Here is a 72,089-nt window from a genome sequence, read left to right as displayed (position 1 = left end):
AAATTGATACAGTCTCTATGGAGAACAGTATGGAGGTTCCTTAAAAAACAGAACTACCATACGACCCAGCAATCCCACTACCAGGCATATACCCTGAGAAAACCATAATTCAAAAAGAGTCATGTACCAAAATGTTCATTGCAGCTCTATTTACAATAGCCAGGACATGGAAGCAACCTAAGTGTCCATCAACAGATGAATGGATAAAAAAGATGTGGCACATATATACAATGGAATATTACTCAGCCATAAAAAGAAATGAAATTGAGTTATTTGTAGTGAGGTGGATGGACCTAGAGTCTGTCATACAGAGTGAAGTAAGTCAGAAAGAAATACCATAGGCTAACACATATATATGGAATCTAAAAATAAATAAATAAAAATGGTCATGAAGAACCTAGGGGCAAGACGGGAATAAAGACACAGAACTACTAGAGAATGGACTTGAAGATATGGAGAGGGGGAAGGGTAAGCTGGGATAAAGTGAGAGAGTGACATGGACCTATATACACTACCGAAGGTAAAATAGATAGCTAGTGGGAAGCAGCCACATAGCACAAGGAGATCAGCTCGGTGCTTTGTGACCACCTAGAGGGGTGGGTGGGAGGGAGACACAAGAGGGAGGAGATATGGGGATAAATGTATATGTATAGCTGATTCACTTTGTTATAAAGCAGAAACCAACACACCATTGTAAAGCAATTATACTCCAATAAAGATGTTAAAAAAGTAAAAGAAATTAAACAAAAATGTTTTGGCTGACAAATAAAAAATTCGGAAATCAAAAAAAAAATATACAGATGTCTAGTGTTAATAGTACTCCAGGGAAAGACGGAAGGGGGTGGGGTCCCCATAGGGGTGAGGTGACAGGAGCAAGACCTGTAGCTGCAGGAGGTGAGATGAGGAACAAGACTTCATCACAGCCATTCAGAGTGAGAGTGACTTGAAGAACATAAGCCAACACGGCTCCCACTCGCGCTGCTCCTCTGCTGTGAGCCATGCCACACCCCTGAGCACCTGCACTTGTGCATGCACACAAGCGCACAGAAGTGCCTGACCCACCCCACAGGTCATCTCCCCTTACCTGTCATTAAGGTCTCTTCATTTAAATGATTGAATTTTAGTATCAGATGCTGTGTATACTCCCCGATTCAGTGTGTGTAAAACTAGGAACACTTAGCACGTGACTGTAACAGAAGTAAACATACAAGATGTGACTTGGGTCTCGAGGGTCTTTTTTTTCTTTTTTTTTTTGGTGTTTTTGGTTTTTTTTAAAATAAACTTATTTATTTTTGACTGTGTTGGGTCTTTGTTGCTGCGCTCGGGCTTTTCTCTAGTTGGGGCAAGTGGGGGCTACTCTTCACTGTGGTGCGCGGGCTTCTCATTGCGGTGGCTTCTCTTGTTGCGGAGCACAGACCCTAGGCACACGGGTTTCAGTAGCTGTGGCACGCAGGCTCAGTAGTTTTGGCACACGGGCTTAGTTGCTCCGCAGCATGTGGGATCTTCCCGGACCAGGGCTCGAACCCATGTCTCCTGCACTGGCAGGAGGATTCTTAACCATTGTGCCACCAGGGAAGCCCTCGAGGATCTTTTTTATCCTAATTCATTCTGTGTCAACTGAAGAAAAACGCACAACCTAAAATTAGCGAGTTAAGTTTTATTTGGGGACTTTACTGAGGATTGTAGCCCTGGAGAAAGCCTCTCAGAAAGCTCTGAGGAACTCTTCTGGGAGGAGCCAGTATACACAGGAGTTTTTACTGGAAAAAAAAAAAAAGTGTAGTCGAACATCAAAAGATTACTGCTATTCACAAAAAAACAGACATCTCAAGTTAATGGTTTTAGTGCTTTTCTATGTACGGGAAAATGCAGGAGTCTGGGCTCATTGAAATTATGGGCTTCTTAAGTATTTAGGGCCAGTATTCAGAGCACAGAATGTTTTCTGGTTTTCTTCCCCCTGAATTCCCCTCAGGGCGCACCATCAGGAGGGCAGCTGCAGTGGCTGATGACTTGCTGGCTGGCAACATTCATTGTTTATTGGGATGGCAGGGGACATTCCATTTCCACATCTGTTAGCTTCCATGACCACCGCAAGCTAAAGAATGGTCCAAACCCCCTGTACTCTTGCTGCCCTTGTAAAAACAAAGTTTAAAGTACAAGATCATGAAACCATTCTGTGAGCCAGAACTTTCTTCGGTTATTCATGAACACATGTGAGTAAATGCCTTTTGGGTAGGATGATTATAAGTGGAACAAGATGGGAGGAAAATTCTGTTAGCCACTGGTGCAAGCATCCCTCTCAGGGAGAGCTTGCCTCCCTTAGGAAAATGCCATTCTTGCCCGAGCTAAGAGCTGAGTCTACGGTGGTGGGGTATGTCTTGTTACTCCGCAAGGAGCGCCTGGGTGAATTTGGGAGGGGTGTGGGGAGAGGAAGAGAGGGAAGGACAGAGGCAAAGGGAGAGAGGAGGTGTCCAGTGCTGTGCCACGACTGGGATCTCCTGAATCCTCAGAAAGTCAGAAGAAACCCAACACAGAATATTTGGTGTGATTGCATTTCTCATGGAAACCCTCAGTGGGACTGAGAAGCCAAGTAGCTAGCGCCCATGCAGTCACAGGGAGAAGAGCCCCTGTGCGGGTGACAGACAGGATCAGCCTGCTCGGGGGAGATGGAGGAAGAAGCTTAGAGAACAGAAGCCGAGGTCTTCAGCAGGCGTGCACACTTGGGAAGTGGACTGAGATGGTTAGTGAAAAGATACAGATGAAAAGGACAGATGAAGGGAATGTCACGGGTTTGAGGGAAGGCTTGAGTGGAAGAGCTTGTCCTGTCCAACAGGAACATAGTAGCCCAATCCTTATAGGAAGAAGAAAAATATACCTATCTTATTGTCTGTTCTTAAGCAGAGTGCAGGCATTCTTGGAAACTGTGTCATAAAGTGGAATGTTACAAAATAGAATCTATTTTCTCCCAAGGAAAATTATTATAGCAGAGTAGCATCCCGACTGAGAACTCAGCATTGCATAAACCATAAATACAACCAACACATATTGTGAAAGCAAAGATGCATATAAATTTACATAACCACTTAAAACTGTAACATTATTCTTGAGTTCTTTAAAACAGACATAAATGTAATATACACAGAATTTTATAAAAGACTCCAGTATGCTATAAAGTGAATAGCTGTAAAAACAACTAGTGTAACCAATTTAACATGAAATATGTTAGTGATAATAAAAATAAACAATAATATTGTGTTTGCCTTCTTAGCACTTAAATGTAGTTTTCTGGAACAGTAAGTATAAGCCTTAAAGGGGGTTATTCAAGAAAGTTTGAGCTAATGCCTTCTTTTTTCTATTAAATGTCCCTGAATTAAGCAATGCTGCTGGCAGTCAGTCAATTAATCAAAAGTTTCTTAAGGAACATAGTTGATACTCACTACTTGCTTGCTGTTCTTGTTGAGGGTGAAGATGATGTCTTGTCAGAAAACCATGAATAGCATATTTAGAAGAAAGAAGCAGAGAGGAAGCTAAGAGAGGAGGATTCTCCACTGTGTCATTGAGTTGAGTGGGCTGCAAGTGGTTATTTGCACTCTTAGGAGGTAGGACATTGTATCAAGTAAAATTCCTATTATGGTTTAATTAGTGTGGGCTGACTGGGAAGTAGTTGTTTAGGGGTGTTTTAAAAGTCAGGATTGCATTATATTGCATGTAATGGACACCTGTCTACAAATAGGGGTTTATAGTTCCCAGTAACAAGAAGTGCCAGCAGCCCTGGGCTGACCTAACTGCTCGAGGCAGTCATCAAAGACCCAGTCTTCTGTACTCTCCTGCTCTGAAGCCTCATGCTTGAGCTCAAGATGTCTTTGGCACCTCCAGGCATAATGACCACACTCCAGGCAGGAAGAGGGAAAGGGCAAAAGTATGTTAGTTCAGTTTATCCCTTTTTATCAGAAAATCAATAGCTTCTCAGAAGTACTAATGAACTTCTGCTAGTCTCTCATAGGCCACCATGAAACATGGCCACCTACACCATGGAAGTTGAGCATATTCCATCCCAAATGAAACCAGTGTTCCATAGTGAAGAAGGAGGGGAGAATGGATATTCCATAGACAGCTAGCAATGTTCTTCCACAGGTTGATTTATTTGGGATAGGAATTCAGGGCTTTGTGGTGGCATATTCCATATTACAGGCTGTGTTCAAATGTCAGGGCCATTAACATCTTTCACATACATTGTCTGAGTTTAAACTGATGTGCTGCTTATAAACCCGCCCACCTGCTCTCTCAAGATTATTATTTACCATTTTAAAATATATAAAACTAAATTTTAGGTTAAATGACTTGTCCAAGGACAAGTGGGCTCAGTATGAACACTAATTACCTTCATCTGGCATTTTACATGGAGAAAGTTGTCAGCTGTGGATCTTGCACTTAGAGATAGAAGAGGCCCTAGAGATTACTGGGACTACAAATGATGGAACAGAAGCCCAGACAGCAAAACTGGTTTAGCCAAGGTCTAGTCACCAGTAGAGACATAACTAAACCCAAACATTTTGACTTCAGTCTCGTATACTTTCCAAGATCTGCCTGATAAATATTCATCGAACTTTTGAACTCCTTTCTTTTGTGAGGAAGAAGAAATGAGTTTCAGAGCTTTCATTTGATCTCCATCCATTTCAGACTCTCCTAAACCACTTCTTATTTACAGAGCCCCTCAAGACAACCCTAATAACAAGGCTTGTTACTTTGCAGACTTAGACACATACATCATGGGATAAATTCTATTTCCCAAAATGGTAGGACTATATAAATAACAGCCTGGCATGGTCCAGTTAGTCTCTGACCCTTGAGCTTATTCTGTGTGCAAGAATAAGTGTTCTTTAGTAATTTAGTTCTCAAGGCTCACCATCCAAGGGGCCAAATAGACACCCTCTTTTCATGTGGTGATTTTGTCTGGGAAGGTTTAGAATTAATTTTTATTGCAGTATAGTTGATTTGCAATGTTGTGTTAGTTTCTGCTGTACAGAACAGTGAATCAGATATACATATACATATATCCACTCTTTTTTAGATTCTATTCCCATATATGTTGTTACAGAGTATTGAGCAGATTTCCCTGTGCTATATAGTAGGTTCTTATTAGTTATCTGTTTTATATATAGTAGTGTGTATATGTCAGTCCCAATCCCCCAATTTATCCCACCCCCTCCTGGGAAGGCTTTGTGTGCACACCCAAGTGGCAGACTGGAAAGGACCATGGAATCCACATGGTCCATACTTTCCCCAAGGAAGGTAACCCCTCTCTGCATCCCTACATGTGCCTTTCTAAGGCATGTGTAGGAAGACCTGAATGACGAGGAGCCACTATTATTTAGGTGGCTCTAAATTATCTGAAAGTTCTTCCCTCTCTTGAGCTGAAATCCACTGTTTCATAGCTTCCATTCATTGATTCTAAGTCAGTGGTTGGGAGCTTTATGGACATTAACTCCATCTTCCATGGGACAAATATTTGAAGAAAGCCACCGTGGTCCTGGTTAATCTTTTTTCCAGTTCCTTCTGTTATTCTTCCTGGGGCATCTCTAGATCCTTCATCATCCTAATGACCACCCTCCAAATAAAATCCAATTTTTCAAGGCCCCTAAGAATCAGGTACATTTGGAACCAGACACCATGGATGAGTGACACCTAGTAGGGCCATTCCCTCCTTTCTTTTGGATACTCAATTAAAGTGGCCTTAACTTGCATTAAGGAAGTTAATACTCCTCCCACTGTTGTTCCATCTTGAGGTTGTTGGTCAATCAAAGGCATTTCTCTTTTTCTGGAGCACCGTTGTTTGGCCACGTCTTGTCTTCTGGACTGTCATATCTACACTCACCGCAGGTATACACAGAGGCATTCAAATAAGTGAATGTGTCACATCAATTTGTTTTGAGGTTGTCAAAACAGTAATTCAGTCACAGTGATGTACATTCATTGTGCACTTACCTGTTCCAGGCTCTGTGCTAACAACTTTATGTGTACTATCTCCTTTGATCCTTACCATGACCCTCTTGAGACAGTTTATCTTCTAGTTTGACAGATGAAGAACAGACTCAAAGAGGCTCATGATCACATACAAAGGAAACAGAGAAGTGGGGAGTTCAGATCCACGTCTCTCAGAATTCAAAGCTTTTTCTCTTCGCTACAATTCTATTCTGCCTCTTTATGGTAGGCACACAAAAAACCAAAAAAGGGATGAAATGAGGGCTCTTTCTGCAGCTTTATAATAACCAAAGAGAGAGGGCATAATAAGAGAAATGGGTTTGAAGTTCTGGTTTGGTTAGTATCTAGGATAGATACTCTGGTTATAAGATCTCATAACCCTCTACCCTCTGGGGGTTAGAGCTACATTGCTCTCGTAAGTTACAGAAGTATTGAAAATGTCAATTTAATAAGTCTACCTGGCAGCTGGCATTGCTGTGCTCATAATACAAAGCAGCTGAAAAGGATACATGGAATGACACCCAGACATTTATTAACATATTGGGAATCAAAGTGCCATGGAAACACTAACTACAAATATTTATCAAAATATTGGGAATCAAAATGCCATGCAGACAGTGGCTACAATTATTCCCAATGAGAGCTGGCTTGAGAAAAATTCAACAGTGACATAAGGGGAAAAAGAGCTCTACGATTTATTTTAAAACTATTTTTTAAATGCCCTGGTCTACTAACAGCTGTTTTTTCCTGCTGTGTTAGTTCTGTCCTTCAGCTCCTCACAACAAGAGTGGCTGCAAAAAGAAAACTGCTAACATGAAAACATGATCAGAATAATAGGCGGCCCCCAGCAAGGAGCAGACCTTCCCCAAGTAGGACTGGGGCCTTGGCTTTGGCTTTGTGTTCTGAGCTTGGTCTCTCTCTCTTTTAGGTAACAATCCTTTGAAACTATCTGTAATGATGGCTTTGAGAAAGGCTCCAGAAAATGAGAACTGTCCAGTGGATGGAACCACATTTAGCTAGCTAAAACAAACAAAACAAAATCTTGCTCTGGTTGCTGCAACGGGGAAGTAGATAGAATCCAGAACTTAAGTTTTTTCTTGCTTTGAAACTGTATGCTTGACTCTAAGCAAATCCTCTCTTTACTGTTGGTAAGTTCTGTCAAATGGCCCACCCCGAGCTCCTGTAAATGGAGTTGCTTCTACCTCAGGGCCTTTGCACATGTTCCTTCTCTCTGGAAATCTTCACCCTCATTCCCACCCCATCATCCTGGCTGACTTCTGCTCATCCTTTATATCTCCGCTACCCTCCCACAATAGGCCTTACAAGGCTACCCAAACTATTTTAGGTACTGTAGGTTTTATGCTCTTTTACACTGTACATTTTCTTTTAATTGCTTGTGGTAAGCAGAATAATGCCCCCCTCCAAAGATAGTCCTGTCCTAATCCCAAGAATCTGTGAATACATTACCTTACATGGTAAAAAGGACTCTGAAGATATGATTAAGTTAATGACCTTAAGACGGTGATTATCTAGTGGGCCCAATAATCACAGGAGTCCTTATAAGTAAAAGAGGGAGGCAGGAGATTCAGAGGCTGAGAGGGATTTGAAGATGCTACGCTGCTGGCCTTGAAGAAAGAGGAAGGAGCCAAGAGCCAAGGAATCCAGGTGGCATCCTAGAAGCTGGAAAAGGCCTCGTATCCTTAGGACCTAGCCCAGTACCTGGCATGTATAAGCACTGGATAAATATTTGAAAATTGATTTTGCTCCATAGGAGCAAGCAGTAATGGCATCACGAGATCTCCCCCAGTCTTCGTGATAATAAGACAATAACTCTGACCAGAATACCCCTTCATTCATTCATTCATTCATTTTCATTCCTTCACACATTTGCTTTTTTTAAAAAATTTATTTTTGGCTGTGTTTGGTCTTAGTTGCTTCAAGCAGGTTTTCTCTAGTTGTGGCGAGCGGGGGTTACTCTTCATTGTAGGGCACAGGCTTCTCATTGCGGTGGCTTCTCTTGTTGTGGAGCATGGGCTCTGGGCACGCGGGCTTCAGTAGTTCTGGCACGCGGGCTCAGTAGTTGTGGCTCGCGGGCTCTAGAGCGCAGGCTCAGTAGTTGTGGCACACGGGCTTAGTTGCTCTGCGGGCATGTGGGTTCTTCCCGGACCAGGGCTTGAACCCGTGTCCCCTGCATTGGCAGGCAGATTCTTGTGCCACCAGGGAAGTCCCTGCTATTATTTTCGAGGTGCAATGCCAGACAATTGGGATAAGAGAGTAATCAAAGCAGACCCGATCTTTCCCTTAATGATGAGTCTAAGTGGTGCCACCTGCTACCCAGGAGCTTCCTTTTCTGTCACACGGTTGTGCCCAAGTATCCAAAGTGATTGATTGTGGGGCGGGGGGGAATGGAAACCTTTGGTGAAAAATCTTGTTTATATTTGCTATGTCATTTAAACATGGATTTGCAACTGGAAGATGTATATGAGAAGGCTGTTTGTAAGCTCATAGTTATAGGACGTAGTTTTAGTAAGCAGCAGGTCACTATATATAAATTCCATCATTCTCTCCCCAAGGAAAAGAAACAGGTACAAGTTAAAGATGATCAGACTGGTTGAGACCAGGCCCAGTGACAGGCTTGACCATGGCTCTCTGTCAGGTCAAGACTGTGCGTGATTATTTTTTTCTGATTCCATCAAGTAAAAGAATAAATATGAGATATAAACTAGAAAACTAATAGCATCATAGTATTAAAAAGTACAAATATTGCGTAAACAAAAAATAAGGGGGAAACATACACGTGTCATCACACTTATACATGCTGAAAACCTCTCTTGTAATCTTGCTTAAGATAGAGGCCTCACTCATGTAAAACAGACTCTAAGAGAATCTAAGAAACGAACGTGGGCTGCATGGTTTTGGAAACTATATTGCCTTTTGCTGAAGGTTTAAAGTTACCACATTAAAACATATAACATATAGTATTAACATACAATATAGTATTAACATACAATATAGTATTAACATACAATATAGTATGTTACATTTTACATTATGATATATCGTATATCATAGCATATAAGGAAAATATCATACAGAGTCCCATTTGGTGAGATTATATTTATAAAAGAGGCCTTACATACTCTGGATAATGTTTTTTTTTTTTAAGATTTTAATGTAAATGTGTATTTTATTAAAATGAAGGAAGATTCCATAATCATTAGATTTTATTTTTTGCGGTATGCGGGCCTCTCACCGTTGTGGCCTCTCCCGCCGCGGAGCACAGGCTCTGGACGCGCAGGCTCAGCGGCCATGGCTCACGGGCCCAGCCGCTCCGCAGCACATGGGATCCTCCCGGACCGGGGCATGAACTCGCGCCCCCCGCATCGGCAGGCGGACTCCCAACCACTGCACCACCAGGGAAGCCCAATCATTAGATTTTTAATGAGCTTTTTTTTCCTCGAGACATGACTTCTTTTGTGATTCCCTCTCTTATATTTCTACTTTTAGCATTCAATTCCCAAACCTGGCTTGAAAAAACCTCAGCATTACATATACGGGGAGGGACAGTAGAAGTGAGGAGCGGTGACAAGGTCAAGGCCCTGAAGTGCGCCGCTAGGGAACCCTGTCCCCAGGCTCTGCAGCCCAGGGAGCTCAACACCCTGGAAAGCTGGACAGAGTTCAGCATGCACTCTACTGCCATCCGCTGTCACCATTGCTTCAGTCAAACAGGGCAGAGACGTCGAGTCTTAACATCTTTGAGATACCTGGAAAATAGTCCAGTCTAATAAGACAAATCCTCTCGCTTTATATAACATAGTATCAGTCATTTGTTCCACTTCCTTACCAACAGTTGGTATTTTAAGTTTTAAGATATTAGCCATTTTGATGGTTTGGTAGTAGTTATCTCATGATTTTATTTTGCATTCTCACGATGACTAAGGTTGAGCACTTTTCACATGTGCTGGTTGGTCATTTGCGAACCCGGTTTTGGGAGATGCATACTTCAGTTTTTTGCCCATTTTTCCATTAGATTGTCTGTCTTTTCCTTATTGATTTGATGAGTTCTTTATTCTGGATGGAATGCTTTGTCAGATATATGTTTATAAATTTTTTTTTTTTTTTCTTTTTCCATTTTTTTTTATTAGTTTCTGCTTTATAACAAAGTGAATCAGTCATACATATACATCTGTTCCCACATCCCCTCCCTCATGCATCTCCCTCCCTCCCACCCTCCCTATCCCTCCCCTCCAGGCAGTCACAAAGCACCGAGCTGATCTCCCTGTGCTCTGCGGCTGCTTCCCACTATCTATCTAGCCTACGTTTGGTAGTGTATATATGTCCATGCCTCTCTTTCGCTTTGTCACATCTTACCCTTCCCCCTCCCCATATCCTCAAGTCCATTCTCAAGTAGGTCTGTGTCTTTATTCCCGTTTTACCCCTAGGTTCTTCATGACATTTTTTTTTCTTATATTCCATATATATGTGTTAGCATACGGTATTTGTCTTTCTCTTTCTGACTTACTTCACTCTGTATGACAGACTCTAGGTCTATCCACCTCATTACAAAAAGCTCAGTTTCGTTTCTTTTTATGGCTGAGTAATATTCCATTGTATATATGTGCCACATCTTCTTTATCCATTCATCCGATGATGGACACTTAGGTTGTTTCCAGCTCCGGGCTATTGTGAATAGAGCTGCAATGAACATTTTGGTACGTGTCTCTTTTTGAATTATGGTTTTCTCTGGGTATATGCCTAGTAGTGGGATTGCTGGATCATATGGTAGTTCTATTTTTAGTTTTTTAAGGAACCTCCATACTGTTCTCCATAGTGGCTGTACCAATTCACATTCCCACCAGCAGTGCAAGAGTGTTCCCTTTTCTCCACACCCTCTCCAGCATTTATTGTTTCTAGATTTCTTGATGATGGCCATTCTGACTGGTGTGAGATGATATCTCATTGTAGTTTTGATTTGCATTTCTCTAATGATTAATGATGTTGAGCATTCTTTCATGTGTTTGTTGGCAGTCTGTATATCTTCTTTGGAGAAATGCCTATTTAAGTCTTCTGCCCATTTTTGGATTGGGTTGTTTGTTTTTTTGTTATTGAGCTGCATGAGCTGTTTATAAATTTTGGAGATTAATCCTTTGTCAGTTGCTTCATTTGCAAATATTTTCTCCCATTCTGAGGGTTGTCTTTTGGTCTTGTTTATGGTTTCCTTTGCTGTGCAAAAGCTTTGAAGTTTCATTAGGTCCCATGTGTTTATCTTTGTTTTTATTTCCATTTCTCTAGGAGGTGGGTCCAAAAGGATCTTGCTGTGATTTATGTCATAGAGTGTTCTACCTATGTTTTCCTCTAAGAGTTTGATAGTTTCTGGCCTTACATTTAAGTCTTTAATCCATTTTGAGCTTATTTTTGTGTATGGTGTTAGGGAATGATCTAATCTCATACTTTTACATGTCCCTGTCCAGTTTTCCCAGCACCACTTATTGAAGAGGCTGTCCTTTCTCCACTGTACAGTCCTGCCTCCTTTATCAAAGATAAGTTGGCCATATGTGCGTGGGTTTATCTCTGGGCTTTCTATCCTGATCCACTGATCTATCTTTCTGTTTTTATGCCAGTACCACACTGTCTTAATTACTGTAGCTTTGTAGTATAGTCTGAAGTCAGGGAGCCTGATTCCTCCAGCTCCTTTTTTCGTTCTCAAGATTGCTTTGGCTATTCGGGGTCTTTTGTTTTTCCAAACAAATTTTGAAATTTTTTGTTCTAGTTCTGTGAAAAATGCCAGTGGTAGTTTGATAGGGATTGCATTGAATCTGTAGATTGCTTTGGGTAGTAGAGTCATTTTCACAATATTGATTCTTCCAATCCAGGAGCATGGTATATCTCTCCATCTGTTTGTATCATCTTTAATTTCTTTCATCAGTGTCTTATAATTTTCTGCATACAGGTCTTTTGTCTCCTTAGGTAGGTTTATTCCTAGATATTTTATTCTTTTTGTTGCAATGGTAAATGGGAGTGTTTTCTTGATTTCATTTTCAGATTTTTCATCATTAGTGTACAGGAATGCCAGAGATTTCTGTACATTAATTTTGTAACCTGCTACTTTACCAAATTCATTGATTAGCTCTAGTAGTTTTTCGGTAGCATCTTTAGGATTCTCTATGTATAGTATCATGTCATCTGCAAACAATGACAGCTTTACTTCTTCTTTTCCGATTTGGATTCCTTTTATTTCCTTTTCTTCTCTGATTGCTGTGGCTAAAACTTCCAAAACTAGGTTGAATAAGAGTGGTGAGAGTGGGCAACCTTGTCTTGTTCCTGATCTTAGTGGAAATGGTTTCAGTTTTTCACCATTGAGGACAATGTTGGCTGTGGGTTTGTCATATATGGCCTTTATTATGTTGAGGAAAGTTCCCTCTATGCCTACTTTCTGCAGGGTTTTTATCATAAATGGGTGTTGAATTTTGTCGAAAGCTTTCTCTGCATCTATTGAGATGATCATATGGTTTTTCTCCTTCAACTTGTTAATATGGTGTATCACATTGATTGATTTGCGTATATTGAAGAATCCTTGCATTCCTGGAATAAACCCCACTTGATCATGGTGTATGATCCTTTTAATGTGCTGTTGGATTCTGTTTGCTAGTATTTTGTTGAGGATTTTTGCATCTATGTTCATCAGTGATATTGGCCTGTAGTTTTCTTTCTTTGTGACATCCTTGCCTGGTTTTGGTATCAAGGTGATGGTGGCCTCGTAGAATGAGTTTGGGAGCGTTCCTTCCTCTGAAATTGTTTGGAAGAGTTTGAGAAGGATGGGTGTTAGCTCTTCTCTAAATGTTTGATAGAATTCGCCTGTGAAGCCATCTGGTCCTGGGCTTTTGTTTGATGGAAGATTTTTAATCACAGTTTCAATTTCAGTGCTTGTGATTGGTCTATTCATATTTTCTATTTCTTCCTGAGTCAGTCTTGGCAGGTTGTGCATTTCTAAGAATTTGTCCATTTCTTCCAGGTTGTCCATTTTATTGGCATAGAGTTGCTTGTAGTAATCTCTCATGATCTTTTGTATTTCTGCAGTGTCAGTTGTTACTTCTCCTTTTTCATTTCTAATTCTATTGATTTGAGTCTTCTCCCTTCTTTTCTTGATGAGTCTGGCTAATGGTTTGTCAATTTTGTTTATCTTCTCAAAGAACCAGCTTTTAGTTTGGTTGATCTTTGCTATCGTTTCCTTCATTTCTTTTTCATTTATTTCTGATCTGATCTTTATGATTTCTTTCCTTCTGCTAGCTTTGGGGGTTTTTTGTTCTTCTTTCTCTAATTGCTTTAGGTGCAGGGTCAGGTTGTTTACTCGAAATGTTTCCTGTTTCTTAAGGTGGGATTGTATTGCTATAAACTTCCCCCTTAGAACTGCTTTTGCTGCATCCCATAGGTTTTGGGTTGTCGTGTCTCCATTGTCATTTGTTTCTAGGTATTTTTTAATTTCCTCTCTGATTTCTTCAGTGATCACTTCGTTATTGAGTAGTGTATTGTTTAGCCTCCATGTGTTTGTATTTTTTACAGATCTTTTCCTGTAATTGATGTCTAGTCTCATAGCATTGTGGTCGGAAAAGATACTTGATACAATTTCAATTTTCTTAAATTTACCAAGGCTTGATTTGTGACCCAAGATATGATCTATCCTGGAGAATGTTCCATGAGCACTTGAGAAAAATGTGTATTCTGTTGTTTTTGGATGAAATGTCCTATAAATATCAACTAAGTCCATCTTGTTTAATGTATCATTTAAAGCTTGTGTTTCCTTATTTATTTTCATTTTGGACGATCTGTCCATTGGTGAAAGTGGGGTGTTAAAGTCCCCTACTATGATTGTGTTACTGTCGATTTCCCCTTTTATGGCTGTTAGTATTTGCCTTATGTATTGAGGTGCTCCTATGTTGGGTGCATAAATATTTACAATTGTTATATCTTCTTCTTGGATCGATCCCTTGATCATTATGTAGTGTCCTTCTTTGTCTCTTCTAATAGTCTTTATTTTAAAGTCTATTTTGTCTGATATAAGAATTGCTACTCCAGCTTTCTTTTGATTTCCATTTGCATGGAATATCTTTTTCCATCCCCTTACTTTCAGTCTGTATGTGTCTCTAGGTCTGAAGTGGGTCTCTTGTAGACAGCATATATATGGGTCTTGTTTTTGTATCCATTCAGCCACTCTCTGTCTTTTGGTGGGAGCATTTAGTCCATTTACATTTAAGGTAATTATTGATATGTATGTTCCTATTCCCATTTCCTTAATTGCTTTGGGTTCGTTATTGTAGGTATATTCCTTCTGTTGTGTTTCTTGCCTAGAGAAGTTCCTTTAGCATTTGTTGTAAAGCTGGTTTGGTGGTGCTGAACTCTCTCAGCTTTTGCTTGTCTGTAAAGGTTTTAATTTCTCCATGAAATCTGAATGAGATCCTTGCTGGGTAGAGTAATCTTGGCTGCAGGTTTCTCTCCTTCATCACTTTAATTATGTCCTGCCACTCCCTTCTGGCTTGTAGAGTTTCTGCTGAGAGATCAGCTGTTAACCTGATGGGGATTCCCTTGTGTGTTATTTGTTGTTTTTGCCTTGCTGCTTTTAATATGATTTCTTTGTGTTTAATTTTTGACAGTTTGATTAATATGTGTCTTGGTGTATTTCTCCTTGGATTTATTCTGTATGGGACTCTCTGTGCCTCCTGGACTTGATTAACTATTTCCTTTCCCATATTGGGGAAGTTTTCAACTATAATCTCTTCAAATATTTTCTCAGTCCCTTTCTTTTTCTCTTCTTCTTCTGGAACCCCTATAATTCGAATGTTGGTGCGTTTAATGTTGTCCCAGAGGTCTCTGAGACTGTCCTCTGTTCTTTTCATTCTTTTTTCTTTATTTTGCTCTGCATCAGTTATTTCCACTATTTTATCTTCCACCTCACTTATCCGTTCTTCTGCCTCAGTTATTCTGCTATTGATCCCATCTAGAGTATTTTTTATTTCATGTATTGTGTTTTTAATCGATGCCTGATTCATCTTTAGTTCTTCTAGGTCCTTGTTAACTGTTTCTTGCATTTTGTCTATTCTATTTCCAAGATTTTGGATCATCTTCACCATCATTATTCTGAATTCTTTTTCAGGTAGACTGCCTATTACCTCTTCATTTGTTAGGTCTGGTAGGTTTTTATCTTGCTCCTTCACCTGCTGTGTGTTTTTCTGTCTTCTCATTTTGCTTATGTTACTGTGTTTGGGGTCTCCTTTTTGCAGGCTGCAGATTCGTAGTTCCCGTTGTTTTTCGTGTCTGACCCCAGTGGCTAAGGTTGTTTCAGTAGGTTGTATAGGCTTCCTGGTGGGGGGGAGTAATGCCTGTGTTCTGGTGGTTGAGGCTCGATCTTGTCTTTCTGGTGGACAGGTCCACGTCTGGTGGTGTGTTTTGGGGTGCCTATGGCCTTATTATGTTTTTAGGTAGCTTCTCTGCTAATGGGTGGGGTTGTGTTCCTGCCTTGCTAGTTGCTTGGCATAGGGTGACCAGCACTGTAGCTTGCTGGTCGTTGACTGAAGCTGGGTGCTGGTGTTGGGATGGAGATCTCTGGGAGATTTTCGCTGCTTGATATTATGTGGAGCTGGGAGGTCTCTTGTGGACCCGTGTCCTGAAGTTGGCTCTCCCACTTCAGAGGCACAGCACTGGCTCCTGGCTGCAGCACCAAGAGCCTTTCATCCACCCAGCTCAGAATAACAGGGAGAAAAAGCAGAAAGAAAGAATTAGTAGAAGAAAGAAAGAGAGAGGGAAAGAAAGGAAGAAGGGAAGAAAGGAAGGAAGGAAGGAAGAAAGAAAGAAAGGAGGGAGGGAGTGAGGAAGGATGGAAAGAAAGAAGGAAAGAAAGGAGGGAGGGAGGGGGCAATGAAAGCAAAAGGAAGAGTGAATGGAAGAAGGGAGGGAGGGAGGGAGGAAGGAAAGAAAGAAAGAAAGACAGGAGGGAGGGAGGGAGGAAGGAAAGAAAAAGAAAGTGGAAAGAAGAAGGGTGGGAGGGAGGGAGGAAAGAAAAAGAAAGAAGGAAAGGAAGAGCGGAGGGAGGGAGGGAGGAAGGGAAGGTAGGAAAAAAAGAAAGAGCAGGTAAAGTAAAATAGAGTAAAGTATGAAATATAGTAGCGTTATTAAAATTAGAAAGTAATTATTGAAAAAAAAAAAAAAAAAACCGACCGATAGAACCCTGGGACATATGGTGGAAGCAAAGCTATACAGAGAGAATCTTACACAGAAGATTACACATACACATTCACAAAAAGAGAGCAGGGGGAAAAATCAAAAATCTTGCTCTCCAAGCCCACCTCCTCAATTTGGGATAATTCGTTGTAAAAAGAGGAAAAGGGCAAGAAGTCTGAAATCTTGCTCTCTAAGTCCACCTCCTTACTTTGGAATAATTCGTTGTAAAACGAGGAAAAAGGGGGGAAAGTCTTAAATCTTGTCCTCAAAGTCCACTTCCTCAATTTGGGATGATTCGCTGTCCATTCATGCACTCCACAGACGCAGGGCACATCAAATGGACCGTGGAGCTTTAATCCGCTGCCTCCGAGGCTGCACAGAGAGGTTTCCCTGACTCTGCTCTCACAGCTCCCGGGTATCAGCCTTGGACCTGGCCCCGCCTCTGTGCGTAGGTCGCCGGAGGGCGTCCGTTCTTCGCTCAGACAGGACGGGTTTAAAGGAGCCGCTGATTCGGGGGCTCTGGCTCACTCATGCAGAGGGGAGGGAGGGGCGCGCAGTGTGGGGCGGGCCTGCGGCGGCAGAGGCCAGCGTGACGTTGCAGCAGCCCGTGGCGCTCCGTGCGCTTTCCCGGGAAAGCCGTCCCCGGGTATCGGGACCCCGGCAGTGGCGGGGTGCACAGGTCCCCCGGAAGGCGGGGCGGACAGTGACCCGCGCTCGCACACAGGCCCCGCGGCTGCGGCGGCGGCGGGCGGCGGCAGGCAGCGGCGGTGGCGGGCCGCGGGGGCGGCGGCGGCAGCGGGCCTCGGCGGCGGCGGCGGCGGGCGGCGGCAGGCGGGGGCGGTGGCGGGCCGCGGCGGCGGCGGCGGCGGCGGCGGCGGCGGGCCGCGGCGGCGGCGGCGGCGGCGGCGGCGGGCCGCGGCGGGCGGCGGCGGGCGGTGGCGGGCCGCCGCGGCGGCGGGCGGCGGCGGGCGGTGGGCGGCGGCGGGCCGCGGCGGCGGCGGGCGGCGGCGGCGGCCCACGCCCGTCTCCGAGGTCCACGCCTTACCCGCGGCTCGCGCCTGTCTCCGGCGCTTCCCTAAGCAGCCCTTTTAATGCCCTCTCCTCGCACACCAGGAAACGAAAGTGAAAGTGAAAAAAGACTCTTGCCTCTTCAGCAACTCCAGACCCTTTCCCCGGACTCCCTCCGGGCTAGCCGTGGTGCTCTAACCCCTTCAGGCTCTCTTCCTGCCGCCAGCCCCAGTCCTCTCCCTGCGCTCCGACTGAAAGCCGATACCCAAGCCTCAGCTCCCAGCCCCGCCCGCCACGGCGGCCGAGCAGAGAAGCCTCTCGGGCTGGTGTGTGCCTGAGGGCACCGATCCTCTGTGCCGGAATCTCTCCGCTTTGCCCTCCACACCCCTGTTGCTGTGCTCTCCTCCGCTACTCCGAAGCTTTCCCCCTCCGCCACCTGCAGTCTCCGCCCGCGAAGGGGCTTGCAGTGTGTAGAAACCTTCCCTCCTTCACGGCTCCCTCCCACTGGTGCAGGTCCCGTCCCTATCCTATTGTCTCTGTTTATTCTTTTTTTCTTTTGCCCTACCCAGGTATGTGGGGAGTTTCTTGCCTTTTAGGGGGTCTGAGGTCTTCTGTCGGCGTTCAGTAGGTGTTCTGTAGGAGTTGTTCCACGTGTAGATGAATTTCTGATGTATCTGTGGGGAGGAAGGTGATCTCCGCGTCTTACTCTTCCGCCATCTTCCTCCGGCTCCCGTTTATAAATTTTTTTCCTCACATTGAAGTTTGTCTTTTCATTCTTATAATGTTATTTTTTGATAAACAAAGTTCCTAATTTCAATGTAAATTGAAAATTTACATTTACTGTAAATATGCATAATTGTAAATTTAATGTAAATAGTGAAGTCCAACTTACCAATGGTCGGTCTTTTCTGGGTCTTAAGACATCTTGGCCTACACCAATGTTATGAACATATTTTCCAATGTTATCTTCTAGAAGCTTTATCATTTAAACTTTCACATTTAGATCTACCATCTGCCTGAAACTGATTTTTGTGTGTAACATTGGGGTAAAGATTCATTTTTTTCCCTTGTGATATTCAATTGAACATTGAGAAACCACCCTTTCCTCACTGCACTGCATGTCACCCTTGTCATAAATCCAGTGACTGTATACCTGTGGCTCTGCTTCTAGTCTCCATCCCACTGGTCATTTATCCTTGGGCCACAGCCATGTATTTCTTTTGTAATTAATAGAAGGAAAGTTAACTTTTTAAATCCTACAGATTGCTTTGATTGGGCAGTTTGTCTACTGTTCTAGCACTCCCGGCAATGTGACAGTGTCTTAATACAGGCTCCCAGGGGACTAATCTGGGTCTTTCATAATTACATATTCATGGGACTTACTACCACTACTACTACTACTACTACTATTACATAGCTAACATCTACATAGCATTTACTATGTGCCAGGCACTCTTCTAAGCACCGTACACCCATTAACTCATTTAACCTTCCCAATAACTGTACGATATAGGTACTATTATCCCCTTTTACAGATGAGCAAGATACCCCAAATCACCCAGCTACCAAGTGGTGGAGCCAGGACTTGAATACAGGCAGTGCGGCTCCAGAGTTTGTGTTCTCAGCCACTATCCTTTACTGCCTTACTGCCTCTCTTATAGGCAATGTGTTTTCTTGTGGACCATGACATGCAGCCAGGCAGCCTCCTAGCCCATGGACCACCAATTCTACCAGAGCAGTCTGCCTGTGGAAGGTCCCCTCTTGCCCCTCTGTCCATCCACTTCCTCTTCGGGGTACTGAGTATTCATTTGTAGGCAGGCTGGGAAACTTAGCTTGGTTAAACTCTGCATACACTGTGGCTTGATGTAAAAGCCTTTAATGATATGGCTCCTGTTTTCCTTTCCAACCATCTCCCTCCAAAACCCCCAAATGTACTGTCGTGTGTTCCTTTATGGGAGAGTCAGTCAGGTTCGGCCACAAGAGGTGACACAGTAGAGGCTCAGGAAAACAAAGTTTATTATACTCACAGGTCAGAAACCGGAGGCACCCACGCTATGCAGAGCCACATGGGGAAGCACCAGTGTTGGTCAGGAGGCAAAGGGACAGGAGCGAGGGGAGAGCCTAGGCCATGGCCTTTATTCGTTTCTGCATTTCTGCAGGAAAGGCAAGGCAGGGCAGGGTAACAACTTAGAACTGGTTACTTTGAATAATTACAGCAGGCTCTAAGCTATAGGAGTAGTCCCTGGTTGCCTGGTACCTGGTCCTGGGATGACTAAGGCAGAGGAATATTGTTTCCGGGGGTGTTAAGGGCCAGATAGTGCAGGTATGGCTCTGGATTGGTGAGTTTGCATATCAGAGGCCTGCTTCTGCCTGGGTCCTTTGCTACCTCTAAGAATTGGTTAGTCCCAGCAGGGCAGTCTCTCCCCAGTCAGAAAAAAATTTTAAGATGTTAAAACATCATAATGTACAGAATATTTTTTTTAAAAAATATAAACAAAATATGTATTCCGTATTCAAACAATCTGTAGTAGCCAATGGCCATGTGCTTCACCTCAGAGTATATACTGTTCCTTGCTTTGATTGCACTTGTCTTATTTATCTTTAAATCTTAGATCAAATACCACTCTGTCAGGTCAAAGCCCTGATGACCACAGATGCGCAGTTACGAGCTTTCCCCACATCACTCCCTAGTGGCTGCAGCACTTTTCAGATTGTTGTAATTATTGGTTAATACACCTGTTTCCTCTACTAATTGTCTTACCCTTCTGAGGGGCTCGGGAGTGGGAATGGGTAGAAATGTTGCTTGCATGAATGTATAAATGAATAAGCAAACGGAATAAACCCTCCCTTCCAGAGACAACATTCCACTCTCTACTCTTTTCTAATCTGTACCACAAACCACACCTACAACATGGGGTAACAGCTCCTTCTTGCCTCCTTTCACTAAAGGTCTGACATCTACCAAGGCCTCTTCCTTGTTGAGGCTGGGGTGACTGAGGCAGAAGGTCCAGGATTTTCATTGCTTAGTTACTGAAATCAGTAATCTCAGTTTTAATATCATAGAATTAATTTATTAGCAAGATAGAATATACATTTGAAGGCACATATTTCAAACTAAAATATTTTAAAATTCCAGGGTTCATAGTTTACTATTATAAGCCTATTTTAATGAATTAATCCTTACAACAAGTGGTAAGCAAAGGATATTATTTCCATTATAAAGATGTGGAACGAAGCTCAAAAATGCCAAAGAGCTTGGTGTAAAGTCACAAAGCTAGTAAGTGACAAAGGGCAAAATTCTAATTCAAATCCATGGCTTCTGTTACTAAATTTGGAGTATTTTTCCATTAAGCCACACTGCTCTTCAACTTACATTTATTTCCTCAGCTTTTTTTGTCAATGTTTACCAACAACAAAAAGGTACATGTTTCATGCTTGCAAGCACTGTGTTAATGGTCATTTTGAATGCTTCTCAATCTAGGTAAACAGAAGAGCCTTCTCAAAAGGCAGTTTGCTAGGGCAGCAGTATGAGAGAAGTAAGCAAGTATAAACATCTCATAATAGAGAGACTGATCTGCAGAATTATTTCAAGGGCCCATGCATTTCTAAGGAGGATAGAAAGCACACAGAAGCTTGTAAAGAACCTCTAGGTGAACCTAGGGTCATTATGAAATGACCAAGAGATTTATCAAATGTTTCTATGTAATCAGTAAAATTAAAGATATAATATACAAAGTACAGTGGGTTGGTTTTACAGAAATAGACAAAAGATTATGGGTCTAGTAGAAAATTAAGCACATGATCACAAAGTTTAAATCGTGGCAATATGAACACAAGAGTCAATAGTGTACGGAAACCTGTACATCCTTTTATGTATCTAACCAAAATAAAAATAATATTGTACAAAACTACTTTAAAATGATTTTAAATGTCTTTTCTCTGTCTTAATTTATCAGCAGGTGAGCCAACCGATCATATTTTTTGAAATTTCCACTTAGATACATTCACACGAATATTAACTTCTTGTATGTAGAATGAGAGTTGTATTTCTTTCATAAGCTTCTGAGTAGGTGGCTTTAAAAATCCATGCTGGTACATTTACTTATCTCTGAGGCTTTTAGAAAGGCATTTCTGTACTGTGACCCTTAAGAAACCAGAGTTTCAAATCCTCAACTTATTAGCCTCCCCTCTTCTCAGTCATCCTCAAGATTCAGAGAATGTAAAGGATTCAGCTTTAGCAATGGCTGGGGACACCCGCCCCAATACTGTTGTATTCCTAAATGCTATTTCATAAAATACATATTAATAAAACAGGAAAGAGAAACACCAAATGTTTTATTCTACATTTTCAATTCAGTAATATAAACAATATTTACATAGCATTACATTTAAGTATTTACACAGCATTAACATAGAAGGGAGTAAGAAATGTTGCTTTGGGGGTTAATGACCATTATACTTGAAATAAGGTGACTTTCAAGTTCATGATACACAATGAAAAGGATTATTAAAGAGCATATTGAAGAAAAATAATATCATGGAAAACTATTAGCTACGTGGCTCAGGATTTACATTAATTATATTTTGGCTCCCCATATTTTTTTCCTTATTTAAAAAAAATACTAGCCTACTAACTTATGAAGCCTAAGTTTATTTTCAATAAATCACCTTGTTAACATAACTTACAGTTTGTTATTTACAATCTTTAAACATAATTGAAGAGCAAAGCTTTGGGAGTGCTCTTAAAATGTTATGTATAAATGTATATAAAACTATATTGAGGAAAATGTCACATATTACAGCTCAATAATGTAAATGATATTAGAGATATAAACATACTTCATGGAAAGAGTATGTTGACCTAATAACACAGGTATACAAAGGAATGACTACGTACCATTGCACGAGGTGCCTATTAATCCAATAGTGAATCAGTCCACTGCCAAACAGGGTGAACAATTAAAATGAGGCAAATTGATTCCGCCCATATACAATTTCAAATTTCTAAGTAAACGTGAAAATATTTTCAACATTTATTTAACCATAAAATATGTAAAACAAAATACTGAATTGAAAACTAGGCTTGAACTTGGAATCAAAATTCTTTTTCAATGTGAGAAAATATAGACAAATCTAGTTCATAAAATAATCTACAGAGACAAATGATGGGGACTGTTTTGAATATCATTAAAAAATGTTATGCTAAAAGCAATATTTAGATTTTTTTGGTCCCATTGTCAGAGCTATCTAGTCTATGAGCTGGTGAATTAAATGCCATGCATAATAGGAAAATAATATCTTCCATTGTATCACACTACATGTTCACAAAGCAAGTTATGTATCTACAAGTTATAAAAATAAATCTTTCTGTAGATTAAAAAACAAATAAAAATAGAATAATTTGTATTACAAGTTTTAAAAATATGGCAAACTAACCTGATAATCATGACTGTTTTTGCCATGATTATAATTGTCTTTATCTATTCAATAAATTAAATCAGAAATCTTTGATCCACCAGTGTTTTGGATGCCAAATTCTTCTGTCCTACTGTATTACGAATAAATCTAAAAATCTGAAAAAAAGAAGGAAATATATATATATAAAGGAAATTAATTGTGCACATCAATTAAAATATCTAAATTAAACTAGCTAATTCTCTCAACTATTTATTTTCATGTATCAGACATCTGAATTCCATGGCGATACACAAAATTATTTCAAGCCTATTATCATCTTTCATAATACTGAAGCAGTGTGCATCCCTATTCAGAATATATTTTTATAAATTAATAATACAAATCCCCTTATGTTCACAGGAATATACTTTTAAATATTTGGCAAGACAAGTTTCCTCTAGCTCTAAAAGCTATGGAAACATCAAAAGAACTGTTAGGAACAGAATTTGTTCATAATTCTAGATCTCTATCAAAAACTAATACATTATATCTTATTAACTCATATACTTTGACATAGTGGGGAATATTTGGGTGATATGAATACTAACATTTCTAGAACAAATTTGGTTTTTCTTGAAGTCTCCATTTCAGGCTCCACACCCATCCACGCAATTGTTTTCTAATCCAAGCAGATAGGGGATGTGTGAGAGTTACAAGTTAAAGTGGCTGAGCCTCGAGCTACATCTCAGAGCTTGCCTTTTTGTTACAGTAACATCTGGTGCAGAGGGTGAATGGGACTCTAATTACTGCTCACTGCTGGCATGTAGGAGAGATGGGTAATTTAAATGTCTTCCTATTAGGTTCCTTTCACGTTTGCTCAAGCAACTTATGCCTTCCCCGAGACCTCAGTACTTCATTGACCCGGAAGGAAAGTGTAGAATGAACCTCGTTGAAATGTTTTTCCTTTTTTTGGCAGGGCTAATCATATTCTAAATCTTTATAAATTCCTAGTGAGAGTATACATTGTTATTCTCTGCTATAAAAATAAATATCTACTTCTAACATATGTCGTTTAAATGAAACCCAGAAAAAATTCTTAAATTTACCTCTTGCTGTAGGTACGTAAGGAAGGATGCTAAAATAAAATTTTGGCAAGCCAAATCCACAACACAGAAGAACATCAGATCATAAATAAGAAGAGTGGCTTCATTTCCATAATACAGAACACTGCTGAAAGAATAACTTTCATCTATCAAAAAAAAGCAATTTATAAGACATAAATTAGAAATTTAAAAATAGAATAAACCTGTGATAAATTTCTGGTGATAAAACTTGGATATTTAAAAACAACTAGTTACTATAATACTTCATGGCTATTATATGTCAATTATACCTGAATTTAAAAAAAGAAAAAAATACTCTATGGTTTACAAAAAATAAACAAAGGGTATTAAAATTTGCTAATCTAAAAGGTTAATCAAAGAACTCTGCTCATAAAAAGCAGTTTTATCATTTGCACCAAGGGTTGTAATCGCTAGTAGTTTAAGTATACAGTCAATATCTTTCAATGATCAGGTAATGAATATCCCTTCTCTATTTGTTTCTATAACTAAAGGTTAAAGAATCTTAGAAAGATTCTCTAAGATAAAGTTTAAAAAGCAAAACACACTTTTCTGTACAGCAGAGAATTAACACAGCATTGTATATCAACTATACTTCAATTAAAATAAATAAATAAATAAAAAGCAAAACAAAACCAGCAAGGACTAGAATAGTGTGCTATAATTTATGTCTCAAGTAGTCCCCTAAGGTTCTTCTCTGGGACTTCTTCTCTTCTCACTCCCCAAGTAGGGGTTCATCCTTTTCGGGATGTGAACACCCTTTTAAGATTCTGATGAAAGCTACAGACCCTTTCACGAGAGGAAGTGGGGGAAGTACACATATACGAATCTTGCACACAATTTCAGGGAGGTACAGAGAATCACTTCAGTGATTCAGCTGCCCATGGATACCCAGTTAGGACCTCTTGTTTTATACAAGAGGACATCTGGCTTGCTGCTAACATTCTTTTTTGATCAGGGAGTTAGTTATAGGAATATATTCAGTTTGTGAAAATTTACTGGCCATAAAGCTATATCCTTACAAGATATGCACTTCTGTACATATAGTTGTATACGTATTTAAAAAAAATAAACAAGCCAGCAATATACACTCTTCGTGGGTGACCTTTCACTGCCATTGCTCCAGCAATGACCTCATTTGATGAGACTCCCCAGCTTACTGTGTGCCTTTACTTTCTCCTAAGATCTGGTCCCCCAGTTCCTTACATTTAATGGCTTACTGGACATCTCTTCCTAGATGTACCAAAGGTACCTCAAGACACAACATATTCAAAACCAAATTCATCCCCTTTCCTTCAAAACCTGGTCCTCCATCTGCACTCCCTGTCTCAGAGAAGGGTGGCACCACCACCAACCACCTAGTCACACAAGCTGGAAATCCGGATGATTTCTGACTACTCTTTCTCTCCTACGTTCTCTTCCTTAACGTCTCTGGCAATCTTTTCTTCTTCTTTATCCTCATCACTACTGCCTTAGCTCATATTCATTTCCCAATAGAGATGAAGAAGTTGTTGATGATGATTGTACTATTATTATTAGAAAAGGTAACATCATTTTTCTGAGTGCCTACCCATACCAGGTTCTTTACACAATGATTACACATGTGTAAATGCAACAACCTTTAGAAGGTTATACTTAATTTTATAGAGAGGGCATTAAAGTTCAGAAAGGGTAAACAACCTTCTCAAGTGCACAAAACTAGTCAGATTTTGAATCCAAGACCAGAAAACTTTATTGTTAAAGCTATATTCTTAATGACTAAGTTATAATGACTAAGCTATATTCTTTATTATGAAAGCTATATTCTTAATGACTAAGTTATATTGTTATAGTCTTACATCTGTTTAACTCAACCTATTCACTACTGCCAGAATAATTCTTCCAATTTATAAATCAGATATGCTGAAGGCTTTCTGACGACATCCATTAGCAGTGGTTTCCAAATTGTATTGATCATGTATCCTTATCAGAATAAAGTGCTGAGCATGCATCCCATAATAGGCGTAGTTTATCAATTACTACTACATATAATTTTTCCAAAATATAAATTAAGAATGATGGAATTGCAAATATACAAATAGACTTTTTAATATTTTCTTCTCACACCTCCATGGATCAACCTGCACACACCTTGTAGGACAAAAATTTTTTTTTAAATGTTTTTGGAAACAAGTGCTCTATAGGATAAAGCAAAACTCCTTAGGGTGTCAGACAAGGCCTTTGGGGTTCAGTCTCTTCCCTCTTTATTGTTCACGCACTCTCTCTCACTGACCCACTTCATTCGAGGCTTCAATCATAAAGTTCCTAAGTGTATAATGCCCTTTCCCCCTTCTGTACAAACGTCTTCACCTCTCTTACCTGGACCCTCCTGTATGACAACACCACCTTATTTTTTAAGACCCAGTTCAAACTTCACCATGTTGCCTCTCTGGCTTCACCCTGTATCTAGTTAGATTTTCTACTTTCCTTTCTGCACCCAGTGCAGCCTGTATCTGCACAGACTTCTATCCCAGCATCGCTCCACTCACCCATCACATGCCTACCTTCCACAGTCTACTAAACAAGATGCCCAAGGGAGGGACCATTAGTCTGTGTATCCCAGGACTGACACAATATGTGACACTCAATAACACAAGGGTAAGTGATATCTAGGCCAGGACACTGGTTATACCATTTCCATTCTTCCCAAGCCACACAAGAGGTTATCAGTCACATTGACAGTGACATATATACTTCCTTTTTAATGATAAAAAACCATGTTTAATCACTATTCCTGTCACACAGATGTGTACAATTTTTAAGAAGTTGGATAAAATGAAAAATTAAATGTTAAAGATAAATCATGAACATTATTCTTCTTTAAGTGTTTCATAAGTGTGCCACTGAATGAACAGTCCAATAAAATCTGAACTTTATGTATTTGTTTTACTATCTCTTCCATGTCTACCACTGATTTTGTTTTGTTTTGTTTTGGCCATGCCGTGTGGCATGTGGGATCTTAGTTCCTTGAACCAGGGATTGAACCCATGCCCCCTGCATTGGGAGTGTGGAGCCTTAACCACTGGACCACCAGGGAAGTCTTGTTTGATTTTGAAATTCAGCTTTTTTTAACTTTCTTGTAGAATAATTATCTTTTATATATTTGTTTCTTGCTATTGATACATGACATAATAAAACGGGACACAGAAAACTACTATAATTCCTTGAAGTTAACTAAGTTCATTATGTTTCCTATATAAAAGTATAAAATCAAAAAACAGGAACTACAAGAATGTTTTTTCAAACTTGGAAAATAATAATCAAGTTCAGCAAAGGCATTTGAAGGATACCATTGTAAAAGATGCTTTTTTCCATTGGTTCCATGAATTCCATTCCAAGAATTCTTTCAAGAAGCAATTTATCTTTTATAAAGTAGTCCATTTCCTTATGAACCTAATATAAAAAATGAGAGTCATTTCAAAAATAGCAGTGAAATGAATGCTGCCCAATTTTTGTAAAATCAGAAGGAGAGAAAAAGAAAAATGAATAGAACACAAAGAAAATCTGTTCTTCAAAGACAATTTACTACGCTGGACTTTATAACAAAATACTCTTTAGGAATGTTTTAAATTTTAAATGCTATTAGTAGTACTTAAGACTAGATATACTGAAAATCAATTTACAACAAGCTTTTTAGGAATACAATCATAGCATATTTCTACAATAAATAATTGATAATATTTGTTAAGTAACAAAATTCCAGTACAGACATATTTTAAGGTAATAATCATGCTAATAGACAGGTAAAAATCTTTTCCTTTTACATAACTTAACTCCATCCCTAAGCCACAGTATTAGTTTTTACAGCAAAAACAAACAAACAAACAAACAAACAAACAACCCCACAAGGCATAAGTCCGTTGACTTGGTTGACTGAAGAAATAATTGACACCCCTCGTTAACTTTTTTAAAATTGCATTTTGATTCTAGCTTAAAAATAAATGATACATACATGATCGATGAAAGAGCCAAGAAATTTATTCATAGTATGATATGCTTTTATACTCTGCTCAAAAGTACTTCCTGATGAACTCAATAGTCTAGCAGGACCATTTTTCTAATGTGAGAAAGAGACAAGGATAAATGCAACATGCCTTACATCCTTGGTATCTAAATAACATGAAATACTGACAGAATATATGTGAATTGTACTTCATACAAACCCTTGTCAGTGTCTCATGAATTCTGTCATACTGTTGTCTCATTTGGCTAGAAATAGCAATTTGAAAAGTTTGACCATCTGTATTGGGTATCAAACCTCTTTGGCTACACAAATTTTCCTGAAAAGTTAAAAAATTTAAATTAAGATCAAGATTATGAAAATTTTGCCTATCTTAAAAAGAAAATACAATATTTAACAAGATTTGGAAGCCAACTGAAATTGTACTGAACTATTATATTTGAGACAATGAGATTCGAACAGTAATCAAGGTTCCCCCTCCCCTCTAGGTTTTACTAATTTCTATTTCGTCATACTTCCTTGCAGGTGCTAGATCATCTCCTTTACTCTGCCCTACTTAAAAAAAAATCTCATACTAAGTTCACTGTATATTGATATTCTTAGCTTTTTTATAATTAATTTATTGCTCTTTAATAAATGACAAAGTCTAGTCTTAGAATTAACTACTTTTATAAATGGTCTTTCCTTAATTAATTCCAATAAAAAAGGTAGTGATACATGACCCAATGGTTAATGTTATAGACCAGTTATCTATTTCAAGTCTCTTTGACATAACTTGAATCCTGAGAACCACATGCCTGTAACAGTTTGCCCTACCCCTGACCTAGCCAATTCTCATAGATGCTTTAGGGTTCAGCATAAGTATTCTTGCCTCCATTCTCGATTTTATTTGCCTACTCTGGAGCTTAACATTCTCCTCCTTTATCTAAACCTAAGCTGGAAACATAATGTAACACTTGGTTTTCTACTGACTTAAAGGTAGTCTATGTGTAGTGAATTTCTCTATTTTTTTTTTAAAACATTTTTTTTCCTGATTAAAAAAGCACATGCTGCTACAGATAATTTATAAAATATGGAGAAATACAAAAAAATTTAAAAAATCACCTATAATCTGAACACCAAGAGATACAGGTATTTTAAGGTATTTCATTTCCAGTGGTTGTCTAGGCATATACATATAGATGGCATAAAACTGGGATCGTACTGATTTCTTTTTCACTTAACATTATATCCTCAGCAACTCCCCATGTTATTAAATGTTCTATAAAACATGATTTTTTAATGTTTACCTAGGGTTTCACTGTATAGGCAAACCAATTTACTTAATATTCTCCCATTTTTACATATTTTTTGCCCTTATAAATAAGCCCTGTGATGAAGATCCTGAACCTAAGTAGTTATTCACATTGCTAATTATTTCCTTGAGTTAGATTAATAGAATCAGTAAGTCAAAGATAATGAACTCTTTATTTTTTTATTTTTGGCTGCATCAGGTCTTAGTTGCGGCATGCCGGCTCTTCCTTGTGGTGCGTGGGCTTCTCTCCAGTTGTGGCGTGTGGGCTTCTCTCTAGTTGTGGCATGCATGTTTTTCCTCTCTGTCGCTGTGATGTGTGGGTTCCAGAGCACATGAGCTCTGTAGTTTGCAGTATGTGGGCTCTAGTTGAGGCACGCGAGCTCAGTAGTTGTGGCACGTGGGCCCAGCTGTCCCGCGGCATGTGGGATCCTAGTTCCCCGACCAGGGATTGAACCCACGTCCCCTGCACTGTAAGGCAGATTCTGTACCACTGGACCACCAGGGAAGTCCCAAAGATAATGAATTCTTAAAAAGCTCTTGCCAAATGCTTTCCAGCAGGTGTGTAAAAATATATTCTGAGACCAGTGCCCATTTCACCCTGTCCTTTTTTTTTTTTTTTTTTTTTTGTGGTACGCGGGCCTCTCACTGTTGTGGCCTCTCCCGTTGCGGAGCACAGGCTCTGGACGCGCAGGCTCAGCGGCCATGGCTCACGGGCCCAGCAGCTCCGCGGCATGTGGGATCTTCCCGGATTGGGGCACGAACCCGTGTCCCCTGCATCGGCAGGCGGACTCTTAACCACTGCGCCACCAGGGAAGCCCTCACCCTGTCCTTGATGCTACTAACTATTAGCTTTTTTAAAAAAAGTTTGGTAATTTGAAGAAAGTAAAAATGTTACTTTTACATTCATTTCTTTTATGATTTATGAGTTGAATATTTTTTAGAGGTTTATTAGTCTCTTCTGTTTATTTACATACTTAAAAAAATCTTTTTGTCATTTTTCCATGGGAGTTTTTTGTTTTGTTTTTGTTTTTTGGTCGCGCTCTGCGGCATGCAGGATCTCAGTTCCCCAACCAGGGATTGAACCTGTGTCCCCTGCAGTGGAAGCGTGGAGTCTTAACCACTGGACCACCAGGGAAGTCCCTCCATTGAGGTTTTAACTTAGTTTGCTTACAGATTTATATGACTTTCAATAGTTATCAATATGTTTGTCATATTTACTATGAGAATTTTACCCCATGTCTTTTATTAATATAATTATTGTCTACACAAATGTTCTACATTAATAAAGTAAAATCAAAAAATGTTACTTTTTTGATGCTTTCTGTATTTTATGCTTAGATTGTCATCTCCCAATCTGAAATAGTCTTTTCTAGGTTTTCATAGTTTCATTTTTAAATTTAACCTTTCAGTCCAGGTATAATTTCTAATAGTTAACCAACTGATTCAGTTCAATGTATTAAACAAATTGTTCTCTGAGATGTTGTTATCATCTATTAAGTTCTTGCAAGTCACAGGTATAGTACCTTAATCAATAAATCCTCTTGGTTTTTCCTCTTAAGTATATATTTTTCTTTTTAAATTTCCTTATGGAAGTTTTCTAATATACATAGTAGAGAGAATAGTAAACCATCCATCACCCAACTTCAACAATTACCAACGTTTTACCAATTTTCATCTATCCTCCCAACTTTTTTCTTTTAAAGCAAACCCCAGATACCATGTTATTTCATCTGCAAATACTTCTGTATGTATCTGTATCTGTATGTACCAAATGTATCTGTATGTACCAATAAGACCTTGAAAAAAATGCCATTTTCACACCTAATAAAATTAATCTTTCCTTAATATAATTTAATATTTAGTCTATTAAATCTCCAAGATTTTTCCCGAAGATTTTTTTATAGCTGGTTTTTTGAATCAGTATCCAATCAAAGTCTACACATTCTATTTGATTGTTTTTTTTTCCTTAAATTTCTCTTATATCTAACAGTCTTCTTCCACCACGACCACCACCACTTCTCCCTTTCTCTTCATGCCTTTGATTTGTTGGAGACACTGGGTCGTTTGTCCTGTGAGACATCCTAACATTTTGCATCTGGCTAATTGCTTCCTGTGCTATTATTTTGTCTCTATCCCCTCTATTTCCTGTAAACTGGTGGTTAGATCTAGAGGCTTGATTACATTCAGGTTCAATTTTCTTAGGCAAGAATATTTCATTGGTGATATTATGTACTTCCCTACTGCATCATAACAGGAAGTGCATAATGTCAGTTTTCCTAATTTTTACTTGTAGTAAGGTTGAGCCAGTGTGTTCAAATTATATCAACCTGATTCCTCATTATAAAGTTCCCTGTCATCCTTCACTTAATTTTTAGCATCCATTGATGATTGTAACCTATAGGCATTAATCCATTAGTCATTGCAAAATGGTGATTTTCTAACTTAGAATTCCTTTTACTTTCTTCCAACAGGAAGATCTTTCCCTCATGAATTATTTGTTTACTTTGAAATACAGTCCATAAAAAAACTATAGGATGGAATTTGATTCATTCCCTTTCAGTGTTCAGGGTAATGAGTTGGTATCCCAGCAACTTTCAAAAGTAATCAATGAGGATTTTTTTTAAAAGATTACTACAAATCCCAGATTAAGAGAACCCAGCTCTCAACTTAAAAAACAAAAAGATATAAAATACATTCATACCGCTTCTCTTTTAAGATTCATATTCATTTCTTCCATATTAGTATCAGCATGCCCATGTACTGATCTACCATGAATGTAATAACCAAAACATCTGTGGGATAACAGAAACACTGATATCTATCAAAAGAGAAGAAGAAGCAGTTAGCAACTCATCTGCAAAACAATAAAAATTAAGTTCTTCTTAAAATTGCTTCCTTTCTCTCAAAATAATGAGGGTTGAATTCTTGGAAAACATATAAAGAGAATAATAAGATAATAAAGGATAATGAGGTTATTTTAAAAAGTAGATGCAAAAGAGACTGGAGACACTCCCAAGAAAGGAAGAAACAGGGTTGATATATGAAAACTTTTCAGGGACTTCAGGCTGACTCAACTGTTTGGTGGCATAAGCAATTCATAATTAAGAAACTGCAAATAAAGAAGGAAAAATTAAGACAGTAAATATTAACTTGTAGCTTGTTATAACCATCTCTGGAATTAACCACCAGCGGAAATCAGACTAAAAATACAATCATAGCACATCACTTATAAAGCCTCTCTTAGTGTACTCATGACCTTTAAAAAGGGAGAAGTAACAGTTGCAAGATAAAGTCAGGAAGTACTTACATTGCTCATACAGCACAAATCAACAAACTGTCCAATTTTATCTTCTACAAATCTCTCATAAAAGACAGCAAAGAACACAATCTGAAACATTAAGCCAAGTTCATATTTATTAGATTTTAGGATTTAATTTTCTTTTATAGCCACAGTGTAGTGTCATAAGAAAAAAGAAGTGCCAACCAAGAACATAGTGGCCAATAACAATTCCTGTGGGATAAAATCCTACTTATCATTTCTGATTCTTCTGTCAAAGGAAGAGTGCTTTGCAATTGTGTTAAGATTCACTGAGGGAGCTTATTTTGAATTTAAAAAACTTTTCTGTGTCATTAAAATAAGATAGGACAAACACAGGGGGAGGAAGTAAGGGGCTTTAAAAGCTTTAGGATAAACCTATGCATTAATGGGCAGATTTAGGTATGGTTCTAAATTCAAAAAGCCACTAGAAAAATTGCCGTTTTTCAAATTAATCTTCTCTGATAGAGTAGCACATAAAAAACATATGTCAAGTATTCTGTTTCAACTACAGATAATGTGTTAAACATTCAAATGGAATGGTTTCAAGTGTTTTCTTAGATAGATTTAATAACAGTACTACAAAGGGAAGTTTTATAAATCACAAGAGAAAAGTTTATATTGTAGGCCTTCTTAGATACACTTCAGAGAAGGATAACATTTGCTAACCACCCAATTCAAAGCTGTCGCCTGCTGTCGCATTCCTAACCTCCACTGCCCTTACCTCCCCCCCCCTCTACTCACTATCTCATCTCCCTGCTGATGCCCTTCACAGCACTTGTCACAACGGTGACTTGTTCTTGTTACTGCGTATCTTTGAGCTCAGCACAGTGCCTCGCACATAAAATGTACTCAGATATGTAAATGAATATAGCAGGTGAACACTGAAAAGACTTTCCTAAATACTCTATGTACCCATTTTAAAACTCCTTTAAATGACATAAAAATAGTAACATTCAAAGTTTAAAAACTAAAAGATGCCACTTAAAAATTGAAGAAGCTGGGTTTGGGGAAATATAAGGAGTGAACAATAAAGCCTAATATTATGAGAATCAAGAAGAGTTTGTATAGACAAATTTATGGAACTGTAATAGGCTAAAGGAACTTTTATGGATATTTTAGGAATCAACACTGATAGTTTGAGAATGTGACCATGGAGAGAAATACTTTCCTATCAAATAACAGCAAAGTGAGAAACAAAGAACGAGGTTAGACGGTAGTGCCCAAGACAGCTGGTTGCTGCCCGAACAATCCTTTCCCTTCCCCTTAGTGACAGACCCCTTCTTTGAGTGGGCACACTGCTGCCCAGCTGACAGTGAAGTGTGGCCATGTGACCAAGTTCTGACCAAGGAGATGTCAAAGACACTTCTGAAAGGCCTCTCAGAGAGGAGAGGGTGAGTGTCCATTGCACTCCCCCAATCGGCAGGCCCACCAATCTGCACACAGGACCAGACCCCGGCCCCTATGGTCCTTGAGTTGGGGCTGCCCTTGCCCCACTGCCCACCTCCTCATCCAGTCATGCTGGGGCATCTGAGCTCGCTGCCCACACAAATGGGTTACAAGGGCCAGAAGCTAGTTGAACAGGGGTTTCAGGGAATTATTCTTTTCTGCAATACTTGGATTTATCTATGGGTATGTGGCTGAAAGGTCTGGGTGGACTACATAGTTATGGCAGGATTTGATTTTTCATGTTTGCTGACGTTTTCCTTCATGGACCATTTATCACTGACACCCCCTCAAGTGGTTCGAGACTTGTTCTGTTTGAGACTCTGGCATACAAGACAAGAAACCAGGGGAAAGAAAAATTAAGAGGCGTGCTAAAAATCACTGATAGGGGTTTCCAAGCTTCAGCTTTACTGCTTTACCTGCTTGTGTTTCATGTGAAATGAGCTAAATTGTTTTCATACCTAAAACGTGAGCTAAAAACCACCTGTGCTCAGCTACATATAAATTTTGTCCTCTGTGTATTTTACTTCTCAGTTGGGTTTTGATTTATAAAACTTTTAGACTTTCTCTTAATAATCTTCCTCTGACATGCAGAACAGAAAACACAAGTATGCAAACTTTCTTGCAGGTCTACAAAATAAGGAAGAATAAATGCCTCATAAATGATAATACAATTTAACTACTACAGTTTCATAATTCATTATGAGTAGTTAAGCTGTTTTAATGTTTTCAGTTAAAACTCATAGTGAACAAATAAAGAGGAAAGGGGGAGGTCTTCTCCCCGGCTCACTCCTGCAACTCCATCAGCCATTATGGACTGCGAGGTGACCTTAGAGGTGAAGTCCTGAGGGGCAGAGCAGAACAACAGGCATCTGGGCCTGACAGCAGCCACCCTGCTGGCCCTGCATTGTCAACCTCTGCTCTTCTTTCTCACGGGAGACAGAAAAGTCACTCTTATTTCAGCCACTGCTATTTGGGGTTTCTGTATTGTTGTACTCAACCAATATGAAAAGCTTCAGATGGTATTCCTTTAAATTCTCTACACCCAGATAAATCTGATCTATTCACAAAAACTTATATTGGTATATGTAAAAATAAATATTTTCTTACTATTACACTGATGATAAACATCAAACCCCATAATATGGTTGACAGACAGTAACTAGACTTATTACGGTGATCATTTTGAAATGTATAGAAATATCAAATCACTATGCTGTGTTCCAGGAACTAACATAGTGTTGTAGGTTAATTATACATCAAAAACAAACAGACAAATGAACAAACTCTTAGAAGAAGAGATGAGATTTCTGGTTACCAGAGGTGGGGGCTGGAGGGGGAAGTGGGGGGAACTGGATAAGGACAGTCAAAAGGCACAAACTTCCAGCTATAAGATAAATAAGTACTAAGGATGCAATGTGCAACATGATAAATATAATTAACACTGTTTTAGGTTATACATAGAAGTTAAGAGAATAAATCCTAAGAGTTCTCATCACAAGGGAAAAATATTTTTCCTTTTATTTCTTTAATTTTGTATCTATATGAGATGATGGATGTTCATTAAACTTATTGTGATCATTTCATGATGTGTGTAAGTTAAATCATTATGCTGTACACCTTAAACTTATACAGTGTCGTATGTCAGTTATATCTCAATAAAACTGGAAGGGAAACAAATCAAACCCCATATTCTTTTAATCGAATTTTATTTCAAATCCGAATTTCTGTTTCTCTTTCTTTTCCGATTGTCAAACTATCCCTCACTAGCTCTATCTTATAGCTTCAAGTTTGAACAAGTCTCACCAACTTAAAATAAATGCAAATTTAAAGAGTCTATTCTTAAGTCATGGAATGACACCTGGGTCCAATTCTGTAGGAATTTTGGGATTTCAATCCCAAAGATCTTTTAAAATAAGCCTTTAAGGCAAATATTTGCTCTCCAGTTTATAGGAAGTTCAACCTATTCTTTCTAGAGGTCCCACCTTCATTTGCTTACTTAAAAGTTAAAAAGATCTTAATCAAACAGAAAGCCTTTTTCCACTCATGGGAGTGTCTGTTAAGCAAGAGAAAGAAATGCAGAGATAAGAGTTAAGCGCTGTAGCTGCTGCTTCTTTCTTTTCTTCCTTGCATTCTTTTTTTAAAGCTTTAAGAAGATAAGGGAAGTAAGCATAGAAAAGATCCTCTGCTAAAGCCCTGGGACCTGAGAAGATTTATTTTTAGTTTCAGCTATTTCAATAAATATTTCAAAGAAGATTTCAGAAGGGGTACTGGTTTTTGAGAGGTTTAATGATATATAAATAAATGTAAACTATATTTCAAAAGAAAAGAAAAGATTAAGGATACCTTAGCAATTCCTATCATTATATATAAACTAAATCCTGTGACTAGAAAGCTGCAGACTCTGAAAGACCCTTCAGAGCCCCACTATTTTTTTTTTTTTTTTTTTTTTTTGTGGTACGCGGGCCTCTCACTGCTGTGGCCTCTCCCATTGCGGAGCACAGGCTCCGGACGCGCAGGCTCAGTGGCCATGGCTCATGGGCCCAGCCGCTCCGCGGCATGTGGGATCTTCCCAGACCGGGGCACGAACCCATGTCCCCTGCATCGGCAGGCGGACTCTCAACCACTGCGCCACCAGGGAAGCCCCAGAGCCCCACTATTGATAAGAAATGAACTCTGAAATCAGATTGCCTGGGTTCAAATTCCAGTTCTGCCAATTTCTAATTCCATGACTTTAGGTAAATATTTAACCTTTCTGTGCCTCAGCATCCTCAGCTATAAAATGAGGATACTAAAAGAATCTATCTCTGAGGGCTACTATAAAGATTAAGTTAATTTGTGTAATGCAGTTAATTAACACAGTGCCTAGATTATCATACTATGTAAAAATTAGCTATTAGTTATTATTATTGTTGTTCTTGTCACCTTCTTTATACTACAGAAATCATATTGTGGTCAATATTTGAGGATTAGCATGTAAACAGAGTTAAAAATATAGAGAGGCAATGTTGCTTAAAAGAACAATCTCCTGTTACCTGTATAATTCCAATGACTAGCCAAAGAGCGGTAGACACTGCATATCTCAAAATGCGGCTATAAGGAGCTATGTAGCTAGGTGGGCTTCTGGAAAGACTAGAAGATGAATCCATTAATGCTAAGTTCTTGAATCCCACAACCTGAAATAATAAGAAAAAGTAATTTAAACAAACATAAAGAAAACTCCTCTAGTCTGAAAATGAGACCCTCCTCTCTACTCCTTACCTTGAAAAACTGAAGTATTCAAGTTTGTATAAATGGTAGAAAATCTAGATAAAAATAATTAGCCGGTATTTTAATTACAAAGTATTTAATACAAAATATTTAGCTAGTTCATTTGGTAATCTCTTCAATATGACTAAAGGCCAAATATAACCTTATTATCATATACACAGAAAAAGCTCAAAAATTTCTGTCAAGAGAATAAAGCTTTCTTCAGTAAACTACCAATGAACAACCAGTATTTCATGAGTTTTAACATATGCCAGGAACTATGTAAAATACCTTTTATACTTTAAAACAGTATTTTCCAAAATGTCTTTTGAGGAAGATACCATCTTTGATAAAAGGAAACCATGATCAAATAAGTTTAGTTAGTATATTATACTCACCTCCATGCCTTCCACCCTCAGAATAAAAGCTCTGGAAAGTTTTATGGTAAAGGAATCTACATGACTTTATTGAATCCAGTGTTTTCCAAACTTACTTCATTATAATACTGTTTTCTCACATAACACCTTTTAAAGCTTTAAAAAACACTACTATAAATGAATTTTTGAGACAGTGTTCATATATCCTAGGGACACACACATTCCTCTAGGTTTAAAAAGGAAAGGAAGGAGAAAAGTGGGAAAGAAGGGAAAAGGAAGGCAGACAGACATACAAGTTAATAATTCATATGTAACCTTACTTAAGAAGCTAATTCTAGAGAAAACCTGCTACTCATACAGTTTCCGTATTTCAGTCTCATATTCAGTACTGAATACTTCTTTAATAATTCTACCCAGACCCATGAAATAACTGTAAAGGGATCATAAGCATGTACCCATTCAGTGTGTCTTGTTAAGCTACAGCCCCAATGATAATTTGTAAGAAAATGATAATTTGTGTTCAATGATAATTTGTTAGAAAATTTCAACCTTCTAATAGTGGTTCTAATACAGGAGTGAGAATATGAATAATGGGGGGCGGTTCTTAAAATACAGATACCTGAGCTCGCCTCAGAGCTACGGAATTGAACATAATCTCAAGGCGTGAGGTAAGGCACAGGTATTCTGCAAAAGCTTCCTATGGGGTTCTGCTACAAACCAGTGGTTTAAAAATCACTCCTTACCTACAGTAGACAAATTCAAAGAGACAGAAAGTAGAATGGTGGTTTCCAGGCACTGGGGAGAGGGGAGAAGACGGAGCTGTTGTTTAATGGGTACAGAGTTTTAGTTTTGCAAGATGAACAGAATTCTAGAGACTACTGCACAACAATGGGAATGTACTTAACAGTACTGGACTGTATACTTAAAATGATTAAGATGGTAAATTTCAGGTTACGTGTATTTTTTAATGGCTTGATTACAATATTTTAACCTTTAGAAAACTCTTCCACTGACATGAAAACTTAGCTGGAATTATATTAACATTTATGAGGTACCCATAAATTGTATACAATTACATCAAACAGTTTATACCTCCAAAAGGAAGAGGACAGTAAGTACTTGAAAGAGTGGGTTAATTTTTCTCACAGTCTGAATTTCATTCCATTCATTTGCCACAAAATATGTTCTCCATATGCTTATGGGAACGGTAGCACTCCGAACACCACCCTCACCTGGTTGGGGAGATACAATGAGTAAAAACGTTTCACCTTATTTGCTCTACAATGGTGGCAAAAGAATCTTGGTACAAATGGTTACTTTCATTACCTTCAACAGCTTTAAGAACCTTTCCTTTAGGTCGTTCCCAATCAATAAAGAATATGTCTATGGTAATCTGGGAGATGAGCTTATGCAAAAATTGCAGAGCCTGAGAATGACAAACAAAGCACCTTAAAGTATCTGTATTAAGCCTGCTTATGAAACCAACAGTGATTCTTTAAGAATGTCCATCGACAGATGAATGGATAAAGAAGATGTGGTACATATATACAATGGAATACGACTCAGCCATAAAAAAGAACGAAATAATGCCATTTGCAGCAACATGGATGCAACTAGAGATTATCATACTAAGTGAAGTAAATCAGAAAGAGAAAGACAAATACCATACGATATCACTTACATGTGGAATCTAAAATATGACACAAATGAACTTATCTACAAAAACAGAAACAGACTCACAGACATAGAGAACAGACTTGTGGTTGCCAAGGGGAGGGGGGCAGAGAGGGATGGACTGGCAGTCTGGAGTTAGTAGATGCAAACTATTATATACAGAGTGGATAAACAAGATCCTAATGTATAGCACAGGGAACTATACTCAACATCCTGTGATAAACCATAATGGAAAAGAATATAAAAAAAGACTGTCTCTTTGTGTATAACTGAGTCACTTTGCTGCACAGCAGAGACTGGCACAATGTTGAAACCAACTTATACTTCAAAAAAAAAAAAAGAAACAAACATACTGTAATCACATGAATATATAATTTTCACAAGTTACAAAGTCGTAATACCATTAGGGGATCAAGAGAAGCTCACGAAATAACAGAATCACCAAATTCACAGAATTTTTATATACATATTAATTCGACTTCCCTTTTTCTGTCTTTCTTTGAAATAGGGATATGAAAGGAGACACACTACCTCCTCCTCATACAGGGACCTTGCATTAATTGTTTCTCTTTCCCAAGGTTTCCAAAAGCATACTTTGTTTTCTAGATCATCTAACTTCTTTATAAGTAAAGGTATTTCCAACTATAATTTGCTTGCCCTATTTAAAGTTTTAGCATGTTCTCACTGTTGTTTTTTTCCCCTATTTCTGGTATTTTCATTTACAGAATATGTTTAAACTAAGGCTTCTTCCTAGCAGGTACATTATTGATCAAACAAGGGAAAAAAATCTAAGTATGGGATGATTCCTCTCTTCGTGGAGCTCACAGATCAGTGGGAACATCAGACACTTAATAATCACAACACAATTGGATGAGATCTACCACAGAAGCATGTAAAGAGCTTCACATCCATCGACAGAACAATGAAGTAGGGAGGGGGGTTGCCATGGGAGGAGGAGGAAAGCAATATGGAGGCAGAGAACAAATGCTAAGAGCTCAGCACTTTATCCAGCATGGTACCTTTTACTCTCAATTAACAGGTTAAACTAAATAATTAAAAAATATTTAAGGCAGATCTTCAGAATAAGATATCTATTATAAATAAAAGTAGACTTCCTAGTAAAACAGAATTAATTCATGCTTTCTTCCAAAATTAAACTAAGTTTTACACCAAAGATTTTGAAAGCAGTTTAATTTTAAAGACTTATAATGCTTATTAGCAGGTCTTTTAAATTCAGTAACCCGTGCTTTGAAACTTACCTTCAGAGCAAAAGCACATCCCACATAAGTAACAAAACCTTCTTCCTGAGCCGGCATTGGTAGCAAAACAGAGACAGACTTCTGTGCCTATGATAAAAATTACACTGCTAAATATGACCATACAAAGTTTTTACTAAACACAAGTAAAAGAGGAAGGTGGTGATGCACTCAATAAACACAGCACACTCAGGGAATGGTGAGTTTAGCACTTGCCCCAATACTCTGGATCAGAAATATCCTCCACTGAAGACAGTTCCTTTATAAAGAAAGCTTACAAGTTATTCAGGTACTGGCACTTAGGTTAAATTCAGAAAATCACTTACTTTGAAGAAAATAAGCCAGTAAAGACCTGTTCCCACAGTGATGATAAAGAAAACATTGGCCAGATCACCAGCATAGTAAACCAAGAATTTCATAACTGTCTGCAATTTAAAAAGAGAATTACAGCCATTATAGACACAACCTATTTATACTATTACTTTTAATAACATGTTATTTACCCAGTTTCTCAAGCTTGAAGCCTTGTTTCATGTATACGTGGATCAGTTAGAAAGACCAACTGCAGCCCCTTCCTAGACACCTTTTGGGTCCTAACCTTTTGATCCATTCCCAATAGCCTCTGTTTTATTCAACCCTTCTCATCTTTCACCATCTAAGAAATTTAGAACCACTTCCTAATTTTCTTCGAGTCTGGAATACTTCTCTCCAATGTATCCTCTACACTACCATCAGAGTTGGCTTTCTAAAATGTAAATTGGATTGTGTTACTCTCCTTCTTAAAAATGTACAGTGACTCCTTATTAAAATATAAATTTCTGACTCACAAGGTCCTCCACAACCTAGACAAAAATTAAATTTTTAGCCTCATCTGCCAGTTCCAACCACTTACTCAATAATTAACTACTCCACACTTTCATCTCAAATGTTTTGGGGAATGAAATGGGCATTGATTCTACAAATATTCTTCCCTTCTTCTCTCTGGCAAACTCGTGAACTCTGAGGGCAGAGACAATGTCCTCTTTGCTCATTATCACAACCCCCCCCCCCCCCAGTGCCTAGTAGAGCACCTGGCACTCAGACAGTAGGCTGTCAGTGACTATTTGTGGAATGCGCAGATAACCCAGCTTAAAATTCACTTCTCTTGGAAGCCTTTCTTGACTATCTCAGACAGTAAATCAAGCCCCCCTCCTCCGATTCCTTGGCACATTGGCTCTGGAGTCAGGAAGACATCCCAGCACAAACAAGTTTACTACGTGCCTTTCTCATGTTCTTAATCAGCTAAATGGAAATACCAGCTATTACTTTGTTGCTATAAAAATTAAATGAATAGGAAACTTACTTAACTTCTGCCACAATTTCAGCATGTATAAAATGGGAATGATAATAATACCTAACTTCATAGAGCTATTGTGAGGACTAAATGAACTATACATGTAATGCTTAGAAAAGTGCCTGGCACATAGTAAATATTCAAAAAATGATAGATAAAAATAAAAACAAACATAAAAAAGATTGATTAAGAAGAGAAACTATAACGTTAATAGAATAAAATATGGGCGAATGCCTTTTTGATCTTGAGATAGGGGAGGCTTTCCTAAACAAGATCCTAAAAGCACATGCCATCATATGAAAACCTATTCAGATGTGACAATATTAAAATCAAGAGTTTCTGTTAAACAAAGTAACACATAGATAAAATAACACATGAATCACTCTTGGAGAATAAATTTCAGCATCACAAACCAAAAGTGGATTTATATTTAGGAAATACATAAAACTCTAAATAAATAAAATATAAAAACTTGTTTAAATAAACAAGAAAAACTGAAAACTTAATTAGAAAAATGGGCAAGGCATATAAACAGGAAGTTCACAGAAGGGGAAACCCAAATGATTAATAAAGCATATGAAGAGTAATCAGAGAAATGAAAATTAAATCAAGAATAACATACTACTTACCTCACCAAATTGCCAAAAAATGGAAAGACTTGAAAAACAGCAAGTATTGGTGAGGACGTGAGGAAACAAGAACAGCCCTGCTGTTGGGTGCAGACTGGCCCACGGCAACGTGGGAGGGAAATGAGCATACACCTCTCATAGTCATATACACCAGAGAAACTCAAGGCAACTTTTTACTCATTCTCTAGCTGTGTCTATTAGAAGGATATAAAATAGCCAAAAGATAAAAATATACTTAAAAAATTCCTGTGATCATACCTGTAAATCGATCATGGGACTCCCAATGCGTCTCTTCCAACCTGCTGTCTTCAAAAGAGACAATAAAACAGCTAGTCCACCCAACACACCCAAAGCAATCTAAAGGAAAAAAAATTTTTAGAATTTATGTAATTTCATAATGTAATTTCATCCATGTTCAAAGATATTGTAAATAGAAAGTAAGGAAGTACTCAAAAAATGGTGGTGGAAGGTGGCTAAAAGGACATAGGAGGCAAATTTAAGGAACTCCCAATGGTCAAATCTGGGACAATTTGAGCAAGAAAATAGATACTAATGAATTATTATTGCTAGAATAAATAAATATCCATGAGTCCATACTGATTTAAATAAATAATTGAATAAATCAATCAATGTGGACAAAGGGACAGTTCCTCCCTTATAGTAGAACTTGAAATCACAAATATAGAAGAAATGATGGAAATACACAATCACCATCAGACAAATGTCACAGTAACACTTTTTACTGGCAAGAATTAACAATGGGTGCTAAAATTAGAGGGCAAAAGAATAATGAGGAGCAGGATATTTGCATAATCTCAAGTATCTCCTCACAAGATATAAGATACTTATTAACTATAAGTGGAAAAATACAGTGGAGAACTCTGTGGACACCATCTTAGCCATATGATCGAAGGTGACATCACTGTTAATAAGATACACTGACATCAAGTATCTTCTGATATGATGTGCTGAGAAGGGTACAACATCCTTTCTGTGGCATTTGTGCTAAAACTACATTTAATCATGGGAAAATATCAGATAAACCCAATTGAGGTCCAAAATACCAGTGTCAGTCATGAAAGACAAAGAACGACAGAGCACCTGTCACAGATTTAAAGATACACATGATGGCTAGAAGTAAGATGTGACCCTGGGGCTTCCCTGGTGGCGCAGTGCTTGCGTGTCCACCTGCCGATGCAGGGGACACGGGTTCGTGCCCCGGTCCGGGAAGATCCCACATGCCGCGGAGCGGCTGGGCCCGTGAGCCATGGCCGCTGAGCCTGAGCATCCAGAGCCTGTGCTCCGCAACGGGAGAGGCCACAACAGTGAGAGTCCTGCGTACCGCAAAAAAATTAAAAAAAAAAAAAAAAAAAAGTGACCCTGGACTGGGTCCTGAAACAGAAGAAGGATAGTGAAAAAAATCTGTAAAATCCAGAGTATTTAAATTAGTTAACAGGACTACATCAATATTAATTCTCTGATTCAGATCACTGTACTACCATCATGTAAGATGTTAACATTAGGGGAGGCTGGGTGAGGGATATATTGCAAATCTCTTTATTTTGACAACTTTCCTGTACATGTAAAAACTTTTTTTTTTTTAATTAAAAAATATACTGTAAGTATTTTTAACAGGTTAAAATAAACTCACATCTGTCTGGACATGTGCTTCTCCTTGATCCATTTCATATGTGACCGAGAAAGAAACCTGATATTTAAAAGAAAGCAAATTAGCCATACTGAAGTTATATAACACAAACCTACTTTTACTATAAAAATACATTTGTAGCTGAATTTTACCATAAATGCCATACTTTTGAACTATCAATGTTACTAGAGTTGACCCTTATTTGTATCAATACATAAATGAATACGCTTTTGGGAATTATTCATGCTACTTTAAACATCCCCTTTGAACACACGTTAAAGAAAGAGGGCTTCATTAGGAGCTAGGTTAGGTTCATTAATAGCAGTCAAGCCAAATTAACCATATTTCATTTTCTGATAGGTTTCTGTAACTGAGGAGTGTGACTGATCTTATATATCAAGAATTCAGCAACTGGCTAAACAATCACAGCCTAAGATGGCAGATTAATCAAAGGGCTGAACAAGAATCTTAGGGATACCATTATGTTGAGACAGTAGAAAGAAGAGCCAGTAAAGGGTTAAGAGAAACAGGAGTGTGAGAAGTAGGAGAGGGAAGACACCCAAGTCTTACAAAGGTCATGAACAGGGAGTTTCAAGGAGGAGGTCACCAGTAGTGTCAAATGTTGTACAACTGGCCCTTCAACAATGCAGGGGTTAGGGACGCCAACCCCCGTGCAGTCAAAAATCCAGATAGAACTTTAGAGTTGGCCCTCTGCATCCATGGATTCAACCAACGTCGTGTAGTGCTGTGGTACATATTGAGTGAAGAAAAAAAAAAACCCATGTATAAGTAGACCCATGCAGTTCACACCCACGTTGTTCAAGGGTCAACTGTGTAAGTGTCAAGTTAAAGAAATAAAGCCAGTGTATGTGGAATTCATTGCTGACTTCATGAAACAGGTTTTCAAAGAAGCAAACGGCAAGAGCAAAACTGCAAATGATGAAAGAGTAAATGGCTGGGAAATCAAGGAAAGACACACGATAGCAAGCTGAACAGTTGGCAGAGTTGATGGATGATTTTACTGTTTGGTTGTGTTAGTTTGTTTTTAAGATGGGGCAACCTGAAGGGTATTATAAGCAAAGGAAAGGGACCAGGAGAGAAGCTGGCTGAATAAAGGGTTGTGGGTGGAACAGGATGCTGGAGGAAGTACCCTAAATAAGTACAGGTTGAAAATTCGCTTAAGGGGGAAGGGTCCTTTTTTCTTAGACATAGGAACAAGAACAGGAGTCAGGAAAGATAATGAAACAGAGATACTTAAGTATTAAAGAGGAAATCTGAAGGAATTCGTATTGGATGGTTTTGATCTGCTCAGTAAAATACGAAGATAGGTTATTTGCCTTTGATGAGAGAGCAGAGATGTAGCTGGATACTTAAAATGAACATAGAACTTTTACAATAACTGTCATGAGAAATTAAGAAATGATGAAAGAACTGTACATTCTACAATTAGAATGAATTTGAGGTGGACTTCCTCAATATGGTTTTATGATTCTCTCAACTTTTTTTCTTTTTTTTTCCAATTTGTCAAGACTTAGTTTAGAATATTTTGGACAAGAAAAATACTTAAAGAAAACAACCAGAAGTGTTTTATATTAAGATAAATATATTCTTGACTACCCAAGAATGACCATTCCAGGAAGACGTAAACCAGGCAGTCTTTTGTTGTTACTAAGCATGTTTCTGGATTTTCTTCTCCTGTCACTATACTGTATACAAATATAGGCAATTGAAGCTAATTTTAACATGAAATCAGGTAATACAAATGAGGATGTGAAATCTTTCAGAGAAAAGTTATTTATGTGCCTACTTTTCACTTAATGAAAGCCTGAATCCAATAGTAGCTGAGCACACGTACAAGCGCAACAGAGAGGCCAAAAGCACTGGCTGAAGAACTAGAATATTGAAATTCAGAAAAGTAAAATGATAGAAATTAAAAGCTATTAGTGAGTCTTGGAGGTAAGGAATGCCCACCTTCCAATTCTCATGTTTCTGGAGAGGACAGGGAATGAGGAAGAAGAACAGAAGGATCAGCCTGCTTTTGATCTCTATCCTCTCTCATTTACCCCTCATCACAGCAGGGACGCTTCATCTGCCTGGCGAGGTAGAGAGGAGGAACTGTGTCGTGAGGCTCGGCCTTTCCCAGGCTCATTCTCTTTGGTGTAGCCTGCCTTCAGTGTGTACATGGTATCGCTTCCATATACAGGCCCTGCCAGGCAGGGGAGGATTTTAGTTCTGTGGTTAAACTTAACTGAGTTGGGAAATAGCAGAAGACTAATTGGCTGCAGGTCCAAACTGCATTCTCTAGCTCACTTTAGCGCTACTAGTTATAAAGCTGATAATCTGATTCTCTTTCTGACTGTTGAATTGTGTCTCTATCAAGTGGGCGAGACTGGTGAGAAGAGGAACACACATGCCCACTTAAGGTTTGAGTTCCTGGTTTAGTTAGTCAAGGAGGCAAACTCTTAACAGAAGCAAGGTGGCCAAAGAGGATGGGAGCAGATGCTGCATGGCTCAGCATACCCCAGGATACTGAACAGGGAGGCCCAGCTGCTGGTGATGCTGTCTACTGACAAACATAATTCTTGCTTTTTTATACCCAGGATCCATAAGAACTCACCTCTTACCACTATTAGTAAAAAATAATTAAGTCTTGACTATATAAAGTGCTATGTTTATTTAAAACTTTAAAAAGGACTAATTGTCTTTTGACCATAACACAAACTCTATCAGCATTATACTAACACATAGAGAGGCAATGATTAGGAAGGAACTCACCTTCACAGACTGGCTGTTGGGATCTTTGATATCAATGTCACTGTAGGCAATGGTAATTAAGGGAGGGTAAATATTTCCATTTTTTGTGTTGGGTACAAGGTGGATACTGTTTAAAAGAAAATTCATTTTTAGTTATAAATACATCTAGGTCCTTAAACATAAATTTAACTTATTGTTTCTTCTGAATTGGATATGGATAGTCTTGGTGATCTCAGAACTACCAGTTACTAAAAACTAGAGGTCAAACATAAACTAATGGTAACAACATAGGCTATTTGAAGTGGTCAAAACTTTATATTGAAATATAACCTCTGAGACAAATTAGAAACTCTTGTTGATCCAGGTCCTATGAAGTTTACAAATGAAATCAGTGAAGTACTGTGCACCACTTTTGAGGACTACTCAAAAGAGAAGTGTTACATGAAGCCTAGAGGAAGGCAGATAATATCCTAATTTTCAAAGAAGACGAATTCTTAACAAAATACTGTGTCATATCTAATACTGTTTAGGGCACATAATGGGGTACATTTTCCTGAATTCAATGCATTAGTAATGTACAGTTTGTAAACTCAGAAAGGAAAATGCCAAGCACCAGTGGCCAGCACAGTTTCTCCAAGAGCAAACCAGGTGTGACTAGTTTCAATTTCGTTTTCACTAGGGATACTGCATTAGATTGAGGGACTGCTGAAAACAGCACAGTTGGATTTCAGCAAGGTATATGACAAAACTTCTGTACCGCCCACCTCATAAGACTATCATAAAAATCAAAGTGAAAAAAATAATGTATGTTGAAGCGCCAGAAAGAAGATGGTGTTGATTTTCATCAGTGTATTCAAGGTGCACATCATAAAATATTAGAGTGGGAAGGCTGGTTAAGGTCTTAGAGATAGCAATCTCACACTGGAGAAGACACATGAGGGCTGCAAGGCACTACCCTAAGGCAGGGTCATCATTAAAGTATCCTAGGAAGGGACTTCCCTGGTGGAACGGTGGTTAAGAATCCGCCTGCCAATGCAGGGGACACGGGTTCGATCCCTGGTCCGGGAAGATCCCACATGCCGCGGAGCAACTAAGCTCGTGTGCCACAACTACTGAGCCTGTGCTCTAGAGCCTGCGAGCCACAACTACTGAGCCCATGTGCCACAGCTACTGAAGCCCGCACACCTAGAGCCCGTGCTCCACAACAACAGAAGCCACCGCCATGAGAAGCCCACGCACCACAACGAAGAGTAGCCCCCACTCGCTGCAACTAGAGAAAGCCCGTGCACAGCAAGGAAGACCCAACACAGCCAAAAATAAATAAATAAATGTATTTTTTTTTAAAGTATCCTAGGAAGAGTGAGGTGTTGATAATTAATGAGGGCCAACCTAGAACAGTAGCTGTTAAGGGAGATGGAGCCGCAGGAGGCCTGCCTATTGCAATCACCTGGCAGGCTCTAACATGTCTGCTTCAGCCCACTGATCTTCACTTTCCCTCTCTCAACCCATTCTAATTCAGCAGGTCTAGAGTGGGCCTACAATATGAATTTTGGCAAAAGTCCTTAATCTCTTCTGACGTAATTCTCCCCTCTATTAGTGCATCCCAATCTATCGGGACATCTAAAAACACAGTATGTATTATTCCAGTTCAGGTGTTCTTATTGTTTTCACCTGATAATTACAGGTCAATACTTTCACTACCACATTTTCCCATATACTCCAAGCCTCATTTAGTGCATTAGACATTTGTTTACCTCAGTGATATTTGGGTAGCAACTCGAATTAATCTTGGCTGACTTCCTAAGTCATTTTCTCTTCCACTTAGTGCATCCACTAAGAAAATGCGCCGAGTCAGAAGCCACTTGCCAGAGCTACTGTCTTTTATAATAATAATAAAAAAAGAGATGGCATTTAAAAAATATCTTCAATTCTTCAAGATGGCTCTCAAGGACAACTTTTTCAGTTCTACTAATTTTTCTATTAAAATTAGCCCTGATTTTACAGTTCTACTAATTTTTCTCAGGATACACTTTTAGCAATAACATAATTTCTTAATAATAAGCCTGATATATTTAGTAAAAATTTCTAAATATAACAGCAACCTTACTGTTTTACTTTTAGGCATGCTATATAGAAGCTTATACTCAGAGAGAATCTATGACCATTCTTATAATCTGTGATTTATTAAATTATCATGTTGGTTGACTGGTTTATTGATTTCAGCTCAGAGAAAGAGTGGTATGTATGGATGCCTTACCTTGGTTCACAAATATTTTATTGTGCTGAAGATTTAAGTTTAACACAGGCACAGCCCAAATATACTGGTGTTGATTTTCATCAGTATATTCAAGGTACACGTCATAAAATGTAGGCATGGGGAAGTCAGTTAAGATCTTAGAGATAGGAATCTCACACTGGAAAAGAAAATGAAAAATGAAAGTATCCAAATTGAAAATTAGAAAGCATATTTATTATCTTTAAAAGTTTTTTTAATTGTAAAATGAAATATCTTTCAGTTATCTTGTTTATACACATTTCCATGTGCCTTTCAAAACATGAATACTATGTATGATTCTTTTATAAGGGCCAAAATAACTAACAGTAAAGAACCACCTGGATCTTGTCCTACAACCCATTCATTCTCAACAGTAAGTGTACAATGAAAAGGTTTAAAAACCCCTATCCTATGGGATGAGGTTCCAATTCTTTTTCCTGATGTACACTGCTGTTTATGATTTGGCTCCCCTTAACAGAGCCAGGTTTATCTCCCACTGCTCCCTCTCTGTCTATGGTCCAGTCACACTAATCTACTTACAGTCTCTAAATATGCTATGCTATTCTACATCTCTCTGACATTGCAAATGGTGTTTCTGCTTGACATTCCCTTCCCCACTGTGCTCTCCTGGCAAACTCATATTCATTCTACAAGCTCAAGTATCACTCACTCTGTAAAGCCTTTCCATATTTCCCTAGGAACTGCTAATGAACCCTCCTTTGGACCAACCTGGTACCTTGTTCATATCTATAGAACAACACATCACATTCTTTGCAATTCTTTGTCTGTCTATATAGCTGTTTTCTCTACTAGGCTATGAACTCCTTGAGAGGTAACCAGGTTCAATGGAAAAATCATGATTTTCAAGCCTAACAGAACATTTACTTGATGCAACACCTTGAGTAAATTACCTAATCTTACTGAGCACCATTTCCTCATTTATAAAACACAAATAATATGTATTTCACATAGATATTTCATGGATCAGATGAGATAAAAATGATAAAATGCTGAGCATAGAGCAGCGGGCATTTAACAAGTGTTGATTCTCCTGGCCCAAGGTAGACACACAATAGCATTTAAAAAAAATAACATAGAAGCCATTTCTGATAATAAAAGTAAATTCATGTTCATGATAGAAAATTTGGAAAATATAAAAAAGAGAGAAAATCACCTGTAATCCCACCATTTAGAGATAACCACTGTTAAAAATGTTTATCTTCTTCTAATCTGTTTTCCCTGATAGTATTTTTCATTGTGGTTTTAACAAAACTGGAAGCACAGTTTTGTTCTATGGTGTATGTATATGCATTTTATCAAGAAGTATTTTTGTAGACTAGTGAATTTCTTTCAAACGTTTAATGGCTCATAATATTCCTTTGTACCATACTGTAGTTTTAAAATGCATTACCAAAGGAACGAAGGTCAGGGAGGGAGGGAGGGAGGAAAGCATGGAAGGAGAGAAAAGGAAAGCATTTTTATTTGTTTCTGGAGGGTAGAGGGAGGAGGGAGTGATAACACTTTATTGTTCATTAAAAATGAAGTAATACTTTTGCTTTATTCTAAAATGCTCAAAAGTAGAGATTATTTTTATGACCTATATGCCTAGAAGTAAATAAACAACTGATTATGATGTTTAAGACTCTATCTATGACAACGTACTCTTTTCATGCTGATTAGACTAATAAAAACTATATCAATCGGTGAAATTATTCATTACTACAAAAAATTTCCAATTTCAAAAATTCAAAGATATTCCAATTATTGCTGATGTGAAAAATGAAGCTAAAATACAGACTGCCTAAAATAGTTTCAACTTACATTCTGCTGATAGGTTGTTCCAAAGGAATAAGCAGCATTTAATCTTGTCTCTGTGTCTGGACAAAGCTACAGCAAAAGAATACAACTGATAAATATCTCTCACAAATGTTTTCTTTGCTTATAGTCAAGGGTTCTCAACACTCAACATGTACATATACTTTATATAGTACTCATTCAATGTATCAAGGGAATGAAAAGTTAAGGGAGCATCTTTGTTATAAGTCAGAACTTAAAGTAGTTTTAAGAAATTCCAATTTAAAACACATGAAAAAAATCAACTCTACAAAGCAACTGATGCTCTATCCAAGCAATAATCTAGTTTTTTTCTCATCTTTGCCTCAGTCAAAAATAAGACACGTCAGGAATTCTCTAGCTAGAATCATACTCACCTGTAAAACACCTCCTTCTAAAGTTTGCCACTTGAGAAAATTTCCTCTTACATCATAAGCAGCAGCAACAAACTTCAGTTTTGTATTCTGATTAAAGAAAAACAAGAATAAAATAATGTCACATACTCTGAAACTCTATAAATATATATATTACATATAACAGTCTATACAAACTTTCAGAGTTTAGACTTCCAGAGTATATATTCAGTAAAATAGTCTATAAAATTTTTTTCATTGTTGATTGATCTTTTCTTTTTCCAGAGATCAAATATTGAATTCAACTATCTTTACTTTGAAGCAACATTAATCTAAGTATCTCTATGATTAAACACACCAAAATAAATGGACTGGGTTTTCGCACAAAAACTATTATTTCAGAATTGAGAGGCAGTGCTGGTGACAGATAACTTCTTTTGAAACCTGTTAAATGTGTGTGTGTGTGTGTGTATGGGGGGTGAGTAGGGGAGGGAAAAATCTGTTCTTTCATTCTAGAAAGTCAAAAAGTTGAGGTAAGAATTTGGAGCTGTGAAGTGCTAAGGAAAGGCATAAGAATCCCAGTCAATCTTTGGAAGCCCTTTTTAAACATGTGGAGATACAGGACAGAGATGGCTTTGAATATGGTGATGAAACCTGTCCTTCCCAACCCCACAAGTACTACTTGCTGCCATAATGACATAATCCAGAGGTATCATATACTCAAGTAAGGCAGCTGAACTTTATATTTTTAGTTCCTCAGCAGCTAATATTTAGATTCAGTTTAGTAATTAAATTTTTAAAAGCCTATCAAGAATTATGACTAGTAATATTCTTGTTACCTTCTAAAATTATAAATCAAAATGTAGTTATCCTTCAATAATATAGTGACTTGTACCTGGTTTTCCCCTTTAAAACTGAAATTTGTAGGAAGAGGTGTAGTACTGAGTACTTGAGGTGCTAATCCTAGCTGGTCTCCATAGAACAGCCATGGAAGATTCTGTCTCCTATAAACAATCACAACTGTTTTAATAATGGGGAACAATTCTTAATATGTATTTGTGACAGTAATTGCACTGAATTTCGTCAAAATGATGGTTCGCCGATTAGAATAGCCTTACCAAAATGAAACAGAATGAACAGTGCCCAGTCCAGCAGTATTTTCAAAGATCAACTGAAACAGTCGACATGCATCAAAAGTGGTAGAGTCATAAGAATTCATATTCATCACACACATATTTCCAAGAGCTTGGCAGGATGTTAGATTGGCATACACCTACAAGAGAGCAATGACAAAGAAATGTATGGACTTTAACATCCTAAGCAAAAGTTGACATAAAAATTATGCTCGGTTTTAATTTTACCTATTCTGCAAATTCTTTTTTTGGATATTCTTTTGCTTTTAATACCTTTCCTCTGATTTAAGTAGAAAAGAACTTTCTATATGGCAGATAAATAATTTGTACATTTTAACTGTAAATTTTAGGTGGAAATATAAAGACAAGCAATTAAAAGAAGAACTAACAGCATGACATTTAAAAAAACTATTATGCAGAATAATTATTTTTGAAAGAATAATAATTTGTTTCTATATTAGAGCTTATGCATATAAATCTAATCCATTTTAAGTAATTTGTTTATGAACAGCAAAATAAGATCATTTGTTGAGTTTGACCTCAAACTTCTTTTACAGTTTTCCCTTTCAGGAAAAGACCACTCCACTTTTAGTTATTCAAATAAAAATCACTGCAGTAATATTCTTTCTCTCCCTTCTCGTATCCAGCTCATCATTAAATCCTACTGGCTCAATCTTCAAAGTATATCCAGAAGCTAAACATTTCTCATACTTCCATGGCACCACCCTGGTCCACGAGTCCACTTTCTCTCACTTGGATTACTCTAATACTCTCCTAAATGGTCCCCTCGCTTCTGCCTTTGCCCCAACAAAATCTGCTCTCCATATTAGAGGGATCTTTTCAAAACCTGAGGTCAACCATTGTCTTCCTTTGCACATAATCCTCTACATCCCTTCCAGTAAACTCCAAGTCCTCACCATAGTCACTCCCTTCATCTGTGAACTCATCTCTCCACTTTCCCTGCTCACTCTGCTCTAGCCTCTCAGGTCTCCTTCCTGTTTCTTTAGCATGAACACCAGAGAACTCCTGCTTTGGGACTTCTGCAGTTGCTGTAGTCTCTGCTTAGAATACTCTTCCCCTAGATATTTACAAGGCTCTCTTCTACTTCCTGCAGATCTTTACTCAAATATCACGCTCCCAGAGATGCCTGTCCTGACCACCCTCCCTAAAACAGCACCACCTTCCACTCTCTATGCTCTTTATCCTGATTTACTTGTCTTCATAGCACTTAGCACCACCTAACATTTACTTACAATATAATTCCACGAGGGATTTTTCTCTGCCTTTTCCTGAAATAGATAACTTAAAGATTTGAGAACAGGGCCTGGCATACAGTAGGTCATCAATAAACATTTACTAAATGATAGTATGAATCAGTTTCCCCTAACATTCAATTTCTGCTGAATAAGTTTGGACACATTCAATTTACGAATAATGAAATGTGAAATGAATAACATTTTCTTTAGTATTCTCTTTCAGTCCACTTAGAAAGGGTTTATTTTTCTTATAGAAAATGACCAAGGAGATATATCTACTTAGAGAGAAAAGTTTTATTAACTGGGGGAAAAAATGGTATCACAATTCTTTGAAATGAAATAAAATTATTTTCTAGAAATTCTAACGTACCCAACAAGCAGCTGCTGATGATTGCAAATACTCTGCAAACCATTCTGAAGTGAAAGACATGCCCTGTAAACACAAAGATGAATTTTAGTTTTAAGTTCAAATAGAAATTCCTTAACCCTACACTGTTTAGAAGACATTAATATGCATATTGCTGAGTCAGAAATAACTAACATTATTTTCTCAATATTATCAGAAAAATAGATTCTAATGGGAATATAAGAATTAATTCTAAGCAATGTCAGTAATTACAAATAGGACTGAATTACAAAATCACATTACTTAGGCAAAGGATATAAGGAAACAAAGTATGTCTATAATCAAAAAAAAAAAAAACCAAAAAAACACTATTATGCCCATTTCACTAAAACAAAAAACAAAAATCAAAGTGCAAAAAAAGAAAAACAAGATTCTGACTTAGCATTGGTTAATATTTGCTGATTTAGGATTATTACACTGTATTAAATTGGCAAGTAATAAAAAAGAAATATTTGTGAATGATTTCTAAGCAACTGGAGACTGGGGATATACAGAGTAACTAATATGTAAAATCTCCAAAGTGGTGATTCTCAAACAATTATGGGTATCAGAATCAACTGTGGAATTTCCTAACAACAGAAAATGCTTGGCTTTATTCTAAACCAAATGAAACAGAATGTCTAGGATGAGACCAAGGCATACATGTGCTCTGAAAGCTGCAGATACAAGCCTCTAGTTAAGCACCACTACCGTAAAGCTCATCTGCATATCTTGCTAAAAAATGAGACACCGAGAAGCACCATTCAGAATAAATTCTCTGAACATGGACAACGGAGATAAAACCAAATTATATGAATCGTGACACCACAACTGTCAAAGAAATCTAAAATAAAATGATGAGTCACTTCACTATTCATTATTTTCATCTCTTCAATAAGCAAAAATTCTCATTTTGTAAGAAAAAAACCTATGCATAGAAGGTTGACTAACACACACAAAAAAACTGAGTAAAAATGGAAAGCAATAACAACAGTACTGGCAAATGCATATAAAATGAAGCCACAGACAATGCCAGTGATAAAGTTGTATGATCCTTTGTAAAACAATATCCACGGAATTTTTAGAAACACTTAGGAAATCTGTCTTAAGGCAATAATCTCTCCAAAAGGAAAAACACATCTTTGTGCATAAAATGGTTGACAGCAATATTATTAATAACACAAAACCTAAATAGTCAATAGACATACACTTACATGAATTTCAATGCATAAACTAGAGTATTACGTGACTATTTAAAATTATAATTACATTGGTTGAGCCTGGAACACAGTATAGAGAAACCAAGGTAGTGTCTAAAGACTGAAAGAGACATGTCAAAATAACACAGGGGCTATACCAAAGGGAAGTCCAAATTTGAGACAATTTGAGCTTTGAAAAGAAGAATAACAGTGACAGATTATAACACACTCATGATACCTGGAGTTTGCAGTAAAGCAAAAAAAAAAAAAAAAAAAAGCACAGAGAGAAAAGAAAGCACTCTTTATAGAAGACTGCTAACTAAAAATATAAAGGGAACAACAGAATTGTGAAATCATTTTGAAATAACCAATTTAATAATTGATTCAGGTAAGGTTCATCAATAGCTGCTAAAACAGATATGTACATAGTCTGAAAGTAAAATCTCAGACTAACTTATTACTCACAGTACCTTTCCAATGGAGAGAGGTGGCAGACAGCACCATGACCAGGCAGCCAATTTAGCACCACCACTAACTGGACATCCTGACATTATGTGCTCCTTGTTGATGCAATGGGCTATACACAACACCTATATCATATTTTTGCAAAAAGACATTTCACTGAGTCTAATCATGAGAAAAATCCAGAGTGTGGAATGCTCTACAAGAAAGCTGGCCTTGACTCTCCAAGAGTCAATGCCATAAAAGCAAAAAAAAAAAAAAAAGCCAAAACAAAAACAAAAAACCCAAAAAGCAAAACAGAACAAGGGTCTCTCTGTTCTAAATTAAAGGAGACTAAAAAGATTAAGTCAATGCAGGGTCTTTCACTGATCCTGGGTCCCCCTTGCCAAAAAAAGTGGGGAGGAATAAAAGACTTTATTGAAACAAGTGGGGAAATTTGGATATGAACAGTATATCAGGTAATTCTATTATATGAATTTTAATCTTATTAGGTGTGATACCAGAAAAATGCCCTTGTTCTTAGGAGCTACATAATAAAGTATTTAGGAGTGAAATGTTATATAGCTACAACTTATTTTCAAGTGGCTCAGAAAAAAATATGGATTTGTATGCGTGCATATGCATACATTCACATACACAGAGAGAAAGCTAATGTGACAAAACATTAATAATTGGTTAAACTACTAAAAGATATATGCACCGTTATTATTTTTTTCAACTTTTCTGCAACTTAAAAATTTTTCAAAATTGAAGTTGGGAAAACAAACCAAGATGTAAGCTGTTTTTGGAAACAGGGAATGGGAAGACACTGATTCAAATATTTGGAAAGTTTTTATTGATTGGTATATTACTTGAAGAGGATTGGATGTCTCTCTTATAAAATTATATAAAACTATAGGATAAATACAGAAATAGTTATAGATGTGTGTATGTATATACATAATGTGTGTATATATTTTCTAGCTATGTCTGCTAAAGAGAGCCCACAACAGTGAGAGGCCCACATACCGCAAAAAAAAAAAAAAAAAAAAAAAAAAAAAAAAACCTACCAAATACAAAGGGAAAATGGTAACTTAATAGCAGATGTGGTGAGTTTACAGCAGGGGGTGACCATTAGGTTGATATCACCAGTGGTGGGACAGATGGACATCATGTGTCTCCTGATGTGACGCAATGGACTGAGAAGAGCACAACATCTTTTTTTGTGGTTTCCTGCCAGGCATGCCCTAATTATGAAAAAAGACTGGATGGACCCAGGTTCAGGGTCACCCTCTGTATTGTAAGGCCTGTAGTCTTCAAAACTGTCGAGCTAGGGGACTTCCCTGGTGGCCCAGAGGTTAGGATTCTGGGTTTTCACTACTGTGGCCCAGGGTTCAATCCCTGGTCAGGGAACAAGATCCCACAAGCTGTGTGGCACGGCCAAAAAAAATATAAATAAATAGTAAAATGACAAAACTGTCGAGTTCATGAAAGGCAGGGAAAGACTGAGGACCTGTTCCAGACTGGAGGAGACTGAAGGGGACATGACCTCTAAATGACTGGCAATCTGAGACCAAATATGAAAAAGAGACATTGTTGGAATTTTTGGCAAAATTATTTTTACTTATTTTGAAAAGGAAAAAATGAAAATTAAAGGCCTGCAAATTTGATAATGGTATATGTCACTATAATCCGAGACTGGAGAAGAATGCCCGAGAAAACATGAATCTGATTACAAACGAGCCAATTTTTGGATGATCTTAAGCTCCCCATGTATATGTCTATTTTAGTGTTTGTTTTTCTGCAAATATTTGGTACTTGCCTGTAATCCCACAAGACTATACTGGAGGAGAGGAATTTTTGCTTTATTCCTGAGGATTCCAGATTCCACCCTCATCACAGCTATCCTTACAGCCCCCCTAGTCACTCCCATTTATTCAGTGATGATTGTAGCAACCAGATCCTAGCCTATCCACACAAGCTCTACTCATTAACTGACTCCTAGTTAGTCATCTAACTCCTATTCTCTCGGACTGATGACCTCCTCAGTTCCAATTCATCCACTTCCCATTTTACATTCCAGATCTTGTCATCTCCAGATTCTGTTGCAAAAGCTCTAACTATATGCCATCACATCATCTATAAACAAGGAACTTGGCTGGATACAAATAATCCTCAAATCTCCAGTGACTACCATGTACAGGCTCTGTGAGGTAGGTATTATTATACCCAACCTACAGACAATAAAACTGACGTTTAGAAAGTCCAAAGGTATAAAACTAATGACTGGTAAATCCAGGGTTCAAATCTAGAGTCTCTGGTACTCTTAACGATATTATACTGCATTCTTTATAGGATCTATAAAAGACCTTTCCAGCTTAAACATTCTGAGATCCACTGAAAAAGAAATGAGCTAAGGTAGAGAAGACAGCAACGGTACTTATAAATTAGAATGCTGAGTTGTGGTCTAATGTTTCTTATTGACTGATAATTTCTGCTTTAAAGTGATTTACACATAAATGTTTCTCATTTTAGCCCCAAATTAATTACCAAAGGAAGAAATGCAGAAATATCCTTAACAATAGAACAAAAAAAACCTGAAGCATACTCACAAGATCTCCATAACGTGCAGCTGAAATCATACGTGGAGGGAAATTCCCTGTGCTGCTGAAACATAATCCCCCTGTCTTCATTAATAAATAAGAAAAAAAACGTTTATGGAAGAATATAAGTAATTTAATTTAAAAGTATATACATTATCAATTTGATTAGACTTACGAAAATGTTAGGTTCTGAACACACACAGGACCTGCTGGTATTAATGAATGTTGGTTCACATTGGACACACCTGTCAATATAACAAAAATAATTTGTTAAATGTTAATAAATTACACTAGCCCTAATTTAATTGAAAACTTGTCTTCCTAACTGATTAGATTAGAATAGATTCATTCAACTAAGCAATTACTTGTAATAAAGTAAACATATTAAAAGTATTAATGCTGATGTACTACTCTTTGTATTACAAGGCAAGGTATAAATAAATAAAATTAACCAATAATAGGCGCATATTCTTTTGAAACCGCAGGTAATATAAAATAAATAATATTGAATAGCAAAGATGGTTAAGTCACTCAAATAACAAAAGAGCCCAACAAACTCATATAAATGAAACCAAATCCATTTTTATAAGTAGTTATTATCTAATATACTTTGCTTATTTTTCTGCCACAAAGCAAAAAGGTAACATACGCTGAAAAGAAACAAGTATCTATACCCTCATCAAACCTACAACAAACACTCTTAAAGTCTTTTCATCGTCTTTATTTATTTTAGGAAAATACTTTATATTTTTCATTAATGAATGATATAGAGGGAGGGAGGGAGGGCAGTGGACTAGTGGGGACACTGATAGGTTTCTATAGGTACTCATTACTTACAAAACAGAACAGGTAGGAGGAGGAGCTGGGGCACAGCACAGAACTCAAACTAGGCTTAGGGAGGTTTAAGAGGGGAGGAACAGGGGATCAACCCAGTAGTCTGTATTAGGATGCTACAAGCTAGGTCAGCCTGAGAGAAAAGATGATCCAACACTAAGTATCCCCAGGAGAAACTGCTCAAGTATTTTCTATCTCAAATTTGGGAACTGAAGAGAAAATGGTATTTAGAGGGAGGTCAGCATGTAGGCATCTAAAAAAATTGAAGAACTGGAATAGGGATGATGTGTTTGAGCTAAAGAAAGGGAGGGGTGTGTGTGTGGTGTGCAGGTATGCATGCATAAATGGGGAAAAGGAAGTAAGAATAAGGCTATAAAAGAATAAAAAGAAAAGAAAAATAAAAGAATAAGGCTATAAACCAGGATACCTGGGTTATGATAATTATCATCACATTTATTAACATATTTTTGTGTAATATAATATATAAAGATAGTACCTAGTATATAATAAGTAGATTGCAAATAAAAGTTACTATTATATACTATGCATTATATTATAGATTATGTACAAATTACATGACAAACAAAAATAGCTACCTTTTACTGAGCACTTACTCTGTAGTACTTAGCTAAGAACTTCAGATATGTAAAATATGTTTCTGAGCTGTGGTAACAGCCTATGAAGTGGGTGGTATGTCCCCATTCTGAAGACAAGGAGACAGACTTATCGAGTGAGGTCAAACAACCAACAAGACACTGAAACAAGAATTAAACCCTACTCTGTCTCATCTTCTGCGCCTCAGCTTCTTTACCTGTTTATTTCTATCCTTCCTTGGGTTATTGTGAGGAGCAAGGAATCTGATAGGAAAGGCACAGATTCTACATAAATATAAGATATTAATGAAGTCAGCACCCAGCACACCGCTTACCTGTTTCCTAAAGCATTTGCTATTGTAAAAGAGTTTTCACTTTCCTCACAGAGCTTACAAGTTGCTTGAGACAACAACGTTCCATTAACATCTCTTTCCACTAAACAATTTAGAAACAATAAGATGTTAACGTTATCATAGTCAATATATAAGCTTCTATACACTTAGTAAAACCCAGTTGTAATTATTATTCTAGTAATTCTCAAAACAACTTGTTTGCATAAAGACATGTCAAGCACCATCCATAATAAAGTATCGAAAGCCTTCCCCATTCCCACATAAAAAATACAGAAACCAATTTCCAAATCATCATCATCATAATCAATTAATATGTTTTCCTCAGAGAATTTCTTACCTCTTACCAGCATGTTCCTGTTACACTGGATTTGGGGAAACAAGTATTTTCATAGACTTCTGATAAGTTTCACAACTTAGAGGGCTTTTGGTGGTATCTATTAAAATTGTAAATTCACATACCTTATAATACTACAATTTCATTTTCAGATACCTAACCCACAGAAACACTTGAACATGTGCATAAGAATATTCATCAAAACATTATTTGTTAGAAATAATCTAAATATTTTAAATAGCAAAATGCTATGAAATACCATGGAGTGGATTAAAAAGAATGTGGTAGATCTAACAGATCATACCATTAACTGAAAAAAATATGCTGGAGAACAATGTTTTTGGTATGAAATATTTACATAAAAAATATCACTTATATTTCCTGTGGTTACAATGTATACAATGTACATTAAAAACAGGAAAAAAAAAGTCTATAAGGACACATTCTAGAATCTACTTCTTACCTAAAATATGGCCAGTGGGACAGTGGCATTTTCCTTCTGCAGTTAAACCACCAGGGCAAGAAATACAGTTCCAGCCATCTCCAGTAACACCTTTCTAAGGTAAAAAAAAAAAAATTATTTTCCCTTTCTTAATTAATGTTCTCCTTCTTAATTTATCATGTAAGTTCAAAAAGCCATAACAGTGTACAATTTGCAGGAGATATGCAAATAAATTATATAAATATGAGCCACATAAAGATTTCCTGGATAGACAATTTGTGCTTATATTCAAAAATCAAGCTATACGTTATTACTATAAGTACTGACTACTATATTATTATTACTGTAAGTACTGACTACTATTAACTCCAGGCAATTCTTTCTTCCTTATGATTTTCAATTTAAATGAGTCCTTACTCTCATAATTAATATTGTCATTCAGTTTTTCCATTTACAAAGGAAAAATGCAACGAAATTCAACACTATTCAACAGATAGCCAATTAATAGTTTAGTCTTACCTGTTCTAAAATAGTTATTCTAATTTTTAAAAATTCAAATATAATAGCTTTTAACCATTAAGTTATGATTTAAAATGGATGAATTTTATGGTAAATAAATATACTTAAAGTTGTTTAAATTATGAGATCTTTCCTTATATCCACTAATAGTTTGTACTAGTAAAGGTTTTTGATAAAATATGACATCATCAAAAATTGGGCTTATAATATTATATGGTTTAGAAAAAAACCTGGGGTAAAAATACAGTAATTTTATTACAAATATGGATGTAACCAAAATTAATAGTAAACAATGGTAACAACAAAACAGTGCCACAGATTATTTTAGGTTTTGGTTGAAAAGACTGGATATATCAAGAAATGCTCCTATATTTGTTTGTACATTTATACATGTAGGACTATTTTAAAATTATGATAGCTTAGTAATGTCACTGAGAAATAAATCTGCTTTGGCACCATTTCATATTAGCAGCTTTTTATCACTGTAATTCAGCTAGGGTCAATGTTTCCAAAAATATAAAGTTTCAAAATGATCATCAAACCTGTAAGTACTAGTCATAAACAAGGACTGGTTTATATATTAAATATTAAATTCCCAGACTCAATTTTTTTTAATACAATAATGAGAAGAAACATTACTATAAAGGCAGAACTGGCACACTGACTCCTAATTACCCAAAATGATTCAAAGATATATTTCTGTTAATTAAGAATCATCATATATAGTAACTATTAATTTACTAATTTTCCAAAAATTATGACATAATGAAATGATTAACAAAACAGCAACAGATATTAACCTATTTACTGATGAAACTGGCATTTCATGAACTTATCACTCAGATATCATTATGAACATGAATCATTATATAAAACTGTTGACGCTAATTCTAAGACACTGAACTCACTCTGTACCAAATGATACACACATGTAAAACTGCTCTAAATATGTATCATTCACTCATCTATTGATATTTGCTTTTATAACTCAGTTTCTCTATGAAATAAAAATAAAGACACTCAAATTTTCACAGCTTTGTGTTTTTTCAGATTTCAAAAAGTAAAGCAATATCTTTGTTTTTTTCCAAGTTTGCAAAATTTCACTGATCTCCCAAAATTTACTCTAGTAAAAACAAAGTTGGCTTAATAATTTTAAAATCTGTGGTAAAATATTAGAGTACAGCATTAAATTGTAGTTTAAAAAACAAAGGTATTTAATTTACTATTTTTTACAGTAAGATTATTTTTTAAAATAAATACTCCATACCATGTTTTCTGGGCACTTTTTACAAATAATATCAGGTCCTCCATTATTAGAGATCATCTGAAATCCTGGTAGACACGCACATACAGTTCCTAAAAAGAAAAGAGCCAATTTTGACCTTGATAAATAAAACTCTAAGATAGGAAAATTTTAATAACTCTTAAGATTTTGAGAAGTAGTAGTTAAGAGCAAGACAGCAGAAGGACTTCCCGGTGGAGCAGTGGTTAAGACTCTGCGCTCCCAATACAGGGGGCTGGGGTTTGATCCCTGGTCAGGAAACTAGATCCCACATGCATGCCACAACTAAGAGTTTGCATGCCACAACTAAGGAGCCCACAAGCCACAACTAAGGAGCCCTCCTGCCACAACTAAGACCCAGCGCAACCAAATGAATAAATATTAAAAAAAAAGCAACACAGTGGAGCCAGTACTGCCTAGGTTCTAATACTGATTCTGTTACTTAGTTGTGTGACCCTGAACAAGGTACTGAACTGCTCTGTGCTTTGGCTTCCAATTTGGTAAAATGGGAACAACAAACAGTACCTACCTCACGGGGTTAATATAAGTTAGTTATTATCTGTAAAGGTCTTAGAATCCGTCTGGCACACAGTAGGTATTGTGTTTGCTACCATTTTAAGTGCAAGCATAAATAAACTATTAAGTTATAACTATTAAACTAATAACCAAACTGCTGATTAACTGCTATGGGGGATTTTACATTTCTATTTCATCCAACCATACACATATATTCAATGAATTCAAATTTACTTTGTCAAAACGAAACCTTATTAGGAAAGTTATCTCGATTCAAATAAATCACTGTTTTCCTCTGTTTGTTAAGATAGTAAACTTTATGAGATAATCACTACTCAATTTGCTGGATAGGTAAGGACAGCATTCTCTAAGAAGGCTTTAAGTGGATACAGCACCCATAGGAATCCATGTAGTAGAATGTTTATGATATCAGGGTTCATAACTATGAACCTTACACTTTAGATTCTGGGAAATGCTTTCTCATTCATATTTCCTCACCTGAGAATCCTGACCTGTCCTACACAGTGACTTAAATAAAGATACATCAAATTTCAAGATGACAGAAAGTTAATACCTGGGTGCCCAAACCGAGATTAAAAACATTCTAAACTTTATAATATGGGAAAAGTCTTATTCTGAGCAGTTTCAGTGAGGACAACTAGGACCAAATGACGAACGTCTCAAGAAAAAAAAAATTAAGTTTAATCTAAAGAGACTTTAAGGGCAATCAGTAATATTCAACAATGAAAGGGCTAAATCCTAGGGAAATCTATAATATTACGGACAGACTGCATAGTGGAAACACATAGGTCAAGATTGAGGGCAAAGAGACAGGAGTTCTTCCTGTCCCCAATTTAGAAGACAAAGAAGACATTACGACCTCATCTGGGCTTCCATTTCCGTATCTGTAAAACGAGAAGACTGGACCTGATTACGGTTAAGGTCCCTTCCAGCTCTAAATTCTGGGATTTGAAAAGATCAAAAACGATCAAAATTTACAAGCGCTAATTTGCATTCTCTCCCTGACCTGTTCTGTCACCTGCTTCTCTGCACCTCAGATTACTTCTCTATTTTTCTTCCTTCGGTAGTCAGCTTTCCAGGTGCCTCCCTAAAGACCCCCCCGGATGAGGAGTTGGGGACTGGAGCCGAGAAATTAATTACGACAGCCTATGAGGTAGCGGACTCGAGGTTTCCCCAACCTCACTCGTTGTGTTCAAGCTTCAATCTTCCAAGGAAACCCTCCTCTCAGGCTTTGGCAGTTAAACTTTCTGAAACATTCTTCCGCAGACGAAAAGATATTTTAGTGACGAGGGGTCTGGGGACAGCATCAAGGCGGAGGTGTTACTTTGGCTAGGGCCCATCCCGGACCGTCTCACCTCGAGCATCCTGCCTCTGATTGGCTCCACACGCGACACAGGAGAGCGCGGAGATATCGAAGTACTGGTTGTGGCCGCACGTCTCCGGCTGCCGGAAAGGGAAGAAGAAGGTCTGAGCCTGTGAGACGGGAAGAAGGACCAACAAGAGGAACAGAGTCACACCCGCAGCGTTTAAGGTGGACCAAGCCGCCATTGCCAGCACAGTCCCGCGTTCGCCCGTCACCATGATGCACACACTAGCGGCCGCGCAGTCTCCGGCGCCCCATCAGCCTCCGCGACAACTCTGCAGAGCTGATTGGACAACTGCGGCCCGGAAGTGTCTGCCTGCGCTGCCTGGTTGCTAGGTTACCAAAGCCGCGGGAAGCTGGCTGGTCTGGGAAAAGATGAGTTAGAGGCAAGGTAACCCTGGAGCCTGGCAGGTAGGACCGGCTATTTAAAACGTTTGCTTCAAACTGTGCTATTCGACCCATTAGCGGGACGTGAAATCAGTTTAGGAGGTCGCGAAATAGATAACCACAGCAAAGAAAATATCTTATTATTATCACACAAATTAAGTATTGCTTCCTTAAACTGTTAAATGATATTTACATCAAAATTTACACAGACTAGGTCATTTTCGTGTCAAAGGAGACATTCCAACAATGTATTTGTCAAAATACATTGGTCAAAAAAGTAGGAAAAACACTGATTTGAAATATGCAATGTTGGAAGATTGGCTCAAGCACTAAAAGCAGATCTTTCCTGACAGACCTTTCTTTGTGTTTCCATGTTCTGTGTTTTAAGCATAGACATCATGTTTATAAAATGAGATCTTTAGTCCAGTTGTGAATAAAAAAGGAAGTTATTTTTTAAAATCAAATATACACATACATGATTGTTGGCTTTCAAAATGGTCACTCTTGGAAGCTGTTAGCCCCGAAACATTTTGGAATTACCTTCAAAGCCAGTTTCTGGGTCATAAAAGGAAAAAGTTATTTCTTAATATTTAAATTTCACTTCTGCTTTTGTTGTATTCTATTTGTTTTGTTGTTGTATTTTGTTCTCTCCCCCCCCCCCAATAAAATCTGGCTTATTTTGAAGCCACCTTATTCATCAGTGGTATCTTGAAATGACTTTTGGCTTTCCCAAAAAAACCACAATCTTCATAATAAAAGTGATGATTTATTACTAGTAAGGAAAATACACACACACGTATAATGTTCTCAGTACGTGTGGGAAAATGCATCTAAGGAAGTTAGATAACTTTAACTATTAGCCACCATTAGGCCTAGTATTTGTCATGTGACCTTCCCCAAAAGACCAGCATTCACTCTGTCGCTAATACCTATGACACAGAAGGTGTATGTTATGAAAACTGTTCCCTAAATTTTCAGTTAGAGTAGTAATCACTTTTACATTACTATGACTACTTAAATGCTGCTCACATTTGAGTCATGTACCGTGCCACAATTTTTATCTTTCTCTTATTTGAGTAAGTGTCTTCTTTGCTTCTTTAGTTATCATGTGCTATCATTTAAAAAATCCTCAATCCTTCCTCAGAACTATGAATCTCCTTTCAATATATTTAACACATTTACTATGGGCCAGGTTCTCCTCCAAGTGGTTTTAATCCGCACAGTAGCCCTTTGAAGTAGATACTGTTATCCCCCATTTATAGATGAGGAAATTTAGGAAAAGAGAGATCCAATAAGAACTTGTATTAGGATCCAGGCATCTGTGTTCTTTTTCTTTTCTTATTTTTTTAGGAAAATATTTTATTTTATTTATTTATTTTTATTGAGGCACAACTGACATGTAACATTAGTTTCAGGTGTACAACATAATGATTCAATATTTGTATATATTGCAAAATGATCACCACAATAAGTCTGGTTAACATCTGTCACCACACATAGTTAAAACTTCTTTTCCTTGTGATGAGAACTTTTAAGATCTGCTCTCTTAGCAACTTTCAAATATACAATACAGTATTATTAACTATATTCACAATGCTGTACATTACAGCCCCATGACTTATTTATTTTATAGCTGGAAGTTTGTACCTTTGAACACCCTCCACCCATTTTGCTCACCCCCTGCCTCTGGCAACCACCAATCTGGTCTCTGTATCTATGAGTTTGGCTTTTTTTTTTTTTAAGATTCCACACATAAGTGAGATCATATGATCATACGGTATTTGTCTTTCTCTGTCTGACTTATCACTTACTATAACGGTCTCAAGTTCCATCCATGTTATTGCACATGGCAAGATGTCATTCTTTTTTGTGGCTGAATAATATTCCATTGTGTGTGTGTGTGTGTGTGTGTGTGTGTGTATATGTGTATATATATATATATATATATATATATATATATATATATATATATATGTATCTCGCAACTTCTTTATCCATTAATCCATTGATGGTTGCTTAGGTTGTTTTCATATCTTGGCTATTATAAATAATGCTACAGTGAACATGGGGGTGCATATATCTTTTTGAATTAGTATTTTCATTTTCTTCAGATAAAACCCAGAAGTGGGGGCTTCCCTGGTGGCGCAGTGGTTGAGAGACCGCCTGCCGATGCAGGGGACACGGGTTCGTGCCCCGGTCTGGGAAGATCCCACATGCCGCGGAGCGGCTGGGCCCGTGAGCCATAGCCGCCGGGCCTGCGCTTCTGGAGCCTGTGCTCCTCAACGGGAGAGGCCACAACAGTGAGAAGCCCGCGTACTGCAAAACAAAACAAAACAAAACAAAACAAAACAAAACCCAGAAGTGGAATTGGTAGATCATATGATAGTTCTATTTTTAATTTTTTAGGAACCTTCATACTGTTTTCCATAATGGCTCACCAATTTACATTTCCACCAAGAGTTTACAAGTGTTCTCTTTTCTCTATATGCTGGCCAATACTTATTTCTTGTCTTTTTTTTTTTTTTTTTTTTTTTTTGCGGTACACGGGCCTCTCACTGTTGTGGCCTCTCCCGTTGTGGAGCACAGGCTCCGGACGCGCAGGCTCGGCGGCCATGGCTCACGGGCCCAGCCGCTCCGCGGCATGTGGGATCTTCCCGGACAGGGCACGAACCCGTGTCCCCTGCATCGGCAGGCGGACTCTCAACCACTGCGCCACCAGGGAAGCCCTATTTCTTGTCTTTTTGATAATAACCATTCTAACAGGTGTGAGGTGTTATCCCATTGTGGTTTTGATTTGGATCTCCTGAGTAGTTAGTGATGTTGAGCTCCATTTCACATGCCTGTTGGCCATCTGTATGTTTTCTTTGGATAAATGTCTATTCAGATCTTATGCCCTTTTTAAAATTGGATTTTTTGGGGGGGGTTGCTACTGAATTGTATGAGTGATTTATATATTTCAGATAGTTACTCTTATTAGATATATGATTTGCAAATATTTTCTCCCATTTGGTAGGTTGCCATTTTATTTTATTGATGGTTTCCTTTGCTGTGCAGAAGACTTTTTAGTTTGATGTAGTCCCACTGGTTTATTTTTGTTTTTGTTGCCTCGGGCATCCGTGTTCTTAACCACTATATTATATGATCTCTCCTTAAGGGAGTAAACCAAGATTGAAGAGAATATGCACTCTATTAAGCTGGAAGAGGGAAAGAGAGATCTCAGGCTTAGTGGATTGTATATCCTCTTATTTCCTGGTTTACTTCTTTCTTTGGGCAGAGCACATACTTCAGCAGCTTCCTGAGAGAGTTCATAAGATGGACATTTTAGAGACCTTGGATATCTGAAAATGTCTTTAGTCTTCCCCCACACTTACTTAGTAGTTGCTCCCCTGTTGTGCTGATCGAATTCCCCAGAAATAATCTTCTCCCTGAAGGATTTAAGCTTGGTTACCAGTTTTAGTGGGGAAAGAGAGTGTGAGTTTCATCATTCAATTTCATCATTCACATGATGCCCTTCTTTTCTATATAGAGCCTCTGATCTCATCTGTACCCATTGTCCCTAAGTCGTGCTCTCTCCAGAGAATAAACCTTCAATCTTCTGCTATAATGAGGGAGAGATAGGTTTCTTGTACTGGAAGGAAAGAGCCTTAAGTGCATGTCTTCAGTGCTTTATAAATTGATGTTCAATCAACTCTGTTTTCACTTCCTTCCCCAGCAGAAGATATTGAGGCCTCTTAAGCCTTTGAGGACTTATTTGGTGCATATAAGGTTGCTTCTTAGCTTTTTTCACTGTTAATTCAGAATCCTCTTGGATTCACAAGGGAAACGATCACCTACCCATCTCATTCCTGCTTGCAAAGTTTTATTGCTGTTGTCTCCTACCCTATCATCTTCATTCTTGTCAGAAATCGTTTGAAAGTTCCCTTTCTGATATTTTATTTGGATTTCTGAAAGGAGTGAAAATAACTACAGTTCAAACTGTCACCTTAAACTGGAAGTCAAAATAACCTGTTGACCTGTCTTCATGTGCATACTCTTGCCACAGTCTAATCCATTCTCCAGACCTCAGCTGGAGTAATCTTTTGAAATGCAAGTGTAGTATGTCACCTCTCTGTTGAAAATAGTTCATTGGTTTTCCACTGGAAAGCTCAAAGTCTTTAACATGAACCGTAACCCCCAGCAGGGTCTGACTTCTTCCTGCAGCCTTTCATTGTCCTGTGCACTCTGCCCACACTGGTCTTCTTTCAGTTCTCTGATTGCCACTGAGCCTGTGTACTGCTCTGCCTGCACCACCTCTCCTCCCTTCCCCTTCCCAGCAATTTCCCTTTACCTTGTTAATTCTTCCTTTCCTTCCAGCTCATCTGTCACTTCTCTTCCTGACTTCCATGAGCAGGCCAGGCCCTCCTATGAAATACTGTCAGAGGAACATGTATTTCCCTTTTACAGCTCTTAGCCCTGTCGTAAATTTACATTTAGTTGAATAATTCTTTCACTAATTTTCTCTCTTCTCCTGAACTATAGTCTTCACGAGAGTAAATACCATGTCCATTTTTATTCACCATTGTCTCCTGGAGTTGTGTGTAATACATTATAAACATTTAATACACATTTGTTGAAATGGAAAAGATCAAAACTTGCTTCATTCCCTCATTCTCTAGTTTATTGTCATCTTCCGAACTCTACGGGGAGCTCAATGCTCTCTTCCCTCATTTCATCCCTGGGAAGGGAACAGAGGACCAATGTGGGTTAGACCTAGACCACGAGGCAGAGTCTGGCCATAGTCCTTTCAGACAGAATTGTTTGGTGTCCACATGGCATGGTGTCAAGCAGAGTACAATGCACCAATTATCGATCCTGGGGAAAACTCCAAACACTTCTGCCTATTGCATCTTGATATTGATTGGAGTTTCAAAAAAAGAAAAAAAAGAAAAAATACAATGCAGTCAAGCCCTGGATGGGACAGCACTTAACTTACATAGAGAAGAGGCACAGCAAGCTCAGCGTCAACAGTGGGCATCGGCACCCCATAGCTAGAGGGTCTCTCCCTGCTGCTGGTACAGGGTAATTAGCCTAGGCGCTGCACCCATTAATGCTGCAGTGAAAGGAACCCTGTTCCCTCACCTTAGAGGACAGTCATAACAGTGGGGTTGGTCAGGTACCATATGAGGCACATGCTTTAAGCAGAGACAAAAGAGTACTCATTGAGATTGAAACAAGGAAACATATTCCCACACAAGGTAATAAACCAAGCACAGTCTGTGTGGGCTCCTTAACCCTTGGTAAGGAAGTGTTCCAGACCCAAGGTTCATTCTTATGCAGCTGAGTGAGGGCTCCATGAGACTGCTTTTTCCAATGCAAGGTCTTCTGGATTCTCTCTCTCTCTCTCTTTTTTTTTTTTTCGTTTTCTCCTTTTGTTCTCTCTTCAGAATTTCTCTGTAGATTCTTAGGTCTTCCTCTTGCTTCTTCCTTTTGTTTTATGTTCCTGGGACTGGATGGAACACAGGGAAAGGAAGCCTAAGCAGAAGGAGACATCCTGTTTCACACATGGTCCTGCCTGTTCACTAGAAATAGGTTCTACAGTGAGATTTGGGGGTCATAGCTTCATCACTGAAACCCAGAGATTTTATCCAGTACCCTTCCTGCATGCCTCCTTTTTGTTAACTATAGCATCCATAGAATATTCAGGATCTCAGTCTCCTCCATATTTCTACCATGGAGACAAGACTCTCATTTACATCAGGCAAGAAGTTATCCAAGTTAGAATACTGGGGTCCTGTTCAATTCTAATTGACCACACATCATTCATTTGTTGATTCTGTTAAGTCTTTCGGATCTGACTTCTGTTACACACAACTGAGCAACTTCCTTTATTTAATAAGTAGTATCCATACAGTGCTCCAGTGATTCCTGGAGGTTTTGTAGGTGAGCCCCTGAGAACCACTGCAGAGGACAAACTGGAAAGGAGCATACAGGCCACCAGAGAGACATGTAAGATTTTCATGTTATATGCTTTTCCTGGTGCTTTACTATGGGTCTTTAATGTTTATATATAAAGACGATTTTATCCACACAACTCTACTATCGTTATCTTCATTTGATGGGTGAAGAAACTGAAGTTCTTCAACTAAAATGATACTTCAACTAAAATGATACAGCTAGCAAGTGGCAGAATTAGGCTTGGAACTATGGTATTCTGATTTCTGAGCCTACTTTCTTGATTTCTAAGTTATACAGTTGGCCCTTCATATCCGTGGGTTTCACATTTGTGGATTCAACCAACTGCAGTTTGAAAATATTTGGGAAAAAATTCCAGAGATTTCCCAAAAGCAAAACTTTAATTTGCCACATACTGGCAACTATTTACATAGCATTTATACTGTACTAGGTATTATAAGTAATCTAGAGATGATTTAAAGTATACAGAAGCATGTGCATAGGTTATATGCAAAAACTATGACATTTTATATAAGGGACTTGAGTATCCCTGTATTTTGGTATCTGAAGGGGTCCTGGAACTAGTCCCCCTGAGGATACCGAGGGACAACTGTAATGGAGTTTACTGTGTGTTAGGGACTGTTCTAAATGCTTTACAAGCATTATTTCATTTAGTCCTCATAATGGCCCTGCATGGTGGGTACTGTTAACTTCCTCTACAAATGGAGAAGTTTAAGGATAAGGAATTTGTCCATAGTCATGAAGTGGAAGAGCTGGGATTTATACTTGAATCTGGCTGATCCAAGAGCCCACGGTCCTAATTCCTATGCTCTACATGTCCTCCTGTATGATCCCATACTGGCTGCACATGTGGGCTTGTCTCTTCTGCTACAGTATGAGCTTCTTGAGGAAAGAGGACCGTGATTTCTTCAGCTTTGTCTTTCAGGAGCCTTAGCAAGGTTCTGGACACACAGTCCATGCTCAATAAATACCAGCTGAATTGAATGGAAGTCAGGGTTTGCAAGAGGGTCCTTGGAGTTTAGAAGATGGAGGAACTCTGAGACCAAGTGATGAAAGGCTGTTCTTGTGGATGTTGAAGACCTAGGAAGGACAGCTGAAAACTGTCTGATACAAAAATCATGCAGGAGGGTAAGTAGTGCTGTAGTTGTGGTAACATGCCTAGTAAAGTTGACTAATTGCCCAGGCAGAGCCAAAGAATGGTCATGGCTCGGTGTGGTTACCATGTTTCAGGGTATAGTCTTCTGTTTTGCTGTTCCAGAACTTTCTTTCTGTTTTCTAAAACGATTATGTTTTCGTGTTGACACACTAAAGGCTCAAGAAAC

The 72,089-nt window shown here is 38.0% G+C and overlaps 1 protein-coding gene and 1 pseudogene across 2 annotated transcripts; one reads left to right on the top strand and one right to left on the bottom strand.

The window, feature by feature from the left end:
• Positions 1-21,582: 21,582 nt before the first annotated feature.
• Positions 21,583-64,670, bottom strand: TMEM67 (transmembrane protein 67). 2 transcript variants are annotated; one of them, XM_060116210.1, is made up of 29 exons: positions 64,421-64,670; positions 62,514-62,602; positions 60,749-60,842; positions 59,934-60,033; positions 58,347-58,416; positions 58,181-58,255; positions 53,914-53,976; positions 52,273-52,427; positions 52,050-52,158; positions 51,179-51,265; positions 50,790-50,855; positions 48,951-49,107; positions 48,448-48,571; positions 46,715-46,820; positions 43,943-43,999; positions 42,550-42,648; positions 40,656-40,754; positions 40,333-40,419; positions 38,726-38,825; positions 38,492-38,631; positions 36,809-36,949; positions 32,319-32,399; positions 31,713-31,829; positions 27,920-28,036; positions 27,709-27,813; positions 27,047-27,149; positions 23,703-23,845; positions 22,636-22,772; positions 21,583-22,138 (listed from the first exon to the last, which is right to left on the bottom strand). In XM_060116210.1, the coding sequence occupies exons 1-28, from the start codon at positions 64,644-64,646 to the stop codon at positions 22,692-22,694; spliced, it is 2,991 nt and encodes a 996-aa protein (XP_059972193.1). In that variant the 5' UTR covers positions 64,647-64,670; the 3' UTR covers positions 21,583-22,138; positions 22,636-22,691. The 2 variants fall into 2 exon arrangements, with proteins under 2 accessions (XP_059972193.1, XP_059972195.1); XM_060116212.1 differs by lacking the exons at positions 62,514-62,602; positions 64,421-64,670 and adding an exon at positions 60,289-60,385 and having other exon boundaries at positions 60,749-60,831.
• On the top strand, positions 33,846-34,158 carry LOC132500944 (signal peptidase complex subunit 1-like; annotated as a pseudogene).
• Positions 64,671-72,089: the final 7,419 nt, after the last annotated feature.

This window comes from Mesoplodon densirostris, chromosome 13 (genome assembly GCF_025265405.1).
Source record: "Mesoplodon densirostris isolate mMesDen1 chromosome 13, mMesDen1 primary haplotype, whole genome shotgun sequence".
Lineage (NCBI taxonomy): Eukaryota > Metazoa > Chordata > Mammalia > Artiodactyla > Ziphiidae > Mesoplodon > Mesoplodon densirostris.
This window is presented reverse-complemented; position numbering and strand designations above follow the sequence as displayed.

Bases quoted from the DNA above. Each gene is read 5' to 3' on its own strand.
- TMEM67 (XM_060116210.1), bottom strand. From the start codon at position 64,646: ATGGTGACGGGCGAACGCGGGACTGTGCTGGCAATGGCGGCTTGGTCC. The intron at 46,821-48,447 runs GTAAACAAATGT...TCTTTTAAACAG, and splicing joins GCTACCCAAATATCACTGAG to TATCCACCTTGTACCCAACA. The intron at 38,632-38,725 runs GTAATGAAAGTA...CTCCCCAACCAG, and splicing joins GGTTCTTAAAGCTGTTGAAG to GTGAGGGTGGTGTTCGGAGT.